General features: G+C 32.2%; 4 protein-coding genes across 5 annotated transcripts in view; all 4 read left to right on the top strand.

The window, feature by feature from the left end:
• LOC133185884 (uncharacterized) overlaps window positions 1–7,008 on the top strand; it is a 13,957-nt gene extending 6,949 nt beyond the window's left edge. The window contains exons 6-10 of one of the 2 annotated variants that reach the window (XM_061321175.1): window positions 953–1,120; window positions 2,007–2,128; window positions 2,504–2,705; window positions 6,178–6,306; window positions 6,772–7,008. In XM_061321175.1, coding sequence (XP_061177159.1) covers window positions 953–1,120; window positions 2,007–2,128; window positions 2,504–2,705; window positions 6,178–6,305 — 620 coding nt within the window. In that variant the 3' untranslated portion in view covers window position 6,306; window positions 6,772–7,008. Of the gene's footprint in view, window positions 1–952; window positions 1,121–2,006; window positions 2,129–2,503; window positions 2,706–6,177; window positions 6,670–6,771 lie in introns of those variants that run through there. The other variant, XM_061321174.1, reaches the window with a different exon arrangement.
• Window positions 7,009–13,673: 6,665 nt separating this feature from the next.
• LOC133185749 (complement C1q-like protein 3) lies at window positions 13,674–14,027 on the top strand. Its single transcript, XM_061321048.1, has one exon. It carries the CDS (start codon window positions 13,674–13,676, stop codon window positions 14,025–14,027), a length of 354 nt encoding a protein of 117 aa, XP_061177032.1.
• Window positions 14,028–24,745: 10,718 nt separating this feature from the next.
• LOC133185748 (uncharacterized) lies at window positions 24,746–28,340 on the top strand. Its single transcript, XM_061321047.1, has 5 exons — window positions 24,746–24,788; window positions 25,226–25,372; window positions 26,966–27,061; window positions 27,991–28,108; window positions 28,225–28,340. Exons 1-5 carry the CDS (start codon window positions 24,746–24,748, stop codon window positions 28,322–28,324), a joined length of 504 nt encoding a protein of 167 aa, XP_061177031.1. The 3' UTR covers window positions 28,325–28,340.
• Window positions 28,341–43,386: 15,046 nt separating this feature from the next.
• On the top strand, window positions 43,387–48,553 carry LOC133185746 (uncharacterized). Its single transcript, XM_061321046.1, has 5 exons — window positions 43,387–43,468; window positions 45,066–45,212; window positions 46,432–46,527; window positions 48,211–48,328; window positions 48,438–48,553. Exons 1-5 carry the CDS (start codon window positions 43,387–43,389, stop codon window positions 48,535–48,537), a joined length of 543 nt encoding a protein of 180 aa, XP_061177030.1. The 3' UTR covers window positions 48,538–48,553.
• The last annotated feature ends 23,536 nt before the right edge of the window (window positions 48,554–72,089 follow it).

Genomic DNA, 72,089 nt, shown 5'->3' with positions numbered 1-72,089 from the left:
CTGCATGAATGTCAATCTCCGAATGTATTTAATACCCTCATTTATGGTATATTACAAAATTCTAGAGAATATTGGAATTTTTGGCGTTTTTTTTTTTCAGAATAAATATGTATAAGGTACCGAGTTTGACTTTTTGAATTGAAATTCAACAACACATTTCTTTCTAATTGTCATAACTGTTATTGCATCACATGAATTAAGATATCAAATCCATAAATATTTTTAAAGGCCTGTTCATGCGACGAGCTTTACTCATATTGCAAATATGGAAATTTGATATGTCTAATCATACTCACGTAAGCATATCTTGCTGTATAAACGCTATGGCATATATGCAAAAAATACTCATGCAATCAAATTTACACCTGCCCAGGGTCAGGCGCAAATCTGTTTACACATATGCAAAAGTAAATATTGTGTGCTAAGAGGCTCATCTGTAATGTTTCTTGAAGAAGATACACGTAGCTTTTCACTAAATCTTCTACAGATGAAACGATTGGTCTCTTTCTTCATTCTTGAATTTTGCAACCATTTTTCTTTCTTTCTTTTTTTTTCTTAAAAAAATCATTTTGGAAGAGTGCTTGATTGTGGTTTTCTTCTAATTTTGCACTCAATGAAGAACCATTCCGTAGTCACATTGCTAAATACATGTATATATAAAAGAATTCCCTTCTCCAATATGGAGGCATTTTTATGAAAATAATGACAAATTACTTATAGAATAGAAGATTGCATATTGATGTACTTACAGTATATAAAATCACACGAGAACGTTTACTTCTGCCAACAGTAGCAAATTTGCTCATGAATAAATATATTCATGAGTAAATTTCTCGCCGTATGAATAAGGTATTAGATATCTGATGATAAGCAAATAAGAGAACATCTAAGTCTTAAAATTGTCAATGACACCTTTTTACACATTAAAACGTGCTTTCACTATCTACACTAGGTCTGATGGAGCGATGGTTCGATGCCTGTACCGGATATGTGAGTTCAGTGGACCGTGTCAATGCGTTACAGTTTACTAATGCAATACGGACCACCACCTCAACATTCACGGTTCTGAAGGGAAATCCTAAAAAGTTTGATCCACAGAATTTAAAGAATGCTGTGATAGGTAAGTAGATCATTTATACAAATTCTTATTTCTATATGAAGTTTCAATAAAAACATAAGGAGGGTATGTATAATTTTCGTAAACATACATTAGATATTATCTTACTTTTTTCATTCCAGTATGAATCAAAATTCTTATAGCGGTCAATAAAGTAAGAATTCTGAAGACTCTATAAGCAAATTTGTTTGACTGTTTGTAAAGTCAAGTTTAAAAAAAAAACGCTAGGACAACCTTGCCATTTGTCAGGGAGGAAAACATATATAAGTATAATCTCTAGAATATGCGATGTTTTCTGTCTACATGATCAAAATATAGGGCTCACGGCGGGTGTGACCGGTGAACAGGGGAGGCTAACTTCGCCATGGTACCCGAAGCCACTACTGGGATTTAAAGGGGTCCATGTTAATGCCCTGTTCACAGACTTGTAATGTTTGTAGTTTTAATGAAATCGATCACTGTTCCTTATCTTCACCACTTTGCATTTTCATGCATCAAATTAAAATTTGCAACATAATCAAAGTTACTGTAATATTTATCAAATATTTACATCTTCTGAATATTATCTCCTTTATTACGAAAGAAAACCACGGTCGTTTATCAAGAGATTTCATGAGCAGCGGCTCCTCCATCAACATGCAATGTCGTTACATATTTAAAACCACTACATTTAGGGTACTTATTCCTACATTTATAAGTATTTATACTGATGTAAACAAAACTGACCTTTTTGTTAGTATGTAAATGAATGTTGCAGCTATTGCAGATAAAAATTACATGACACCGCTGTAAGCGAGGTCTATATTTTTTCTTCAAAAGCAAAAGGATTTACAGAGGACTGTGTTTTCTGAATTCTTTTGGTACAATTTGATAATTTTTCTAATTTTAGTACACTTGAATGGAGCTTTTACAAATGAACAGTGTACAATTAGGATTGGCTTAGGAAAGCCGAAGCAAGTCATAGTAGCTTCTGGAATAGTAGAGGCAAAAGAACTCCTTCTTAATCAAACTGTAAGTATTTTAAAAATGAATAAGGCATTTTCTTAAATATGTTAAAGATATTCAAATGTGAAATGCTTGTTAGTTTTTAAAAATTGGCTAAGAATTTAATGGAAGACAAAATTTCATAGCTTTGTTTTAGTTCTTTTTTTTTCTTTTTTTTTTTTTTTTCTTTTTTTTTTTTCTTTTTTTTTTTAATTTTAAGTATCAGAATTCAATACAAGTTAACCAAAACTGGCATGAATTTTGAAATTATAAACTGATAAATGTCAAAAGTACTTCAATATACAATGAAAAAAAAAAATCGTGGCGTTTTGTCAAATTATCAGATGAGAAAAGAAAAGGTGCTTCTTTGAATAAATAACTCTTGAATATCACATGTTCCAGGCGGATGCGTTATTCTCCCCTCGTACAAACTTTAATGATCTGGAGGTTCTACCTGGACGGTACAGGTGTGACATCAGCGGAGTAGGTATGATGGTGAGGAAAGACAGTGACCTCCCCTCGTGGTGGAACACAGCATTCGAAGAGTATTATTTGTCAGGTGCATACAACAATGCATGTGACCAGATCAACCAAAAATATGGAGGTATTTCTTTCGTTATTATATTTTATGCCAACTTTAATCATGGCTTTTAAACTTTGAATACTATGCATTTAAAATGAAATAATAATGAATTATTTATATCTACAAAAACTTTGAGTGGACATAAGTTTGTCAATAAGGTAATATTATCAAATATCACTAAATAATTTATACACAATACAATTCATTTATGTAATTTTTTTGCCTTTTTTAGACAAACAGAGCTAAGGGCTCATGAGTTTTTCTGATCACATGTTGTTTTGCGTTCGTCTGTCTGCCATCTGTAACCATTTTAACGTTGTTATCTTCGAATTCTTCTCAACAATCAATGGGTCAATTTCCACCAAACTTGTTGCAAAGCATTTTTGAGTAATGGGGATCTCTGGACCAGAGACCTCTATTCAAGTTTGTTCAAATTATGGCTCATGTAATTTCTAACGAAGTTTGACTTTGGAATATTTATAAATTTTCAAGAAAAATATCTTTCTCTGTAGAACAGCATGGTCATGATCAGTTACATTGTATATGAATATGAAAGTATCCTATGGTAGGTGTAGTTTCAATTTTGTTGAAATCATGGCCCCAAGAAGGTAGGATGCGGTCACATATCAGGATTGAAAGTTAAACATGGGAATATTTAAAAAGTAATCAAAATCTTCCTATTTAGGAACAGAGGGACCATGGTTAGCAATATTAAAATGCTCAGGTAGTGCAGGTTTGTTCAAATATGGCCCCAAGGAAAACAATAGGCGACAATAGAGATATATATTTTACATGGAGATAAATAAGATACATATGTTTTTTTTTTTTGTAAAGAAAAACAGAACCACGACCAATGACATTAATATTTAACCGTTCTCAAGCGATGAAGATTTAGTTTTGTTCAAATCATGCCTCTCAGGGGAAAAGTAGAGATGCAATAAATTAAGGATAAAAAAAAGTTTATATAGGTATATATATATGTAAAATGTTTTACAGAATCATTTTCAAGAAAGCAGGGGCCATGATTAGGGATATTGAAATACAAGAATTCTTTCTGAAGTGGTTTGAATTCGGTTTTGTTCAAATAATGGCCTCAAAGATAGGGTGAGAACACAATAAAAGATAAAAGTTTTAAATATAAATGCAGGCCCGTAGGAAGCGATTTCAGTTTGAGGGGCACAGCCATAAATGTTTAGTTGAGGGGGCAGTATCAAACAAATTTCCTTGACAAGCAAAAAAAAAAAAAGTCATCAGACGTTTTTATTGTGGGGGTACAAGCATATAGCAGCTATGTTGCTATGTTTTCTATAGTAATCTATATATCGGCAAAATTATTGGGGGCACCCCCCCCCGTCCCCGGTTCCTACGGCCATGAAATATACAGGATAATATATAAAATCCTCTCTTCAAGAACAATAGCGACACAATTTGGAATATCGAATAGTGTAGATCCATGTTTGCTCAAATGATGGACTATGGGATAGGATAGGGGTCATAATGTGGGATTTATGTCTTAAAAGGAAATTGAAAAAGTAAAATGGAAGTAATAGAGGGCCACGATAAAAAAAATTTTATTAACAAAGTTAAGAGTCATACGAATTATTTAAAAAAAAAAATCCTCAGAAGATATTACTAGTGATTCAGGTTACATAATTTCATTACCCCCTGGAGCTAGATAGAGGAAAGAGATTTTCATATGAATAGTATTGAAAAATTTTCAAAACGTTTTGATTAACAGGAAGGCCATGATGCTTAGGAGAGCGATGCCCATAGTTAAATGGTAAACATGGGTGTTAAATGTACATTGTCAATTGAGGCAGAATTTATAAAAAAAGACATGATATTAAAAACATTCGAAGGATTTTTGACACTGCGATGGCTAACTGAATTGAAATAGAAAAATATTTGTTGACTAATTATTAAAAGCAATCGTTTGCCTTCTAACACGTTTTCTCTTGTATACATTCACTTTAACTCTTTTAAGATATTCTGGACCAAGGTTATAACATAAAAAGGCCGATTCATTCCATTCAATTATTGGCGTAAGGTTTCCTGTAGAACTGCTTTCCTATAGGACTGCTAGAAGATTGTTATAAGCATAAACTTATATATTAGAGAGGTTTAGCAATGTTCACTTGAACGTGTTCTAATACGCATAGACGTGTAAACTACAAATTAGGATAACAAGTACACGTTTACATTATTTTTATTGTTTAGCAAAGGATACATGTACTTAAATGTAGAAGTCCTTATCAAAAAAAAAACCTTTAGAAAGGACACGAAATGCATTATGTATATCACTGTTCTTATGAATAAATGCATATATTTATAAGAAATAGTTCTAAAAGAGCTCATAATTTTAATCCGACAAAGCCTATATTTAAAATCTAGATGTTGTGTATTTAACACTCTGTATAATTTTTTTTTCATTCATAGACACTTAGTTCTTGATATCAGATATTTGAATAAAATCTCCAGGTTTTAGAAAAACAAACAATTTTATTGAAATCAACAGTGGATAAGGAAACATAAGCTACAAGTTTGGACTTAATCGTACTTGGATTTTTATACATAAGTGGATACGTGAAGATATTTGTCAGTAGAAAAACAGGTGACGTAATGCACGGATTTCAGGGGAACACGTACGTGTTGGTTTGCTAAATAAACCTCTCTATAATTTGCAACTTATAAAGCCTCTCAGTTGAATCGATACGCAAAAGCATGCTCTATGTATGAACAATTTCTAAAACGAGGCAAGCTTTTGACAAACGAGTTGATGAAACAAGGATATCGACAGTCTCGTTTGGAGTCATCATTTCGCAAGTTCTCTTTTCGATGTAATGATCTTTTCAGCAAATACAAGCTTTCATTAAGGCAAATTCTGAATGACGTTTTTTCATTCTAATTGTTAGGCCGTTAGAATTGTCTACGTATTTTCCCTTTTCCCATGACAAGGAGCACACGGCGTGTATGACCGGTTGACAGGGGATGCTAACTCCTCCATGGCACCTGATCCCACCTCTGATGTTTTAGAGGTCCGTGTTTGCTCTGCTCCTGATCTGTATTGTTTGAATGGACTTTGAGCTTGAATACTGTTCGTTATGTCCATATATTTCCTTCAACACGATAAAGACACAGACCATATTTTATTCAAAAACTATAAAAGGATATCAAGTAATTTGAAAAGTGTTTCAACATGTTAAAAATGCATAGTCGCCCGTGTAAAACAGTGGTTACAGAGTTTGCTCTAGAGTAGCGGAGTGAAGAGTTGATCCATACTTTTCAGATTCGAATCCCACTGCCAGTAGTGGAGACCGGTCATTCGGATGAGACCATATATACTGAGGTCCCGTGAACGTGCAGTGCCACTATTACTAGTCATGAGAGAGAGAGAGAGAGAGAGAGAGAGAGAGAGAGAGAGAGAGAGAGAGAGAGAGACTAACATTCAACTTAAAAAAATCGTTGGGTTATGACTTGTGTTCTCTTTTTGTAGGATTTCCTGTAAAGAATTGCTTACCTCGACCACCTGCAGGAAAACAGCGAGTTGGAAGCACCGGAAGTGGCCAAATTAAAAAGAGAAAGAACCATTTCGTAGTATATTTCCGTCGTAATAATAAGTAGAGTTAGTATAAAATAAAATAAACGAAATAAAAAGAGAAGACAATTTTCAAGCAAAACATGTCAAAGCTTCACGCTGGACGGTGATTTAAGATACTCATGTTGTTAAAAATTATTTTTGTCTTTTGATATTATAAGTGGAAAGTATGGGCACGTAAACGTGCTAATTGCATAATTTGCAAATAATATCAAAGAAGAGTGCGCTTTCATGATTAACATTTACACTTTAAAAGAAATATTTAAGGCCCATTCTGCATAAAACTGATATAAATACGATTTCTTTTATAAACTAGTGTGTTAATAATTTATCGAAATTTTAAAGATATATGAAATGACTTTTTTTTTTGGTTGTCTTGAATATTTTAAAATATGTATTTACATTTCTATGACCTGGAAAAAAGATCCATATATGTTTATTTATAATACGGTGATCTCGTACATTATTTATTGTGTTATCATTCTTTTTCAGGGGATCATACTTCTTGCAATTCTTGTTCTCTTGTAAAGAAAAAAACCTTGATTGGATTCTTTTTGTTTGTTTGTCGTGTTAATTTTAGTAGTAACTTCAGCTTCCAGTTTTATCAAACAACAATGTTGATTGCCATCATTTTAAATTATGAATCTCCCTTTTAAACATTTTACATATGTTTAAAGAAAATATTTGAACCATGTAGAAATATTTCACCAGAAAAATTAAATTTAATTTGTTGTCATAATGGAAATAAAAATGCACAAATTACAGGATGAATATTTGTGATTGTGAATGACTTATCATTATAATAAAAACAAATCATTATAAATAAGAATCTGATAACTTTATCAAATTCATCAATTCTTAAATTATCAGCTAATATACTGTATATCTCTTCCTATAGTTTGAACAAAATATTTGTGGTGAATGGCATAACTGCTAAGTATGATAGATTTAAGAAAAGTTTTTCTGATTTTATTTTCAAATTAGTTGTAGTTATACAACTTTTTCTATTTGCATCAGCACTAACTTCAAGTATCGCATCAAAACTAAGTCAAAATCCAAAGATTTGTAAACTCTATTGATTCGACGTCTCAAAACATTTTTTTTTAAATGCAAGAATCGCTACAAATCCTAGATTAAAATATACTTCTTTATATTGATTTTTATATTCTATTTATGCTTGAGCTTTTGTCAAAGTCTTTGACTAGCTTCAAGTCTTTTGTGACAGCATGTTTTAAGGACACTTCCTGTCAGTGAAAATTTCAGTTTGATTTTTAAGTTACTTGCTTCAATCAGTGATTAGATTAATTACCATCATGCTTTAAATCATATTTATAAAAACATATGCATACATGTTAATTTCTTGCCTAGCAGAGAAGGATAAAGTGAAATGGTACAAAACTTCGCACTTGAAAATGTTCAGTAAGTGAAAGCAACATTGTTATTAGATGGATCCGTATGCCATATTTTCAAATGAGAATTTTTAAATGCTTTGATTTACACACACCATTTTGCAATGAATAATCGGCATCAATTTTTCTAAGAGCGACACTATTTGAAAGCAAGGATTAATTTTAAAATTCTTGATATATATCAGACTTTTGTGGATGGAACTTTACGCATATTAGTGAATGGAATGAAAAAGTGGAATAAAAAGGATTTCAATCGTCATAGGGCACAAAAATGTTCAAATCAGTTTGAGTTTAGAGTTTGATTGTTTGTATAAATATATACACACCAATATATATCACACTAAACTTAAAAAAAATCCTTATATTTGCATTGTACATGTTCAAGAGCACCAAAAGTATACTCTGTGTTGGAATTATTTGCTGCCATATATAGTTACATTTTTATTAACGTGTCTATATCTATTGTGACTTCACTTTAGCGCGAGTTTCTACGTGCATATTATACACAAATATGGCATTCACGATCGATTTCACAGTTTGTCTAATAAAAAAAGCACAGCAAATGTTAATTTATAAGATTAATATTTAGGATTTAGAATCATATTTGTTTTTTAAAAGAATTGAACCCGAGCCTCCCAATCACGAACGCTTCAGCAGAGTTATTTCAATGGTAATATTGATTTATTTATACAACGATACAATATTACAGGTGCTGGTAGCATATATCTTCATTCATACACACGCAAACTCTACACAGTTAAGGCTACGTACTTTGTAAGTACGTACTGGTCCCTGGTGACAAAGCAGGTAACAACATTGTCTTTTTTTGTAAGGCTGATTATATTAAATGTATTTTAGAGGAACTTGGATTTAGTTCTACAAGGGGTAATCCAACTTTTACTCATAGTTCCCTTTCTAAGGAAGATATTCTTCAAAACAACCAAAATTAATTTGAATTACCATATCTATATTGGATTCCGAAACTTCATAAAAATCCTTACAAACAAAGATACATAGCGGGTTCCAGTAAATGTTCTACCAAGCCTCTTTCTTTACTCCTCACTAAGATATTAACAGTATTGAAGGAGAAACTTCAAGAGTACTGTGCAACAATATATTTGAGAAGTGGTGTAAATCAGATGTGGATACTTGAAAATTCCAAGGAGCTTTTGGAAAATTTGAAATCACAAGATTTTACCAAAATCATTAGCTCAAAAACCTACGACTTTTCTACTTTATACACAACCATTCCCCATCATAAATTAAAGACCAGGCTTTTTGATATCATTGACAGCTGTTTTTTCAATAAAAATGGAACTTGTAAATTTACTTACCTTGTCATTGGTCATTTGAAAAATTATTTAGTTAAAAACATTCTGGTTGTACACACAAGTACTCTGAAGTTGACATTAAAAAAATGCTTGAGTTTCTGATTGACAATATCTATGTAGTTTTTGGAGACCAGGTCTTCCAACAATCTATTGGAATTCCCATAGGTACCAATTGCGCCCCGTTATTAGCGGACCTTTTTTTGTATTCATATGAAGCAGAATTTGTCCAAAATCTTATACGTGAAAAGAAGAAAACACTTGCTGTGGCCCTCAACTCGACATTTAGATATATCGACGATGTATTGTCAGTTAACAGTGGTTATTTCCATTCTTATGTCGATACGATATATCTTGGTGAGCTTGAGATAAAAGATACCACAGAGTCTGACACATCTGTTTCATATTTGGATATTTTATTTGAAAAAGATGTTAATGGTAATTAAACAATCGAGCTTTATGATAAACGTGAAAACTTTAACTTTTTCATCAACTTCCCTTACTTATGCAGCAATATACCTTCATCACCTGCATACGGGATTTATATCTCTCAGTTGATTCGATACGCAAGAGCATGAAATTTCTAAAACGAGGTAAATTATTGACAAGAATTTCAGCAGTCTCGTTTAATGTCATCATTTCGTAAGTTCTATGGTCGATACAATGACCTTGTCAGCAAATACAATTTATCATTGAGTCAAATGCTGACTGACGTTTTTCATACTAATTAATAGGCCATTATTTACATACTGAATTGTCGACGGATTTTCCCTTATTTCCCGATCATGACAAGGAGCACACGGCGGGTGTGACCGGTCGGCAAGGGATGCTCACTCCTCCATGGCACCTGATCCCACCTCTGATATTTTGGAGGTCCGTGTTTGCTCTGCTCCTATTTTGTATTGTTTAATGGACTTTTGAGCTTGAATACTGTTCGTTATTTTATTTTATATACCGGAAATATTAACTATGCATCGCAAAAAATATAAATACTTCAAATTACTGACAATGAAATGAATTGCAATTTTATCAAACTGTGGGATAGCTTTACACTTTATCACAACTTACTATTGCAAGAGGTTTATCGTTAGTTTAATCCCGGCAAGATATAAACAAATCATTGCTCGCAATGTGCTAGTCAATATCGTAAGATTTGACGCAGTTTGTATGTATGCATGTTTGTATCCTTTTTGTTGCCAAAACTGTGCTGTGTAGAGTTTGCGTGTGTATTAATGAAGACACATGCTAACAGCACTAGTCTTGTAATATTGTATCGTTGTATCAATAAATCAATATTACAATTGAAATAACTCTGCTTAATTCTCTTATTTTCTAAAATAAGATATTCACCGGTCACGTTAGCCTTGTGGTAGGGCTTTCTCTTCTCGATCGGAGGGCCCGGGTTCTATTCTCGTTCGCCGCGCCGAGTCAAGACCTATGACGTAAATATAGGTATTGACTGTTCCTTCGCCATGCGCCCCGGAATTACAGGTTTTTCGGATAAGACCTTTAAGACCCAGATCCCGTGTCACGGTAGGCGTCGGCACGATAAAGAACTCTCACTGCTCAATTGCCCTGAGTGCCGAGTATAGGTCTAAATTTAAAGCCCTTCACGGGTATATGGTGACGTCTCTATATAAGTGAAAAAAATTTTGAATGGGACGTAAAACAATATACAATCAATCAATCAATCAATCTAAATGTATTAAATCTTTCACTTTCCATATTTCATTGTCAATGCACTGCATGATCATTGCTAAGTCCTGCACCAATGAAGTGATAAGAACAAAAATATTACCAATAACGATTAATAATTATATAATAATTATAACGATTACCATTATAAGCTTTTTTAAGACAGGAAAAGTCCGTTCACTGATACATATTTTTCAAATGATTGTTATAATTTTTTTCTAATCACAAATATGATTTAAAATCTTAAATATTTATCTCATATAGTAATCAAAATAGGTGCAGAAACTAATACAATGAACAGAATATGTGGAGAAAAATTGCTCAAGAACATTTAATACCTTTGTTACAACGCACTTTGAAAAACTACGCACTTTGAAATCTTTTTTCCAAAGTGTGTTAAATGTGGAACGAAGTTAACGCACTTTGGGGAAAAAAAATTCTTTTCAATGTGCTGTAATATCAACCAAATTACGCAACCAAATCATTTTTTTTTAAGAAAAATGAGCATGGCTTGGTCAATATTCTTGCAAAATTTAGGTATGATAAATTAGTATTTGAATGTGGTTGGATAACCTTTTGGTGAAAACGTCACTTCAGGATCTGAGATATAGACGTTTTTAAGATTTTTAGGTGTTGTCTTGTTCGTAAAAGGGAAATGGGTCTTTAAGAATTGATGGAGGAATGATTGTTTAATAACACAATTTCGTTTCTTTTTTGATTTTATCCTAATAAGTTCGGTAGATGTAGGGGTCGATAAGTGACATAAAGCATCGCATTTTTCTTATAGGGGAAAGGGAGCAATTATGAAAATCCTCTCTCTCTCTCTAATCTATCTATCAATATATTGTGTTCATCTATCTATCTTGTGAACATATATGACTCATTTATTTGATCGTAAGAAAAATAACCTTAGCCACATTATTCACACGACTGAAACTTTTACCACGTTCACTAATAACTAGTCTTATTGACAGAAGTTATGTAGTCAGATTACTTTTAATCTGTAATTTGATATTTATGGACTTTTAATTTTTTTGTATTGTATTTGATTTTGTAAAGCTACTTTGGCTAAAGCACAGTCAGTTGGCTATTGTTGCTTAGTTCAGCGATATTGCACCTGAGCCTCTCTTCTTTAATATATAGGGTGTTTTATCTTTTATATTAACTCAAATTTTATTGAAAGTATATCAATGCCATACCAGTTATGTAAATACATATATTTGGGTAGGAAAGATAAAGAGTTGGGCTGAGTGACCCTCTACCTGTCTTGTCCTCGTTCTCGATGAATGTAGATGAATTCAACAGTTTTTTGAAAGAAATATAACAAAATAATGCTGTCTATTACTAAAATCTAAGTCCAGAAGTTGTGTTTTATGCATATCTTTTGTAAGTGTCCGAGTGATAAAAAATGTTGATATACACTCTTAACGAACTTGGTTTTTTTTTTTAAGTGCATTGATTTTGTCCAAATTTGAATGCACTTTGAAACATTTTTTCATTATGCGTCACCACACACCTTCTTATAGGAAAACGTACACCAACTTAATATTCAAATGTTTAATTTGTAAATATTGTAATAAACACGTCAATATACTCAAATTACCATTTAATTGCTACTAAAATGGTATATATAGAGGGACAGTGCCTAAAAATTCTACATCAGGAATTATTCTAAATCTTACATCAAATATTTTGGTATTTGCTATATATTTATAATTTATTAAATTAGTGTTGTCAATCTTTTATTAAAAAGGAAGTTTTTTTTACTTTAATGTCTTTGAATAGCTTAATTATGCTGAAGACAACACTCATCGTTGTATGGATATTGATGGAGGTACATGCAAAGCAAACATCTGATGATTTCATCGATAAATACAACAAGTACAATAAAGTTTGTAGAGAAATGGGATATGAAGCAAGGAATTGTACAGGAAGAGGGAAAGGTAACTAGTTTAACTTCACCTTTTTTCACATTGCATAAGAATTTTTACTCCCCTATTCATAAAACGTTAAACATATATCAGGGATGGAAATCTATTGAAGAATTGCTAATGGGGTACATGTATCCGCAAGACCTGCCGACCAATTAACTAATTAATGTATCAAAATGCACATTTTGGACATTTTTTCAAGTATCTCTATTGATACACACAAGAAGACTAAAAAGATATTAAAAGTTAGAAACATTCTGTATATCTTGATCAGGAAATTATTCATGTACACATATTTAATTTCGATTTCAATGGACAAGAAAAGAAAAAAAAAAGAAAACCACGAGAAACCAGACATGTATAATTTTCCAGTGCATATATCACACAAGTTCAATCTTCATTTTCACCATAATAAAAAACTTTGCCCGAACTTTTGCTTTATTTACAAAGCTTTTCTAATAATATAATTTAATAGATAACGGCAACAGATGAACATACAAATTAACATTGCTTAACAGTGATTTATTAATATCATTAGAGAATAAGAGGACAGTCGGTGTCACGACATGATGTTTTTAAAGCAGAAATTAACACTTTACAAACTGACCAATTACCCCAAGATCTCAATCGAAGAGCCATAATTACTCCCAAATCAGCTTAATGATAAGATGTGTAAAAAAAAAAAAAAAAACAAACAAAAAAAAAAAACAAAAAAAAAACAAAAAAAAAAAAAAAACAAAACAAAACAAAACAAAACAAAAAAAAACAAAACAAAAGAAAACTCTAAATTATCAACTTTTATGCAGAGGATTTTTTTTTCTAAAAATGAATTCTAAGAAAATGCGTTCAAATTACATATATTGTTTTTTTTTCCGAGTAACCGTTTACGAATTTTCTAACCGATTACTATCGTTCTGATCGATTAATCGCTTCAACGGTTACAAATTGCCATCTCTAGACTATATATGTCTATTATTTTTTCTTTTTTTAAAACAGGAATCATTGCTTTTCACTCACTCTTATCAAAAACTATGACGAACCTTAGAAAGAATACCATTGTTGTATTTGGAGCAGTAACTCTTAACTCCGGAAATGCTTATGACTCTACTACAGGAAAATTCACAGCACCTGATGATGGTATTTACTCTTTCATGTGGACAATTCTTACAAAGGGTGGGAATTATTTTAACACGAAGATAGTTCTAAATGGTAATTTTATTGGTTATAATTACGCGGATGGTGTATCAGGCAGTTCTAACTGGGCATCCGGATCTTCGTCAGCTGTTATAAAAATGAGGAAGAATGATAAGGTCTGGATATCAACCTATAGTGAAGAAAAATATGCTTATTCAGAATGGTCATCATTTTCAGGATTTAGATTGTAACAGAAAAAAAATGTTTGAAATAAAGATAATCTAAAAAAAAATATTAGTTAATATGTATGTTCCGTGAATAATTACAAATAAATGGAAGATAACTGCAATAACATGGTTGTCACAGGGTTACAAAAAGTTTTCGGAAAAAGAATACCTTTGTATGAAAGCTATTCACTTTGTAGCCAAATAACAAGATTTTTACATTTCAAATCTTTGGTTTTCATTAGAATAAAATATTACACTTTAAATAAGCAAATTTCTGTCGTAAACAATTCTTGTTTTCAACGCATTTTAAAAGATCAAAGAACGTAAAACTCTTCAAGAAAATAAAGGAATGAACCTAGCATGTCTAGTATTTGTCGGAATAAAATTGACTTAATTTTGTTACAGAATACATTACTTAAACTTTAACTCTTGAAAACCATTGTCGACTGCACCTGTAGGTTGACAATGTTTTTTGGGGGGTGAAAATTTTCAATGTTACTTTCACCTACATATACTATATATGTAATTATATTAATTTAATTTTACATCGGTTAAAGTAAAGCTTGTTCTTCCTTTTCTTAGGATTTGAATTACAATTGTTTACCCCATTTGTAAACATCATCAAAAGTTAGGGGGCAGTACAGTCATTCAGCTTTACGAAAGTGCTTACAGTGAACGCTTTTTAACGCTACCTACAATAACATTTTATACCAGTACGTTTTCACAGTTATTGTTATAGAAATTTAAATGAAATATAATACAAAATATTTACGTATGCAGTTTCACATACGATTTTCACATGACCTACTTTTACGTCAGACTTGTGATTTTGACGTCAGATTTCAAACTTCCTTGATTAAAAATCGATTGTATTCGATATTTTCATAAACTTTTTTTCAAGGTTTATAAAGCACATCGAGATCGTTGCTAAGGATGAAATCTGTTGTAATGTAAATCTTATACGGTACCAATTTTAAACACTCAGACATTTTGTATACATGGTGGATTCTTTGTTTTCACCTAGTACATACTTCAATGAACTGAAGATTCTATCTGGGCGGTACAGATGTGACATCATTGGATTTGGAATGATGGTCTAAAATCTTAAAACCCGTTGGGTTAAGATGTTTTTCTTTTGTAGGGTTTCCTGTAAGGAGTCGCTTACATCGACAAACAGCAAATTTTAAGAAGCGGATCCAATTGTGGCCAAATCGGAAAACAACAGAGCCGTTTTGCCGTGTATTTTCGTCTTAAAAATGAGAAGACTTATTGAATATATAAAAGAAAAAGGATAGAAGGAAATGGTAAATATTTTTATGCCCTTGTCATGAAATTAGGCATAAAATGTTACTGCGTTTATTCCGTCATTTCGACTTTCTTCCAGACTGTAACGCCATAATAATTGTATAAGCTTTACTTACATTTTGCCTTGCTTGCAGATTATGAGGTGCCGAATAAGTATATAACGAGCGTGTTTTATCACTGACAATTTTACCATTACGTTCTGTTGTACCTTATACATTGTTGGACACAACAAAAAATTCTAACAAAAAATTCTTACTCATTATAAAGAATTTACAGAGCATTAAATCTATTTTGATGCCTAATACATTCAAATATCGTACTTGTATACAGAGGCAGTCCTATGCGCGTTAATAAATGTATAACTCTTATGAGTAAAAAATGTTATTTTATTTGGGCTTATTTTATCACGTTTCAAACATAAACAGATTAGTCAGCAGGCATTGCTGACTATATAAGTCCTCCCCAAAAAGTGTTTTGTGTCAGATAAAAGTTATCAATGAAGATATGTAAATGGTGAAGGTAACGAACAGTGATCAAATTAACAAAAATCCATAAACAATACAAAAACGTGACGAAGGCATAAAACAAAGACAACTTGGAATTCCAGAAGTGGATCAGGTGCCAAGGAGGAGTAAGCATCTTCTGTTGACCGGTCACACACTCCGTGAGACGTATTAATAAGGTAGACGGAACTTTCCGTAGTCAAATTCAACATATAAGCTAAGGCCTGAAAATTGGTATATAACAAGTTAGCAAAAATACAACCTTATGGGTTATGTTTCTCTGTGACTGGATTATGTTGTTCAGGGACTAGGTTATGTTTCTCAGTGACTGGGTTATGTTTCTCTGTGACTTGGTATGCTATTCTGTGACTGGGTTATGTTGTTCTGTGACTGTGTTATGTTGTTCAGGGACTGGGTTCTGTTTCTCTGTGACTGGGTTATGTTGTTCAGGGACTGGGTTATGTTGTTCAGGGACTGGGTTGTATTTCTCTGTGACTGGTTTAGGTTGTTCTGTGACTGAATTATGTTGTTCTGTGACTGGATTGTGTTGTTCAGAGACTAGCTTATGCCATCATTATCAGGTAATGTTCAGTGACCAGTTTACTGTTTTCAACAAGATTACTTCTTGTAAACGTGCAGGTCAGATTTTCTCATCTGTTTAATAAAATTTTTATATGCTTTCTTTATCGGCGGGATATTTTATATCCCCCATGCCTTACTGGATCTGCCAAAGGATGATTAACAATCAAATAAGATTTTAAAATGAAATCTATTTCGTACAATATACAAACTAAGACATTTTTTCCTTTAATTAGGCCTATTATCATTACTGGGCTATATTTATATATAAGTTATAACTACTAAATATAACAATCGTTATGAAAGCCGAGCATTCGCCTGAATATTCCATCTCCAATTATAGTTGTATTGTTCGTAATAGATCAGTAGATGCCACACATAATCATAACGATAATATTTACAAATGTATATTGCATCGGAATCGAACATGTTTTTTACTAGAAAAAGCCATACCGGAAATAATTTTCCCGAAATCCGTGACTGGGTTAGGTTATAGACTCTACCGCAATATTTTAGGTAAGATTTATTCTTCCTTTTGATACACAACAACGGTAGTGCAAATATACAAATTTTACTTGATTAAAATATAAAAACTGACATACTTTTTTTCACCATTGCATCGTATATAAATAGAAAATAGTATCATTTTCTCATCGACAATTGCAACGCAGTTTCTTGTGTTTTCTGGTTTGTTTTGAAATCTCAATCAATGTTTTCTTCGAATTTTGATTTGTTTTCCTGCCTATCCAGCTAGACATTAGTCATGCCCTTGAATTTTTTTATGATGAATCTCCTATTCGTGTTCTTTCCTAAGCTATGACGAATGCATTGATTTTTTTTCTTTTCTGGAATTTAAAGATATTACACATGTTCACATGCTTTACAATATTGAGTACTCAAACATTACTCCATGATAGGCTTGGTGCAATTTTTATTTTTAGTACGTCTTTTACATACATGGATCAAAGCTGTCTATTTTACAAAGTGCTTAGATCATAAGTACGTGGGAGCTTGCTAGTGTGATTGTTAACGAACATCTGTTACCAGCAATGTTGCAGAACATAAAAAAATCCCAGAAATTTGCAATAAATGTTTAATTTACGCATGGATATTTTCCCCAATTGATTCTTTCATTTCTTTCTTGCGTTTAATGTTTCACCTGTGATTTTCACAATGTCATTGCACTGATTCAGTGGTTTCCTTTAAATAAATTTGGTGATGTAACGAAGATAAGGATGAACAGGCAATATTACTTCAATTAAATACCCTTACAAATTTAGAGAAGTTGCTGTGGGTGCTTCCGTGTGTATCTATTATGGAACATGTGGTATCAGTACTTGCAATATTTTACAGCATAACAAAAATGTATAATAAATGGATCTATTTGTACCATAAAAATAACCCATATTGTTTATTTTATTATTTTATTTTTTAAAAATCTTCCTCATTTGATTTCACATTGAAATTTAACTGATTTTGGATTACTTTTACATGGATATGGAAACAAGAAACAATGCAAGCATGAACATTGACACTAGTATGCCCTCATAGACTTTTGATATGAAAAAAAAACCTTTGTTTACTTATTCATTTTTTCTTTCTCTCTGTCCCTCTCCTGTTTGTCTGTCTCTCCCTATTGAAAATTGAGATTAACATCTTTCAGCATTTATTTTTAATACATTCATTATGAGGGATATGGTGATGACATTCCAAGAATAGTTTGGTAGTGTGCGTTGAGCTGCATTGTAAATCAATTGACATATGTAAATCAATGAAGTGATGCTATGTTATGTCATGTGATTTGAACGGTGACTGTGATTGGGTATAATTTAAAACTTTCTCCACAGGGAAAGCTTATAGCACAAACAAACTCAAATAACTGATTAAAGACCTCTACATATAACAAATTACTTAAAGGTTATTATGCTGTATTTTGTAATACTTGTGATCAAGCTAGGGTATTGTCCTAGTTTTATTTGAAACAGAATAGAGACAAACAATTTTGAGTAAGAATTGTCGTTAATTTAATGACTATAAATATACAACAAATTATAGTTAAGAGAATATCACTGGGGATAATAGCTGCAAAAATGTCCGTAGTAAAGAGTCTGATAAAATTGGCAATGGGATCTCGACTTTCGCAATGTGTGAACATTTTAGAAAGAATTGAAAATCGTCTTCCATATCCCATAATTTACAAAAAAGAAACATATCTGTCAATTCTTGGCATACCTTTCCAAAAGAGATGCATGAAGTAAATCATAATGTATATATTTTAAAGACTCATCTTCTTGTAAAGAAAATATTGGAACTATTCTTCAGCTTTAAATGCACAAAAAAGTGAAATCTTAAACGTGCTACTACCCTATCAAAATGTGTGCTTCTTCTGCACTTTTCGTTCCTGCAAACCTCTTTCCGTTTTTGTAAACCGTGCAACGATTTGTTTAAGCCTTAAGGCGTTTCGTGCAAATCATGTAGTGGAAGTACGATATAAGCGACGTGCAACCTTCGTGCAAAAACCTAGTGAGACGTACGTCTTTCGTGCAAGAATAGTGTAGGATTCAAAAAGGAGATTCAAATGTCATTTCATATAAAAAAAAAAAATGACTATCAATAGGCCAATGTGTTAAAATGTGTGTTTTTTTTAAATTAGCATAATTCGGATATAACATATTGCTATTCTAAGAATGAAGATAAAAACAATGCACTAAAATTACGTGGTAGTGCATAATAAAATTGTGTACAGATATGTTTCATATGATTCTCATATGATCACCCGCAAAGTATGCATATGATTCTTATATGCAGGACCTTTCATATGTGTATCATATGTATATTGCTTCATATGACACTCATATGATTGAATATACATATGATTCTCCTATGATCCTCATATGAAAGGCAATGCATATGTGGATCTAATCTGGCAAAATTGCTTATGTACTCTCAAAGAATCATGACAAACTTTTACACATAAACTAAAGAAATAATAATATATTTGAAAAGTTATGCAAACCTGATAAAACCTTGCAAATGAATAGGGTGAATTCACCATGCATCGGACACCCTCGCACTTCAACAAGTTCTAGCGATATCGCTACCGACCGAATATTATCAAAATGGAACTTAATATGTAGTATGTGGTTAAAATATAAATTTTTGACACAACCGCGCCCTATTTATTGAGAAAATATCATTTTAAACCGATTTTTTCGGAATAAGTAAGAATTCACCATGGATCGGACAATATTCACCATGCATCGGACATACGATATTTAAACCAGAAAAATATCATACCTTGATCTCCGTGCTTTAAAATGAGTGATATCGAAACATTTTTATCTTTTATTTAAAAATTAAACTTCTAATTAAATTTGAATGACTTTTTCGATCCACAAATGTGAAGAGATTTTAGTTGCATCATATCGCCTTAGAAAGGCTTTACAGTACTAGTAATATGGCAACTCGCGCCTTTGTCTCGTGGGTTATCATCATCTAGTTTAAAGAAATAAATTGAGTCCACTTCTAGTCGTCATATATCGATTATTTGTATTTTCACCGAATATTTAGAGTTTCTATTTTTTATTTCCGTAAAAAACAGCTGTCATTTGGGTTTTATATGAAAATGGAAGTGATTACCCATGCATCGGAAAGTGTCCGATGCATGGTTAATTTGTGTCCGATGTACGGTGAAATAAATATACTAGATAAAAACAACTGTAAAATATATTATTCAAACATTGAAGTAAAATTTTTGAAAAATTTCTGTAAAATAATCAATTATTGATAAATTTTACCTAGGTCCGACCCGTTCCGTTGACGTCTATTTAAAAGAACGACAACTCTAAAAATTGCAAAATCGTAAAATTCTGGTTACTCCCCTTTGATAATGCAAAATATGACGTAACTTCAAGGCCATTCTTATGGTATTTTTATCACAACATGAAAATAAAAATCGGCATCATTAAAAAGTTTAAATCTTCCCCTTTAAGACAGAAACAAGTAAAAACACGAGGAGACTCGGGTTCAATGAAAGATTATTGCTTAAAGTTGTCCGAAGCAAGGTATGTGTCCGATGCATGGTTAACTCACCCTAATTGTTTTTCTGAATTTAACGCAGTTGACACGGAAAATAAGCAACATGCAGTCTAACAAATGTAATTTCAGCCATTGGATAGTAGAATCTATATATGTTCGCAACACTTTTCAAAAACTTCAAAAGGTGTTGAAAATATTTGTAAATTAAACTTAGATTTTTTAACTTTGTTATACCTTTGCAATATTGGAATTTGTAGATGACCTCAATACTTCAAGAATAACTGCTAAAATCACATGACCACGACATTACGTGACCACTCTAAATAAAAAATTTAATCGTCCTCAACGTGTAGTTTTTAACAATATAACATTTTGTGCAATGTTAATAAAGAATCAAAAAGAAAAAAATCGCCAATATTTCCATTGCGTACCTTAACTGCACTGCGTGTGAAATAATCTATGTTGTACTCAAAATATGGCTATTTTTGCTATAGACATTGTAAGGAATTCTTTTTCCAGTACCTAATTATTTCTCAGAATACTCATTCTTCTTTATAGTGATTCTCTTCTGGGTTTCAGCCTGTAATATTCTTGGTCTTGTGTGTTATGAGTCTCTTATAAAAGGGAAAATTAGAGAGGATCTGATTTTCTAATTCTCAACACCCCTGTGATAAAAATGGATTTAAATGGTTTCACCGATATTTTAAATTGTCAATAAATTAGCCAGACATTTTCTACTAGCTTGATGTGTGGTGATTTTGATTAGAAGGTTAACTTAATTTATAAAGATATATTTATAATATTGTGTATCATAATAAGTTATCATAAAACACATGTATATATGTTGTAATATTCATATAATAAAAAAAAGTAATCTTCACATATTTTTTTTAATCTCACATTTATACTAATTAGGTGTCACAGAGAATTCCCCATTCTGGAGCAAGCATGTCAAAAAATTCATTTAACACGTGGTTAAGTCTTTGATTTTGAGTATAAGAAGACTTTCAGTATGTAAAATAAAAGGGGAACAAGTATTAATTGATTCAAGGGTTGTAAAAACCTGTTTCACTCTGTTAAATTGACATGACCCAGGAAAGAGCGAATGACTTAGTCCTCAATGCCTTAACTACTCACTGCAGCAAATAAGAGTGAAGGCAATCAAATATCCAGGGTATAATTACTAAGTGTATAAATATATCAAACTTTCCATTCTGTAGAAAAATAACTAGTCTTGGGCCTACGGCCCTCGATCAGTTTTTTTTCTCATAGAATGGACAGTGTTCGGTCTTTCTCAACTAAATTTCCAAAAGGAAAATTCATTACAACTTAATACTGACACCAATCTGAAGAAACGAGAATGCATAGACTCACTACTGATTCAGGGCAGTATAATGTGTACTAGTATACATGCAGATATATATTCATTGGCAACCTTAAAAGTTTAAAGTACATATAATCAAGTTCAACATCTAACTTACTAAAAATGGCAACATATTTATCTGATAAGAATGTACATAAAACTATTCAAAATGATATCATCTTTTAGAATTGAAATAGGTGATACCACCTATTTGAATAGGCTAAATCACGTATTTGAATTGGTGATATTACCTTTTCATTTTGTATGGGTGATATCACTTATTTGAATGAGTGATCATCACCTTTACAAAATGAATAGGTAATATCCTAATAACCTAATCACCTATTTGCATTTCTTACCATATTTAATAATGAAAAGTCCCCTGTTCAAGACAATCCATCTTCAATTCGAAGTAAAGGACGAAATGTTTTTTTTAAAAGGCTTCAAAGAGCAACTCTTATTTTCTTAGCATTGATTAAAAAATCATAATATTAATTCCGTTACTCTTAACAAACTTTTTAGAAAAGATAATATTTTTGGACTCGTTAAATTTAATTTGGGTCCCATTTTTTTATTATTATTATTTCGGCGTTCATTGATTAAATAATCTGAAGATTTACTTTAAGATCTCCTTTTTGGCACAAAGAGTGGGGGGGGGGGGGCGAACTTATGTTATATGTAAACAGAAAAGAATCCACAGAACGACCCAATTTTACATGTACCTATAAATCTAGAATTTGATTAACCTAAGCACATTCGATCTGTCCCTTTTCTTTGCATTATAGTCTGAAACAATTCTAAATACCATAAGCGTTATCCGTCTCTGTTCGAATTATACATGTACATATTTTACTTGCAGTAATTTTAATTATATTATTTGATAGTTTCCTCCTGTTACTAGTATCTATGTATAAAGAGACTGAAATGTTTATTTCCTGTATCAAGTGTGACGAGTAAATGTATGCAGGACAGGTATAGTTTAAGAAGCAGTAATTATTTTTAATTTTTATTGAAAATGAATAGGTGATACCACTTTTCGAATAGGTTATATCACCTATATAAAGGGATATATCACCTATTTGATACGATAAGGTGGTATCACTTATTCAAATAGGTGATATCACTTATTTGAATTCAAATAGGTGATATCACTTATTTGAAATCAAACTGGTGATATCATCTATTTGAATAGGTGATATCACTCTTCGTCGAATCAGTGATGTCACCAAATGAAATCAAATAGGCGATATAACCTTTTCAAATAGTTGATATAATCAATTCAAAAGCTGAATAGATGATATCATTAATTTGAATGGGTGAAATTACCTGTTCGAATAGTTGATATCACCAATTAGATAGGTGAAACCACCTTTTTGAATAGAAATATGGAGATAACGAACAGTTTTCAAGCTCAAAGTCCATTAAAACAATGCAAATCGGGAGCAGAGCAAACACGGACCTCAAAACCATCAGAGGTGGGATCAGGTGTCATGGGCTAGTGAGCATCCCTTGCCGACCGGACACACCCGCCGTGTGCTCCTTGTCATTATCGGGAAAATACGGAAAAATCCCTAGACAATTCAGTGTGTAAAGGATGGCCTAACAATTAGTATGAAAAATATCAGTTAGGATTTGACTTAATGATAGGTTGCATTTTCTGACAAGGTCATTGTATCGACCATAAAACTTGCGAAATGATGACATCAAACAAGACTGTTGTTATCCCTGTTTCATCAACTTGGTTGTCAATAGTTGACCTCGTTTTAGAAATTGTTCATACGTAGATTATGCTCTTGCGTATTGAATCAACTGGAAACAAAAACCCCATGTGCAGGTGATATCTAATTTCAGTAAATACCAAGACAGTCTCTCATATGTCTGCTACAATACTGTAAACCAATATTATTCGCAATATCATTTATTCGCTATTCGTTTGTTTTAAATCCATCCGCAACAACTTATTTTTGCGACTGAGAAAACATTATACATAGATATTTAATAAGTAAATTATTGATTTGAAGCAAGAAAAGAAGGTTCAAAAAAAATAAAAAAAATAAAAATAAAAAAAAATTACAGTATATACTTTCACACACTTGCCCGGAAATGATAATTTTTTAGAGATAAAACTCATTTAAGGGTCATGACAGTATAAAGGGATAATTCACAAACGAGAAAATGTCTTTTGAAGTTATATTTACTTTTAACAATTGAAGAAAAGATAAGAAAAATAAATTAAAAAGAAGACGGGATTCTAAAAGATCCATTCATAACGTTACAACGTATGTTTTCTGAGCAGCGTGAAACTTTATTGATTATTATTTTTTTTTATTATACTTATCTTAATTATTGCAGACTAGGTCGAAATATTTCAAACAGTCATTTAAAGATTTTTTTTTTATATTTCTTATTTTAAATATTGTGCATCATCGATAAGTACACCACTTTACACATTCATCCATTTCTTCATATGCCTTAACTTAATGTTCATATAATAATTCCTTTACCGTCGGCTAAAACATTATTATTGTATTCAAAAATTTAATGGATCTTTCGTTTGGTTTCAATCACTCCGTTCTCTCTCTCTCTCTCTCTCTCATAAAACATTATAGCAGATATATATGCTAATTTAAAAAAAATGCAAACCAAAAGAAAAGAGTTCATTGAAGAAAGATTAAGCTTGATATATTTATTATTTCCTGTCAAAACATAAAATATACGAGTAAGAATTGACCTCTATAAGATGGGGGTTTTCCTTGATTTATTTTACATATTCTCCTTAAAATTTCAAATTAAAAAATCTAATTAGTCTTAATCAATCAAAATGCACAATAAAAGCATTTATTAAATTTCTTAAGTCGATGTCAAAGGCACATTTATAAAATGCACGTGGAGCGTATTTTCTTTTCAAAAAGAATATGATGTTCAATGTATTTCTTTGCTTGTTGGGATGTTTGATGGTATATGCAGGAAGAATTAAGCTAGGGGGAGTTGTTCAAGGTAAGATGTACATTTTAGGAATAAATAAGAAATCACAGCTATTAAGCGCTTTAAAGTTATTGTGCAGGAAAACTTCATTCAGTCTTAGAATGCGATATAATATACATACATAACATTTATCTCGTGATTCACAAAAGTAATCCACAAAACTTCAAATCTACCACCAAGAATTAATAGGATTCCATTGTAATTTCCATTAAAAATATTCATGTACACATCGTTTACGAAAATAGATTTTTCTCCTACATAGTATTGATGTATATATTTAGTTTTGTGTTTGTACATACTTTATCAGGTATGCATGCAGTAGACCTGTATTATCGAATAGAGAACTGATTGCTATCAATAACGAACATTAATGACATGTGCTTTAATTAGCTATTGTAACTTTGTTTGCCTATTGATTTTTTCAATTACTGATATTTAATTAATTGTAGAAAACACAGAACCCATTGCTGCTCAAGTTTCAAATATCAACTGTTCGGGCGACGGAGCTCTTGTGTTTCGAGGAGGCAACCCAACCTCTTTTTTCGGTTCCTTATGTCTTCCTCCACCAGGAACTGTTAAACAATGTGCCGCTATAAGTAAGTCCAAATAAAATCTTATATAAAGGGGAAAAATATGAGGCATACACGATTTTACATGAAGATAAGCGATCTTGAGCATAGTTTTAGAAACAACTTTTAATTTAAATTTTAAATTTTTTTTTTTTTTTTTTTTTTTTTTTTTTTGCGAAAAATTACATACTTGCAATTACATATTTTAATGTATTTCTCAGAAAATAAGTATAGCATTTGAAAGTTCCCGGACATTTACAGAGTACTATCAATTTGCACTGTAATTGCCGGGGGACTACTTTTGTGATTGTAACGTAGTAGAGTTAATTCACCATGCATCAAGCACCCTTGCACTTCTACAAGTTCTAGCGATATCGCTACGGACCGAATATTATTAAAATGGAACTTATCATGCAGAGTGTGGTTAAAATATAAATTTTTAACACAATCGTGTGCTATTTATTTAGGCAATATCTCTAAAAACCGATTTTTTTTTAAATAAGTCAGAATTCACAATGGATCGGACAATATTCACTATGCATCGGACATTCGGCATTCAAACCGGAAAAATATCATACCTTGATCTCGATGCTTTAAAATTAGTGATCTCGAAACATTTTTATCTTTTATTTAAAAATTAAGTTATTAGTTAAATTTGAATGACTATGTCGATTCACAAATGTGATGAGATTTTAGTTGCATCACATCTTAGAAAGGCTTAACAATGCTAGTTATATGGCAACTCGAGCCTTTGTCTCGTGGGTTATCATCATCTAGTTTAAAGAAATAAATTGAGTCTACTTCTAGTTGTCATATATCGATAACTTGTATTTTCACTGAAAAGTTTTTATTTTCTATTTCCGTAAACAAAAACAGATGTCATTTGGATTTTATATGAAAATGGAAGTGAATACCCATGCATCGAAAAGTGTCCGACACATGGTTAATTACCCATGCATCGAAAAGTGTCCGATGCATGGTTAATTTGTGTCCGATGTACGTTGAAATAATCATAGTAATAAAAAAACAACTCTAAAAAATATTATACAAACATTGAAGTAAAATTTTTGAAAAATTTCTATAAAATTATCAATGTGTCAATCATTGACAAATTATACCTATGTCCGACTCGTTCCGATGAAGTCTATTTAAAAGAACGACAGCTTTAAAAAATGCAAAATCGTAAATTTCTGGTTACTCCCTTTTGATGATGCAAAATATGACGTAATTTCAAGACCATTCTTGTGATATTTTTATCACAATATGAAAATAAAAATCGGCATCATTAAAAATTTTAAATCGTCACCTTTAAGACAGAAACAAGTGAAAAAACGAGGAGACTCGGGTTCAATGAAAGTTTATTGCTTAAAGTTGTCCGAAGCAAGGTATGTGTCCGATGCATGGTTAACTCACCCTTATACGTTTTCCTGTTTATCTCTTCTTAGTGACGTCACATGCATATGCATGCCCGTTATACAAACGGTTAAAGAGGTACGCATCTGAAAGCATTGTACTTGAAATATTTCTTTGCTTTACCGCGCACATTCCTTGGGCGGGCATATTTGTGATGTTCAGATGTAAATTAACACTAATTTTTCAATTTAATCTTTTATTTTTTAGACGCTGGTGCGTTAGAAGCGTTTGTGTGCCCGCAGAAAAGCTACTTCAATGGACTCAATTTTGACGGGGGACAGAGAAGGATCATTTGTTGTTCTGGTTTGTAGCTGCTAGAAACTTCTTATGAATTGATGTAGATAATATCTGTTATGAAGAGGGATAACACGATAGCAGATTGCATTTCTTTTCTGTGAACTTCCTCGGTGTATATTTTTATGCCCCAAAATTGAAGATTCAGGAGTAATTGGTTTTGCTCTGTCCGTCTGACTGTCTGTTTGCCTGTTTTCTGTTTGTCAGCAAAAACTTTTACCTTTCCCATATATTTGGACATTAGGGTTTGACCCACTTTTGCAAAATTTTACCAACCTTTAACCTTAGCTATAACTCATGAACGGTTGGTGTTAGGGCTTTTGTACTTCATATGCGTATTTCTTGTGTCAGAACCTTCCCTTGTGTATCAAAATTTTTGACCTTGATCTTTGAGTTTGACATTTATTTGGAAAACTATAACCTTAATCATAACAGCTAGGGCTAATTCATACTTGCATTTAAGAAACTTTCACCTGCGCCATAAGCTGTCATAGTGGAGCATCACTATTTCACAAACACTTCTTGTTCTTAAGCAATATTTTTCATGATGCTTATACATACAAATATCACTGAATCAAATAATGAAAGATAAAGTATGTCTGGATCTTCATAATTTCATTCTCTTTTGAATCTTAATTTTTTTTCCTGGACTGTTAATCTGTACTTGAGAAAAATGCCATACAAGTTTTTCTCTGTAAAACTTCTTCAGGATTTCTAAATCACGTCTAAAAATAGGAAATGTTTAGTTTTTGATAACTATTTTCTGCAAAATAGATAGAGATATTACGGATTGTGGACATAAGCATAGAACCACGAGTTAGAGAACCATATTTTAAAAATCCTGGATATATTTTTATGTATTGACTTTCCAATTTTGCAAGTAGTTGTATTTCTAGGGATTAAATAGAATTGTAAATCAGTCTCCTTTATTTTTATAGTGTTTGGAGTTTCCTACAATGAAAATGAATGTGGAAGATGGTTCCGAACGCGAGAAAACTTTGTATCACCCTTTGGGCCAGGATATTTAGTTACCGGAAGTCAACCAATACCAGACGGGTAAGTACACCAGATATTTTGGTAAATGATTTCCCAAACGACAATCATAACATTGATAACAGGGTTTAGAAATTCAAAGTTTGAAAAATGTAATATTTTTTTATTTCTCTTTTCAGAATGGGGGGTTATCTTGGTTTCGTCATCAGGGAATGCCTATACAGAAAAAGTCACTACAAGTTTAACTATCAGAAAAACATCTACCAGTTTTCACAATAAAAATGCTTAAAATTCCTTTTCATATGCATCATGTTTGAATATATTTTTAAACTTCAGCGTTAATTTTCTGTTCTACAATGTAAGTAGACTTAATCAAACTCAAATGATTTATGTATATCGAGCTAATCCACAAATTTTTTTCCAATGAAATTATATGGAGATAACGAACAGTATTCAAGCTCAGAAGTCCATTAAACATTACAAAATAGGTGCAGAGCAAACACGGACCTCCAAAACATCAGAGGTGGGATCAGGTGGCATGGAGGAGTGAGCATCCCATGCCGACCGGTCACACCCGCCGTGTGCTCCTTGTTATGATCGGGAAATAAGGGGAAAATCCGTCGACAATTCAGTGTGTAAATAATGGCCTAACAATTAGTATGAAAAAAGTCAATGCACTACTTTCTTCCCTTACCGATTCTAATTAGTAAAGTGTACTTAGAAATATTGACCTATAGTATTCTTGCCCATGTGCATTATTATGGTATATTTTCAAATGTTATTCGAGAATGAAGCTTCAATTGAGTCTGTGTTTCGAAAAGATATCATGTGTACAAACAGCTTCTTAATAAAATGCTGTGAAGATTTTAGTTATCCTTGTTTGATGTAAATTACTAGACAAAAAATTATAAACGCTTGAAGACACTTTCATTCTATCTATTTTTATCTCCCTTCCCTTGATTTGCAATTGCATGTATATGACATTGAAATATAAAGACTCTTTCATGTACTATTTATTGATGAGCATTTTTAATCATGACAGAAACATTAAATAAATGAGTTTCTCGATTGATTCCCCAGACAGTCATAGCAAAAAAATTAACATAAGGAAGTCTTAAATTGCATTTGATGAATTCATTAACACAGTGAATCTGAACTCGTTCAATTATAGCTTTATTTTCTTTTTTTTTCTCTCTCAACTTTCATTGCATTTTATTTTATTTCTTAGATCAACTGAATTTTTTGTAAATGAGATTTAACAATTCATCAATATTTTAAAATTTTGCCTCGATTATATTGAAACATTTAAAAATAATCACCAGTATTTATATTACATACATGAAAAAACAGTTAATTCCTTTTATATATCACTGACATGATTATAATACAAAATTAGTTCAAATTATGAAATGCCTTAATAAAATATTTATTCAAGAATACTTTTTATCTTCGATAAATTTGGTCTCTGTACATTCAAGTCTTCTTAATTCGGACGCCTGATTCGGACGGCTCTGTTCGCATGAAAATAGTCCGGATTATTGAAGCATCCGGATAATAGAAAATAGGCTCTTGAAAGCTATAAAGCCCTGGTTTCACATATCAAGTTAATACTTTAAAAGTCTTGAGTTAATGTATCATTATTATTCTGTCAGAGATAAAAACATGAGCGCTATGAATCATATTTAATATACATTCAACTTTTATAAATGCGTTCTGGACACAGTAACATCATATGTTTTAAGAGAATCCCTGTCATACAGGAGACTGATTATAAACTTTACAGCTAGCATTATCAATACCGGTCCAGTGAATTTAGCTAAAATATCGACCCAACGTCAAACTCATTGCAAAACAAATTATTTTATCATAAATTAAATCTAACATGTTCAAAATATTTGTAATAAAAAATCTAAGAAAATATGATGAGCTAAAAGAATAATTTTGGCATGATTTAATTTTCTATGGGAATTGCTGAAATCATCAAAAGAAAAATCCTTCTTTTTTTTTTTTTTTTTTTTTTTTGGAAAGCGTAAATGTTGATTATTTGGACTAATCCTTGACTAAAAACATCACTATGTGTGAAAATATAGCCGGGAAGGTGTCCCATTAATTACTTTACGCTGTAATAATGATGTACTTTACGTGAATATCTCGTATATGTCTTGTACAAAGCCACTTGAAAAGTAATGTACTTATATCCACTGTTTCTTGACTAAAAAAACAACAATTATTAGCATAAAAATCGTATTTATGTATTTAATGCTGGTATTTATGTAAAGGTTTCCATAAGGATTGAATGCTTGTAAAATTCCTTTATTTTAAAAATTCTTACATCCACGCCTTGGCCGATGTATTAATCAATTTCGCTAGCCAAGGATGGTATAAGGTCTTTTGGTCAGCTCTGAGAGTCAATCGTATTTTGATACCCGCACGCTGACCACCGTTTACACGAGGCATGTCTAATTTGAAGACATTACAACTTTTTTATGATCGTTAAAATTAGCTAGGAGGCGTGCTTTATTATTAAATGTCAATAGATATACATGTCAACAAATTATAGTTAAGAGAAGATCACCTAATAACAGTAAAGATGTCCATAGTAAAAAAAAAACTGATAAAATTGACAATGGAAACTACCATGTCGTAAGAAATTGTCAGTTTGGCAGTATTATCCCCCCCCCCCCCAAAAAAAAAAATTACACAAAACGCACTTGTCAAAAATCTGCCATTCATTTTTTTGACATGTAAAATGACACAAACGAAAGGAATATAATGACATACAACATTACAAACACATATAAACAGCTTTGTAAAATAATAATTTACGGACTATGAAGGGAGAAGGTGTGTGGTAAATTTCTCTGACAAATTCTGCAATCTTGTTGACTTTTGTAAGTCAATGATGTGGTGCTATGTTATGTCACGCGAATTGAACAGTGACTGTGATTGGGTATAATTTAAATCTTTCTCCATAGCAGAGGCTTATGGCATAAACAGATTCAAATAACTGATCTCTACATATAAAAAATTACATGTAGTCTATTATGCTGTATTTTGTAATCCATATGATCAAGATAGGGTATTCCCTAAGCTTTAGTTGAAACTGCATAAAGACAAACACTTTTAACGAGATTCGTTCCTGAGCTTTTCAGCAGATTTTTGTGAAGACCTCTATCTAAAAAAATCTGCATAATGTTTTTGTTCTTACAATAAATTTGGATTCTGCAATGCTAATTTAACTATATTCAATTAAAACCCCATCATTAAATTCCATACTGAAAGCATTAAGTTAGGAACTATATTTTGCAGCGGAAGGTTTTATAGAAGAAAATGATCAATTTTTCTAATTCGAAATATTTACAGTATTGTTAAGTTTGGATTCCTATTTTAACATGTAGCCTGCACACAAATTGCCGTTTATAAAATGACAATAAATATACAACAAATTATAGTTAAGAGAAGATCACTAAGGATAATAACTGCAAAAATGTCCGTAGTAAAGAGGCTGATAAAAATGGCAATGGGATCTCCCCTTTCGAAAATCGTCTTCCATGTCTGTCATTTCTTGGCATCTGATCTCATCCCTCTTTTCAAAGGTCTGTGCTTGCCCTTCCTACAATGTGTATTGTTAAACTAGACTTTTGAGCATGGTTACTGTTCTATCTTCACTTATCTTTTAACTTTTTATGTATTTCTTCCAATATCTTTTTTGTGGACATTTTAGAATTAAATGAAAATCAACTTCATATCCCCTAATACTAGTATACAAAGATATAATTATTTTCTTGTTTCTCGCAATTTTGCAATTGTTTCACTGTTTATTCATAGTCGCCCGCGTGGCGCAGTGGTTAGAGCGTCTGCTCTAGAGTTGCGAAGTAAGGAGTTGATCCTAACGTCGCGGGTTCGAATCCCACTGTGGGACGTGGAGACCGGTACTTCGGATGAGAGCATATAAACCGAGGTCCCGTGTCGCAGTAGTGCTGGCACGAAAAAGATCCCTCACTGCTCAATGGCCGTAAATGCCGAGTATAAGACAAAATTTGCAGCTCTCCATCGGCAAGTGGTGGCGTCTCCATATGAGTGAAAAATTCTCGAGAGGGACGTTAAACAACATACAAACAAACAAACATCACAGCATGCACATATAGTCTTAATCTCGTAACTGGTATCTTTTGTTTTCGAAAACCAAGATTCAAAAGCAAAATTATCCTACAAAATTATATAAAGGTATATGAGGCATCTTGGTAATTATCGCAAATATTACTTAATATATTTGACATATACATCACACATTTTCTTATATTAAATATTAATTGTTAGAATTCTTTTCTTACAGCTCTGGTTGAGAAAACCTCGTTATTTCTTAAAGTACGTTCTCTTAATTGGCACCTTTTTAACACTTTTTTTCTTAAGGGAAATAAAGAATTGATTTTGGACTAAAACTCATCTCTTTATAAGAAATACCTCGTAATATCCGAGCTCATTATGCCAGTTGGTCACTGTATGCTATTAAATGTTACTTGTAAAACTGAAGCTAGTAGCCTTCCAACACATCTTTCTACTCATTAAGGTATGTTTGATATATTCTTTGTTTTTCATTAAAAGATTAAACCTGTTTAACAATATGGTTTTTAATGTTGAAATTATTTTTAATATATCAAAGAATGTTTTTGGATATAGATTTCTATTATTTTATGCCGTATACTGTCTTAAGCACGTTATTGTTTTCAAAAAGAAATAATTGAAGTAATCATAATAATGTGTTAAATGTGTTTTTATAATTACCATAATTCGGATATATCATATAGGTATTCTAAGAATGAAGATAAAAAAAATCAACAAGAACAACGCTCTAAAATTACGTGGTAGTGTATAATACAGTTTACTTTTTATAAATATATGACGGTAAACATATCAATTGGAATTAAGTATATTGTACGGCAATTTAAAGGCATTTGATAACCATACATGTATATAGATAAACTCCATTTTAGGTGATCTTAACTCTTTTTTATTTTATTTTTTTAAGGAAGCAATATACAACAAAATAATTGAGAGGAACTCTGCTCTTCCCCTTAGCAATAAAACTATCATGAAGCAATACTGTAAATTCCTCATTTTTTTGCCAGTTCTTATAATCGCAAAATGACTCTTGAACGTCAAATCGCGAGAACAATAATTCGCGAGAGGACGGTTGATCAAGAGGTTTTTGCATTGATTTCTGCACCCTAAAAATAAAAGCGAGTAAATTTACTTCGGGAGTTACGCTTCTCACGAAATTACCCGATAATTTATTCCTCACGTATATTTAGGAATCTATAGTACGTCATTTACGGTCTATTTACTTAAAAAACTATTCATCTATTGTTAAATAAATCATGATATATTTCATATTCAAAGTATAAAGCCTTGAAAATTAGGCGATCAGTCCGGGAGCAGGACAAAATTTAGAGAAAATCTCGGTAAAATTTCACAAACGTGCAATAAAACCTCACACAGAAACATAATGAATATGGCGCGGATGCGAAAAGCAAGCATTCCACATCTTGTGGCCCATTTTGTTTTGATGTGCCATCTCAGCTGAGCGGATCAGTTATATTTTGATACCCACACCCTTATCTCAGTATACTTGAAGACCCGCCATAGCCCCAGCAATTCAACCTCTCGTATTTTCATATTATGTGGATTCTTGTACTTTACAATATGGCCCATTTTGTTTTGATGTGCCATTTTTCTTAAAAGGTTTGATCATATTGTTTTATAGGAATTTTTTTCTAGTCTTTTTTTCGGGGATCAGACATTTTTCATAATTTACGTAACTTTCAATCTGAGCTTGTCTGATCCCTCTTCTTTTTTGTAAAGTATTTTCTTTTATACCGTCATTCAAATAAATGACATATTCATCTCTGTGAATGTGTTTGAGTTAATCTTTGGTAAGCTAAGCAAAAACTAGCTGCAGTGAGTCTGTCGAGCATTTTTCTACATATGAAAATGTAGTGATCTTGAAGTTCTTGAAAGTAATATAGCGTAGATTGACACTGTCCACGAACTTTTCGAACAACCCTCGTATATTATTGTTATTTGATAATCAAACACACACGATAAAAATACCGTTCCATTCCGATGCAGTGTACTAATAACTTGTATTTTTGCAAATTATAGTTAGAATCTATTAGTAAGTAACTCGAAAACATTTATTCCAATACTAAATATAAAAAAAAAAAACAAAAACAAAAAAACCAAAAAAAAAAAACATGCTAAGAGATTATGAATGACAAATGTTTTATTTTTCAATGTGTAATATTCGATAAAAATATTCTGCAGATATAATGGTAATCATTTGACTTTTAAACAAGCCGATTAAACACAAAATAAAATTTTTAAATTACAACTGGACGGTGAATATCTTTATAGGTTAACATAGCAATGGTGTAGCAAGTTTTAATTCATTTGTACCTTAAAGATCGCGATTCTGAATTATGCACTCCTATGATTACTATGATAATAATTTAAAGAAAGTTCTTGAGAGATTCCGAATAGAAAATTCAGATCGAGGCCAAAGCGGGTGAGAAACGAGTATAAAGCGTGTAAAAACTGCAAACTGTTTCGCTCAGTCTTTTGTGTAACTGCTCTGCGTTTCACGTAAAACATTTCTTTTAAACCGTGAAGTCTTTGCTGCAAACCGTCTAGCGAACGTGTACCATTCTTGGAGCGTGCGTTTGGGGTAGTAGTATGTTTCAAAATCTGTATGTTAAACCTCAAAATTTATCGACATAATGTTGTGAGTGTTAAAACATATACATAATGATATGTTCAAAACCCATTTAGAGTAGATCTATATCTTAAAGCGAAACATGTTTTTGCAGGGAAGTTATTTGGTATTTATAAGTGAGAATTGTCATTGTTGTATATTCATGTGATGATGAAAATATGCAGCAGAATAAACTTGAATTCGCGTGCAGACGACCTCTAGGAATTAAGCGAAAATAAAGTTCTCTTGATGAAAAAAATAATTTACAGTATATTTGCTCCATTATTTAATATACAATCTTGATCAATTTTTCAAACGTAAGACGCTTACATACTTATTTGCTCAGTCTTTGGTACTTTAAATGACAATGACAAACAAAATGACAAGTGAGGAGAATTTTGAATGTCGTATTTGCCATGGAAAAACAGTACTGAGGACTTTAATTTTAGTGGCAATGTTCCAATGGAAAGTCATCTTTACGACGCCATCTACGATTCCTCCAGTTATGGATTTGATAAACCTGACAGATACTGATAATGGAGAAATAATGAATCTCAGAAAATGGTCAAATCGGGCAAATGTTGATACCCGTGTTACAGGAACTACCAACTCGTATTTTGATTCAGAGGTTAAAGAATTAAAGCCCACGTCGAGATTACCAGATATGGTAACAAGGAAATGGACAGACAACGCAACATTTACTTCAACCAGTTCAACAGAACAAGATACTCAGTATTCCTCTTTGCTTGTACCTGTAAGCGGAATGTCAGTTGGCTTTCTTGTGATGTCCTTTAATGGTTTAGTTACAATTGTATCTAGTACAAACCGTCATTTACGAGATAATACCTATTTATTCCTGGTTTTGGGTCTGTCTGTTAATGATTTTGTCTTAGGAACCAGTACATTTCTCAAAGGTATTCGTGTCTTTTTACTCAGGTACTCAAACTTATTTGAATTATGTATTTTGTTGAATGTACTTGGTATTTCGAGTATGTTGATGTCTTTCTATCAAATATTTTGTATAAGTTTACATCGCTTTCTTGTCATTTCTGAAAATGACTTCAACGAAAAACTTTTTAGTAAGAAACGCAAGTACCTTGTGTGCATTATTGGATGGTTTACTTTGGTGGCTATGATATTCAGCTCGATCTCGCCTTCGAGATACAGTAATAGTTGCAATTATAGGGATGTGTTTGGTGAGAAGATGACTTTCCTTGGCTTCGTTCTCACAACACTTGGATCAACATTTCTATCTCTGATTCTCATGTTTTACTGTCTGTCTATTTATAAACTGAAGAATCGTCAGTTGAATGATTCTTCAAAATTTTCCGAACACATAAACGAATCAAAGCGAAGAAAACTTGTAAAGTCGATGAAGATAATAGGTTCCTTACTACTTGCCTTACTTTTGTTTACAATCCCATTGGCGATAATTATTGTAATGGATACATTTTTCACCAAACCTATAAATCCAAATATCGTCGTATTTTTGTTTGTTTTAGCAAATATCAATTCTCTTGTAAATCCTATGATATACCTTTTTAATATCAAGGATTTCCAAACTGCACTGAAACATTTCTTTTTTGAAACCACTTCTTCTTCTTTGTCTTCTTACCAACAAGAAAGCAAAAAGTAGCAAAGTCATGCACAGAATTACTTCAAAATAATAATTCTTCAAATTACTTCAAAATGAAATTATATGCGATTTTTACTTTCGAAGAGCTTTGAACTACATTAAAACTTTCTATTGCATATATTTTTGTCGTTAAAGATATACATGCTATAACTTGCGTCAGTTAAAAATAAAGTTGGAAATTTATTTTTTATTTTGTTTACCAAATAAAGTTTCGAAAATATTGTAAATTACACGATTGGAAATAACCGCATTATAAAGATCTCAAATTATAATTATTTATTATCCTAATAGGAAAGTAAAGCCTCTATGTAAATTCATGCATCATGTGACACCGTCGCTACTTTTAGATTGATAAACAAAAATGGCGTCAAAAAACGAGGAAGGCCGTTTGGTATACAAAATAACTTTTGACGTGGATGGCATACGTTTTATGCTTAAAGATACTTATCTTTGAAAACAACCAGTATTAACCATCTACTCTGTAATGACAGATATTAACTTTTGTTCAAAATCATAGTCAAAATGCAACGTACCTCGTCGTCGATGATTTCCCGCGGACATGGGTGTCTATGTTCTGTTTATGCACTTCCTTCATCAATATTCATGAATAGGCTACATTCTTAATTGCAGATCTTGCTGAATTGTTTTGTAATTACAACGACTTATTTAGTTAAACTTTGTGGAAAGTAATTATTTTTTATTACACATCATGTTTCTCAAATCATTTAATCATTTTGTTTCCTATAAAAAATCACGTTTGTATAGCGTGTGTATTTTTGATTAAAGCCCACACAGCAGACTATAAACAATTCACTGATCGCAATGCACTTTATATAGTAAATGTATGCAGTGAGAGGCGGGTCAATATTTTACGCAATGACAAAATGCAGATATGTAAGAACCCATTTATTTCTATGTGATACCTATTTTATGATTTTATTCATAATTTTTTCTGTACATTCCCCAATCAAGTGATACTGCGTGTATCTAATGTGACCAACTTTCGATACATACGAAATGTTGCCACTTGTTTCAACCGAGCCGTACAATTCCAGTAGCAAATGTGCCAACAGACTTACACTTACAATATGCAGTGGCCTTTAATTTACAAAATTTTGAATATATCAATATCATTTATTTATTATTTGACTAATTATTTATCTTCTTATTTCCCTTTCCCTTTAACCTTGCTCGTTATTTGCATGTTACTTTATTGTTTGTATCTATATTTACTATGTGTTTATTCTTGATTGTATACTAGCATATGTAATTTTATGTCTTCACATAATCCTCTAATGAAGGAAATAAAGTATGAATGGTATATTGCAAGGGCATACTCTCAAAGAATCATGACAAACTTTTACGCATAAACCAAAGAAATATTAAAATATTTGAAAAGTTATGCGAACCTGATAAAATCTTGCAAATGAATCAGTTTTTTTTCCTGAATTTAATGCAGTTGACAAGGAAAATATGCAAAATGCAGTCTAACAGATGTAATTTCGGCCATTGGCTAGTTGAATCTATATATGATTGCAACATTTTTTACAAACTTCAAAGGATGTTGAAAATATTTTAAAATTAAACTTAGATTTTTAACTTTGTTATGCCTTTGCAATATTGGAATTTTTTGATGACATCAATAGTTCAAGTATAATAACTGCTAAAATCACATGACTGTGACATCACGTGATAAGTCTAAAAAATTTAATCGTCCTCAACGTGTAGTTTTTAACAATATAACATTTTGTAGAATGTTAATAAAGAAACGCAAATCCTTTTTAAAAATGTATTTTATTCTTACCAAAAAGGAAAAAAAAAATCGCCGATATTTCCATTGCGTACCTTAACTGTATTGCGTGCAAAATAATCTATACTGTACTCAAAATATGGCTATTTTTGCTATAGAAATTGTAAGGAATTCTTTTTCCAGTACCTAATTATTTCTCTGAATACTCATTCTTCTTTATAGTGATTCTCTTCTGCAGTTTCAGCATGTAATATTCTTGGTCTTGTGTGTTACAAGTTTCTTATAAAAGGGAAAATCAGAGAGGATCTGATCTTCTAATTCTCAACACTTCTGTAATATTTATAAATTTGGATTTAAATGGTTTCAATGATATTTTTAATCGTCAATAAATTAGCCAGATATTTTTTACGAGCTTGATGTGTGGTGATTTTGATTAGAATGTTAACTTATTTTATAAATGTATATTTATAGTGTATCGTAATAAGTTATCATAAAACGCTTGTATATATGTTGAAATATTCATTTAATAAAAAAGTAATCTTCACATATTTATTTTTCTATCTCACATTTATACATGTACTAATTAGGTGTCACAGGGCTATTCCCCATAACCTCTGGAGCATACATGTCAACAAATTCATTTAACACGTGGTTAAGTCTTTGATTTTGAGTATAAGAAGACTTCCTGTGTGTAAAATAAAAAGGGAAATAAGTATTAACTGATTCAAGGGTTGTAAAAACCTGTTTCACTCTGCTAAATTGACACGGCCCAGGAAAGACTGAATGACTTAGTCATCAATGCCTTAACCTCTCACTGCAGCAAATAAGAATAAAGTATAGGCAGTATAATGTATACATGCATATATAAATTCATTGGCAACCTTAAAATTTAAAATACATATAATCGAGTTCACTATCTAAACGTATTAAGAATGGCAACATATTTAACTGATAAGAATGTACATAAAAACTATTCAAAATTAATAGGTGATATCATCTTTTAGAATTGAATAGGTGATATCACATATTTGAATAGGTTATATAACGTATTTGAATTGGTGATATTACCCTTTCATTTCGTATAGGCGATATCACTTATTTTAAGAAGTGATATCATTACCTATACAAAATGAATAGGTAATATTCTAATCACCTATTTGCATTTTTTACCATATTAAATTTAAAAAGGTCCCTTCTTGAAGACAATCTTGCTTCAATTCGAAATAAAGGATGAAATATTTAAACAAATCTTTCGAAGACCAACTCTATTTTCTTAGCATTGACTAAAAATTATGATATTGATTCCGTTACTCTTAAACAAACTTTTTTTTAAAAAGATAATTTGTTAAACTTAATTTGGGCCCCATTCATTATTATTTCGGCGTTGATTAATTAAATAATCTGAAGATTTGCTATAAGATCTTTTGGCACAAAGAGGGGGGACCGCACGTATGTTATATGGGTGAATTAAAAAAAAAGACCAAAGTCACATTTATCAACCCACACTAAAAATACAAGCAAAGAAAATAGATTTCTATGTCTCAGCATATGTCTTTAGATAGTGTCTAAATACCTGCCAAATATCTCGTTGATATCTCAATTAACAAAAATGTTATGCCCAAAAATGATGCTAAAATTGTCAGGAGTGCAACACCTTTTTGTGACATTTTGAAATTTCAATATTTTTTGGAGATCTGTGAAATAAATACTAATGTTTTCTGTTGAAAATAAAGACTTTCCTGATAGTGTTCAAAGTATTGAGCTTTAAATGTGGACTGTAGTAACTTTTGTTTAATCAAGTTGTGGTCATGGCTGATGTTTAAAAAAATGTTATACCATGACAGGAGTGCAACAGAAAAAATGTAGTGTTGCCAAAATATCATCAATTGTAAAATTCTGAAAGAAAATTAAGATAAAAAAGAATTTTCGAAGTGTAAAACAAAAACTGATATACATTTTAAAACTTAAAAATGTTATATAAATCACAAGCAGCATTAATGAGAGTCAAGTATATGTGCATACCCAATAATGTCAGGAGTGCAACATTTGATGTTTTGCTCCCAAGCATGAAAAAACTATTACATTATATGATTTTCTGACTTTTATTTTGGAAAATAAAGACACAAAGAACATTTTTACCAAATAGATTTATCAATTACAGGATCTGTCTGTGCTTCAGATCTATATTTCTATGGTCAGGAGTGCAACACATTTTTTTAAAGATTCAAGTTGTGTGACGAAAACACTTCTATTCATGCTTAGAAGTATTCATTAATTAATAATGATCTTTTTCTATCAATACTAAATTATTGCCAGTTTTATTAATAAAATCCTTACTTTTTTTAATTTTATCAATTCAGATGTGTTTTTATCTTTTTGTGATTTTTTAAATGAATGTTAAAAAATAAACACACTAAAAAATTATCATCAAATTCCAGTAATTCCTCCTCCACTTTACTGAAACAACAGAACAAGTTCTTATGTAATTTTCACTTCACAATTCTACTTTAAAGGCCCAAATGCTTTTGGGCAGGAGTGCAACAAATATGTTAGAATTATAAATTATCCAATAAAAATAAAAATAAAGAAAAAAATGATGAGTAGAATTTTTCTAGTGGGTTATTGTGTTTGTCCTCTAAAGGAAAATACGCTATAAAATATATTTTATCTTCTAAATATACATTTAAACTAGTTTTTTGGCATAAATAGGGAATAATTCCAGATAAAATGCGAATTTTGAATACTTTCATCTGTTTTAATTATGAAGTATTGGACTATAAATATTGCACAATTTCATTACCACTTGATGTTGCCAACACTTTATGAATTTTTGTGTTCTATGGTTTTATTTTTAAATTTTACTGCAACCAGAAGTGTAACGGAACTGCTTTATGATTAACAATGCTTTTTAACTATCTTTACTAAAAAATAGTAGCCCGCGTGGCGCAGTGGTTGGAGTCGCAAAGTAAGGAGTTGATCCTTACGTCGCGGGTTCGAATCGTGGAGACCGGTCCTTCGGATGAGACCGTATAAACCGAGGTCCCGTGTCGCAGTAGGTGTTTACACGAAAAAGATCCCTCACTGCTTAATGGCCGTAAGTGCCGAGTATAGGACAAAATTTGCAGCTCTCCGCCAGCAAGTGGTGGCGTCTCCATTTGAGTGTAAAATTCTCGATAGGGACGTTAAACAATATACAAAACAAAACAAACTAAAAAATAAGTTGAAAAAAATGTTTAATACTATATGATGTTCAAAACACTATGTCTATCAACAAATTACAGAAACTTTACAGTCAATTCAGGGAATAGTTTTCTTCATTTCATATATATATTTAAATACAATTCATATATATTACATTTTGCAAATAATCATGTTTTAAGGTCTTCAAAATATAAAAAAAAACTTACCGTAAGCGATGAAAAATATCAAAACGACAAATTGATTTACAAAGTAAGAATGGGTTATTGTGTGTTATAATTTTTAAAACAATGTTAAATAAAATACATATCAGATGTCAGGAGTGCAACACAATAATGTAACATAGGGCACTACAAAATCTAGTATTTTTTGTAAGAGATCTTGTATGTAAAAATTCTTTTTTGGCTTAGATTTGAAGAATTGACTTGAACGGACAAAAAAGTGAATTTGGGGAATTTTATTGCTACATATTTTTTTCATATTAAAACTCTTCAAACCAGAATTGAAAAAATAATGTAAAATAACAACCAAAAAGCCATTTTTTGTCACATATACAAGAGAAGATACTCAAATAGGTGCTAACACTTATTTGAAATCAAATAGGTGATATCATCTATTCGAGTAGGTGATATCACTCTTCGTCGAATAAGTGATGTCATTAATTAAAATCAAATAGGTGATATCATCTTTTCCGAAAGTTGATGTAACCAATTCAAAAGCTGAATAGATGATATCACTAATATGAATACGTGAGATCACCTGTTCGAATAGGTGATATCACAAATTAGATAGGTGAAATCACCTTTTTTGAATAGGTGATATTTAATGGCAGTAAATACCAAAACACCCTCTCATACGTCTGCTGCAATACTGTAAACCAATATTATTTGCAATATCATTTATTCGCGATTCGATAGCTTTAAATCCATCCGCAACAAATTATTTTCGCGACTGAAGAAACATTTTACATAGATATTTAATACGTAAATTATTGATTTACAGCACAAAATATTTGCAAGTAAAAGAAGGTTCCGAATTTTCCGGATTTTTCTCCTACGCAAATAAAAAGTTACTTTACAGTATATACTTTTACAGATTTGCCGGGAAATGCTAATTATTTAGAGATAAAACTCATTTAAGGGTCAGGACAGTACAAAGGGATATTTCACAAACGAGAAAGTGTCTTTTAAAGTTATGTTTACTTTTAAAAATTGAAGAAAAGATAAAGAAAATTTAAAAGAATACACACTGTAATGGTTTCTGAGCAGCGTGAAGCTTAATTGGTCATTAAAATTGTTTTATTATACTCATCTTAATTATTGCAGGCTAGGTCGAAACATTTCAAACAATCACTTAAAGATTCTTTTTATATATCTTATTTTAAATGTTGTGCTTCACTGAACAGTACGTTTCGATATTGCAGGTAAATTTCAACTTGATAACCACTTTAAACAATAGAATCTTTCATATATGCCTTAAATTAATGTTCATATAATAATTCCTTTACCGTCGGCTAAAACATTATTGTTGCACTCAACATTTTAATGAATTTCAAGCACGTCATTCTCTCTTTCTCTCTCTCTCTCTCTCTCTCCAATCACGTCATCCTTTAATATCTCTCTCTCTCTCTCTCTCTCTCTCTCTCTCTCTCTCTCTCTCTCTCTCACACACACACACACACAAATAAAAAAATATAGCATATATATATATATGATAATATAAAAAAGAAAAGCAAAACAAAAAAGGGCACATTGAAGAAAAAATAAGCGTGAGATATTTATTATTTCACCAGTCAAAAGATAAAATATATGAGTAAGAATTGATCTGAACAAGAAGGGTTTTCCTTGATTTATTTTACATATTCTCCTTAAAAGTTCAAATTAAAAAATCTAATTAGTCTTCATCAATCAAAATGCACAATAACAGCATTTATCAAATTTCTTAAGTCGATGTCAAAGGCACATCCATAAAATGCACGTGGAGCATATTTTCTTTTCAAAAAGAACATGGTGTTCAATGTATTTCTTTGCTTGTTGGGATGTTTGACGGTATATGCAGGAAGAATTAAGCTAGGGGGTGTTGTTCAAGGTAAGATGTACATTTTAAGAATAAATAAGAAATCACAGCTATTAAGCACTTTAAAGTTATTGTGCAGGAAAACTTCATTCAGTCTTAAAATGCTATAAATACAATATACCATGTTAAATACATGCATTACTTTAATCTCGTGATTCACGATACCAATCCACAAAACTTTAGATATAGCACCATGAATTAAGAGGATTCCTTTGTAATTTCCATTAGAAATACCGTATAACGGGTATTTTCTGCGGTTGGAAATTTTTGCGATTTAACCCCTTAAAGGTTGCAAATTAATTTCTGCGTTTTCAATTTCTGCGGTTGCACTATACCGCAAAAATTTATTTACGGGGTATGATCATGCACTAAACTTTATGAATTATCAGAACGCTATTATGTTTACGTTTTATAAATTCATTAAGACATATTGATCAAAGGTGCATGAAAACTTATTAAGCTATTATGCTTAATTAAACTACTATCTTTTAGTTAGTTTTTGTAAAAATATTTCGAGTACCAATTGAAATGAATTAATGCAGTGTCATTCCACCCAAACAACAATACAAATCTTTATTCTACAGACGTTTTATGCGATCTATTAAAATACTAGTAGTTAAATATATGTAGATAATGATAATAAATGCATCCGTGCCATATTCTAAAATACATTTCTAGTTAACAGCCATCAAAATTAATTTGGTGTTTATATTTTAAGCTAAAACAAACAGTTGCATAATGAAGTACCCAAAAGTTGACGGTTAACAATCACAGGTGTCATGTGTATTGAGGCGTAACTAATCCTATCAGTCTTATGCATTAGGTGAAACTCACGAGACAATCGAGCCACATTGTGTATATACAAGCAGTAATTATTGTCTCAATATAAAACACATGTTTAAAAAAGAAAAACTACTATGTGTTGTTTGCAGCTATCGGTGTTTGGACTAATAATTGCGATATAGGTACAAGTAAAGATGTTTTTGTATCAACTTATTTAATTGATATTATTTACAGCTAGGAAGGGATTGATTCAATATGTTTTGGACAAATCCTGACATCTAAAATCTTCGAAATTCGATGACACCCGAATTTTTTCGATAACGAGGATGTGGCCACTCTTGAGTCTGCGGACGCATCGATTTTAAAAACCTTCCTTTATGACAAAGTAACCAAATAATTTTGCGGTGTCCAGTACGCAGGTTCTTACGTTAATGAGAACCCTGCCAGACATACGCACCACTTATCATAATTGCAAGTACAAAATACCTGAATGAATATTGAAAAAATATTTTGCGATTGTAATTTTTGCGGATTTGTCCTATCCGCAAAATTCCGCAAAAATTGGACAACGGCAGAAAATACCCGTTATACGATATTCATGTACACATCATTTTAAGAAAAACGATTTTTGCCTTACATAGTATTGATGCATATATTTAGTTTGTGTTTGTATATATACTTAATCAGGTATTGCATGCAGTAGACTTATATTATCGAATAGGGGACTGATTACTGTCAATAACGAGCATTAAAGATGTGTGCTTTTATTAGCTATTCTTACTTTGTTTGCCTATTGACTCTTTCACTTGCTGAGACTTAATTGTAGAAAACACAGAACCCATTTCTATTCAACTTTCAAATATAAACTGTTCGGGAGACGGAGCACTTGTGTTTCGAGGCGGCGATCCAACCTCTTTTTTCGGTTCCTTATGTCTTCCTCCACCAGGAACTGTTAAACAATGTGCCGTTATAAGTAAGTCCAAATAAAATCTTATATGAAGGGGAAAAAATGGAGCAAACACTGCTTTACATGAAGATAAACGATTTTGAGCATAGTCTTAGAAACAACTTTTAATATAAATTTTTAAGAACAACTTCATACTTAAAATTACAAATTTTAATATATTTCTCAGAAAATTGTATAGCATTTGCAAGTAACCGGACATTTACAGAGTAATATCAATTTGCACTGTAATTGCCGGGGGACTACTTTTGTGATTGTAACGTAACGATACATTTTCTTCTTTATCTGACGTCACATGCATACACATACCCGTTATACAAACAATTAAAGAGGCACGCACCTGAAAGCATTGTAATGGCAGTTTTGTCATGAAATATATTTATAATATCTAATACGATATATAATTTAAATAGTAATGAACACTAAAAGCTTTAAAAAACGTTACATGACTAAATTCTGTTTCTAAAATTTAGCGAAGCAGTAATAACATTTTTTTTAAATGTAACAATATTATAGTTATATCTTCTTTTTTATATATTGAACACAAAAACATAAAGTCACAACTCTTTTTTTCTTCAATTTATTCAGGTTATAAATAAAATATAAAGAAAACATTGTATTTTTTCAAAAAGATTTATGAAGGTAAGAATTGTGTATTTAAAAAAAACATTCAATGTCTTAATTTCAACTTCCAGAAATAAAATTTAAGTCACTACTATTCGTCTGATGAAAAAATAGTTGTGCAAAACAAGGTACTTAAATTAGAAGATGTTTAAAAGACACTCCAAGATAAACATTACCATTTTTTTTATGTATTTATTGTTTGAAATCCTCCCGCAAGAAAAAAAATCTTCCCAAGAAATCCTCATTTAAAATGCTTTGTACATTTTGTTTTTAAATGTTATTTTAGGTTTTATGTGTACAATAGTTTATGAATTGAAAGATAAATATAAAACATACATTTTGAAAGATATTAATTCTGTAACTTTGGAAACCAGGTGCTTAAGAGCTTATTTCCTTGCTGATGTTGTAAGGATTTTTATGGAAAAAAAACCCGGAAGAGATTCTATTGATATGAATTGAAAAAAAATTATAGGCATTAAAATATGAAATAAAAATGATATTGAGTGGAAAAATTCCCGCTGTCGTTCCGTTTTACTGCGCAATACCTTGGCGGAAATATTTGTGATATTCAGATAAAAATTAAGTAAATCTTTCTATTTTTTAGACGTTGGTGCGTTAGAAGCGTTTGTGTGCCCGCAGAAAAGCTACTTCAATGGAATCAATTCTGACGGGGGACAAAGACGGATCATTTGCTGTTCTGGTTTGTAGCTGCTAGAAACTTTCTATTAATTGATGTAGATAATTGTATCTGTAATGTTATGAAAAGGTTTAATGCGATAGAAAATTGCATATCTTTTTTGTGAACGTGTTCGGTGCATCTTTTAATGCCCTTGTATTCGAAAATGCGGAGAATATAGCTTTGCTCTGTTCGTCCGTCCGTCTGTCCTTCTATCTGTTTAGCTGTTTTTCTGTTGTCCGCAAAAAACTTTTACCTTGCCCATAACATTTGACTGGATGGACCTATGGCTTTTATATTTTACAGAAACGGATCCTTTGATGTTCTGGTTCGTAGCTGCTAGACATTTCCTATTTCCAGGCCGTAATGAAAGATTCGGGGGCGTTTAGCTTTGCTCTGTCCGTCCGTCCGTCTGACTGTCTGTCTCTCCGTTTGTCTGTTTATCTGTTTTTCTGTGTGTCCGCAAATCCTTTTACCTTGCCCATATCTTTGGATTTTAGGGTTTGACCCACTTTTGCAAAATTTTACCAAACTTTAACCTTAGCTATAACTTATGAACGTTTGGTATTAGTGCTTTTATATATTCATATGTGTATTCCCTGTGTCAAAACCTTCCCTTAGGTACCAACATTTTTTACTTTGACCTTTGAGTTTGACCTTTATTTGAAAAACTTGAACCTTGGCCATAACTTTTAAACGGCGAGGGCTAATTCACACGTGTATTCCTTCTGACTTGTACATCCCTTATATATAAAAAAAATTGACCCTATGACCTTGATCTTGGAATTTGACCTTCTTTTTAAAAACTTTAAACTAGGCCATAACTTTTGAACGGTTGGTTCCATGACTTTCATATGTCACATGTGTGTTTCTTATGACAAGACCTTCCCTTGGATACCAACAGTTTTGATTTTTTATCCTTAATCTTGGCGTTTGACTTTCTTTTGAAAATTTAACCTTGGTCATAACTTTCATGGTTGGTACGAGTGACTTCATATTTCACATTTGTATTCCTTGTGACAAGACCTTCCCTTTGACACCAATTATTTTTACCCTTGACATTGGAATTTGACTTACTTTTGAAAACAATTGAACCTTGACCATAACTATTGAAGGGTTGGTGCTAGGTCTTTCATATATCAAAGATGTATTACTTTTGAGAAGGCTTTTCTTTGGGTACAAAAAGTTTTGATCTCTTGACCTTGGAGTTTTACTTGCATTTAAGAAACTTTAACCTTTGCCATAAGTTGTCATAATGGGGCATCACTAGTTCACAAACTAGTTCACAAATCTTGTTCTTAAGCAATGTTTTTTATGACGCTTATATATGCAAATATCATTGAATCAAACAATGAAAAATAAAATAAGTCTGGATTTTCATTATTTTATTCTCTTTCGAATTTGATTTTTTACCTGGACTGCTTATCTGTGCTTGAGAAAAATGGCATAAAAGTTTGTCGCTGTAAATCTTCTTCTGGATTTCTTAATCACCTCTACAAGTAGAAAACGTTTAGTTTTTGCTAAATGCTTTTTCTGCAAAATAGATAGGGATAATACGGATTGTGGACATAAGCATAGAACCACAAGTTAGGGAATCATATTTCAGCAGTCCTGGATATATTCTTATGTATTGACTTTCCAATTTTGCAAGTACCTGTATTTCTAGAAATGAAATACAATTGTGAATTCGTCTCCTTATTTCTGTAGTGTTTGGAGTTTCCTACAATGACAATGAATGTGGAAGTTGGTTCCGAACGCAAGAAAACTTTGTATCACCCTTTGGGCCAGGATATTTAGTCACCGGAAGGCAACCAATTCCAGACGGGTAGGTACAACACATTTTTTCTGTAAATGATTTCCCAAATGACAATCATGACATCGATAATAGAATTTAGAATTTTAAAGTTTGAAAAGTATATTTTTTTTCTTTTCAGAATGGGGGGTAATCTTGGTTTCGTCATCAGGGAATGCCTATATAGAAAAAGTCGCTACAAGTTAAACTATCAAAAAAATATCTACCATTTTTCAAAATAAATGTGCTTAAAATTTCTTTTCATATATATCATGTTTGAATAAGTTTCTAAACTTCAGCATTAATCCTCTGTTCTACAATGCAAGTAGACTTTATCAAACTCATTAAACTCAATAACTTTCTCTTATATAAATTTGTCTCTAACTTTCTTTGAGAAAGATAGCACCCCTCAATTGAAAGATCATCATCTTCTATCTCATTGGTTAGAATCACAAGGTGGTATGTCACATTCCTTTCCGGTAAAATGCAGATGTTCGCAAATACACCTGTAAATGAAAGTAAAAGTAGGGAAATTCATAATTTCAGGATAGGCACATATCAACCGATCTAATTTCTTTTCTTTCAAATATATCTCAAAACTGAAAATGGCTACTGCATTAATAAGGTGAACTTTTATATACCCTTGCCAGTTCAGGAACAAGATGTATTTCTTTTAAGTGCACTATTTTCTTCCCCTACTGATTCTAATTAGTGAACTGTACTTAGAAATCATGACCAATAGTACTTTACCCATGTACATTATTATTGTATTATTTTAAATGCTATTCGAGAATAAGGCTTCAATTGAGGCTGTCTTAAAAAAGAGATACCGTGTGTACAAACAACTCTTTAATAAAGTGCAATGGTGATTTTCTTTATTTTTGTTTGATGTAGATAACCAGACAAAAAACTATAAATGCTCAAAAAATCTGTTTCTTTGTTTGACCTCATGTCACAACTTTCTGCTATGCAATTTCGAAGGGTGCATGACAGATGATCGACGAAATCATGTTGTATTCACAACTTCTTTCTTTCTCTTCTTACGTTTCGCTGGAGTATGCATAATTTTTATGACTACAAGACCTCGTTAAGTCCTATCAATTGGTATAAATCACATGGGTGTTAAAATCCCTGTAACATCTTTGGTTTACACTAAATTTAACTAGGTAATATTCTACTTAATCAATACAAAAGACTCACGACGGGTGCAACCGGTCAATAGGTAATACTTGCCCCTCCTAGGCACCTGATCCCACCACTGGAATTGTTGGGTCCGTGTTATTGCCCTGTTTACAGAATTCTCAAAGTGGTTTTATGATTGTACGACCAGTATGTATTCTGTCCACTCCCTTCTTGATCCTGGTCAGTTCCGTTGGCAAAAATTAAAACAAAAACAAAAACAAACAAACAAATAAACAAAAACAAAAACAACAAGAGGCCCAAGGGCCTTAACGGTCACCTGAGTATAATACAACAATTTAGAGGATCCATAGAGTATAAAATGAACTGAAAGGTGAAGCTTTGTTGCCCAAAAGCAAGAAAAATAGAGTGATCAGGATCAAAAAAATAATTAGTCTAGCATTCATTCACAGTTCATAAATTAGGTTCTAATCTGTTCCTCATTTAACACTTTCACCATACAGTAAATTAACAAAATATCACTGCTTCTGTACCATCTTAATTCCTTGTTGAAATCTCTTACATTGGCCTCTCTTGATCTTTGATGAACATTTAATAAGACAAGTTATTTTTGTCTCATTTTTATTTATCTATTACTTACAAGTCTACCTGATCATTAAAACTATGAAAGTACTTTTTGTATTATACAATAACAATTCTTGCATAATTCTCTTATTCTATTAACCTTTCAAGTACATTATTTACAGTGATTAATTATCAAAAGTAAATGGCAAAGGGGAATAACTCCTCTTAGTAGATTACAAATTAATAGTGCCCTAGCTAGGACCAGAACACTTGACTAAATGGTCCAGCTGTTCAAATATCTGGTAAAAATACCCTTCCTTATTAAAACTTTTACTCTTTTTGCCTCTGATATGCCCGGGTGCAGAGAAGATTTTTAAAGAAATAATGCATTTTTACTACAGATTCACTATATTATCAATAGACCCCCCCCCTCCATGGAGAAACATCAGAGCCTCTCACCCTGGAACCAGAAGTTTGCACATCATAAGTAATCACTTTGTTTATCTGCTTAACACTGAGGAGCAGACAGGATTATTTAATAGAAATAATGCATTTTCACTATATTATCAAGAGCCCCACCCTTGCACCAGCACATCTGACCCTGGGGTCATGCAATTCACTACTCTGGAAGAAGCACTCTTGCTCATCATAACTATACACTAGCTTCTTTGCTTTTTAACCAGAAGCAGAAAAGAATGTTTTCAGAAAAAAATTGCTTTTTCACTATATAATCAATAGAACCCCCCCCCCTTTTCACCAGAACCCTTGACCCTGGGGCCATGAAATTCACAACTTTGGAAGAGGCATCCTTGCATATCATAATAATGTACTTAGTTTGTTTAAATAATACCCAGGGGCAGAGAAGAAGAGTTTTAAAGAAATAATTCACCTTCACTATAGGATCTATATGGCCCCACCCTAGCACCAGAACCCCTGTCCCTGGGGCCATGAATTTCACAATTTTGGAAGAGGCATCCTTGCTTATCATAACAATGTACTTAATTTGTTTAAATAATACCAAGGAGCAGAGAAGAAGATTTTTAAAGCATTAATGCATTTTCACTATATAATAAATAAAGCCCCACCCTAACACCAGAACCCCTGATCCAGGGGCCATGAAATTCACAATTTTGGAAGAGTCACTCTTGCTTATCATAACTATGTATTTCATTTGTTTCAATAATACCCAGGAGTAGAGAAGAAAATTTTCAAAGAAATAATGCACTTTCACTATATGATCTATATAGCCCCGCCCTAGCACAAGAACCCCTGACCCTGGGGCCATGAATTTCACAATTTTGGTAGAGTCACTCTTGCTTATCATAACTATGTATTCAATTTGTTTCAATAATACCCAGGAGCTGAGAAGAAGATTTTCAAAGAAATAATGCACTTTCACTATATGATCTATATAGCCCCGCCCTAGCACAAGAACCCCTGACCCTGGGGCCATGAATTTCACAATTTTGGTAGAGTCACTCTTGCTTATCATAACTATGTATTCAATTTGTTTCAATAATACCCAGGAGTAGAGAAGAAGATTTTCAAAGAAATAATGCACTTTCACTATATGATCTATATAGCCCCGCCCTAGCACCAGAACCCCTGACCCCGGGGCCATGAATTTCACAATTTAGGTAGAGGGCTCAATGCTTATTACAATCATGTCTACAGTTTGACTGCTTGATGTCCAGGAGTAAAGAAGAAGATTTTTAAAGATTGCATTAATTTTGGTGGTTTTAGCCCCACCCCTCAGGCCCCAGGGGGGCAGGGACCATGAAATTCACAATTTTTTTCCCCCTTTACCCACAGATGCTATGTGCCAAAATTGGTTGAAATTGGTTGAGCGGTTTCAGAGAAGAAGCTGAAAATGTTTAAATGTTAACGCACGACGCACGACGGACGACGGACGACGCACGACGACGGACAAAAACGGATAGCAATAGGTCACCTGAGTGACTCAGGTGACCTAAAAAACCAAGATGTGTTTTTTAAACACTGATGCCCCCGTATGGCAACTTATAGCAAAGGTTAAACTTTCTCAAATGCAAATCAAATATGTTGGTACCCAAAGTAAGGTCTTGTCCAGAGGAATATACCTGTGAAATATGAGAGTCCTGGCAGCAACCATTGAAAACATATGGAAAAAGTTAAGGTTTTTCAAAAGTAAGTCAAACATCAAGGTCAAGGTCAAATGGTCAAAATTAATGGTGCCCAAGGAAAGGCCTTCTCACAAGAAATACACATGTAAAATATGAAATCTATGTAATGGAATGTTATGTTATGGAATGAATTACCTGTATATATAAAAAATGTCTCCAACACTCAATGCTTTCAAGCACCAAATTAAAAAAATATGTAAAACAATGTCCAAATAACTCATGACTATAACCTAATATGTGTATTTGTATATGTATGTATATTGAATTTTGTCTGCAGAAGGCTCCGGGGAAGAATAATACTTGTACTAATCGGGTAACCTTCTTTTTAAATAAAGTATTCTTCTTATTATTATTATTATTATAAAGCCCTAGCATCAATCCTTCCAAAGATATAGCCAAGGTTAAAGTTTTCAAAAGTAGGTCAAAGTCCAAGGTCAAAGGGTCAGAATTGTTGATATCCAAAAGAGTGTCTTGTCACAAGTAATATACATGTGAAGTATGAAAGCCCTAGCACCAACCATTCAAAAGTTATGACCAAGGTTAAAGTTTTTCAAAAGTAGGTCAAACTCCAAGGTCAAGATCAAAGGGTCAAAGTTGTTGATATCTAATAGGAAGATCTTGTCCCAAGGATTACACATGTGAAGTATGAAAGCGTTAGCTCCAACTGTTCAAAAGTAATGGCCAAGGTTAAAATTTTTCAAAAGTAGGTCAAACTCCAAGGTCAAGATCAAAGGTTCAAACTTGTTGGTATCCGAAGGAAGGTCTTGTCACAAGAATTACACAAGTGAAGTATGAAAGGCCTAGCACCAAGTGTTCAAAATTATGGTCAAGGTTAAAGTTGGGTCAAATTTTGTAAAACTGGATCAATCTCCAAGGTCAAGGACAAAAGGTCAAATATGATGGTACTCAAAGAAAGGCTTTGTCACAAGGAATACACATGTGAAATATGGAAGTTATAGCTCCAACTAATCAAAAGTTATGAGCAATGTTAACGTTTTTGCGGACAACAGATAAACAGACAGACGGACGGACGGACAGGGCAAAAACTATATACCACCGAATCTTCAATACGGAAACATAAAAAATAATAGAGCGAAATTTGATGTATTTTTTTCTTGTACTCGAAAAATTGGCCACATTCATTATCATTGTCAGAAGATCCAAATATTTTAAGCAGAAGATAAATAGATGCATTTCCTTCTCCTACTCGTGATTTTATTTCCTATAATATTAAAGCAATTTGTATTTTTTTTTCTTTTAAAAGAATTCTTGCTAGAAGAATTTTTCCTCAAAGAGTTTAGTAAAATTAATAATTGAGTTTAAGGATATTCGATCTTCAGCCAGGAAGGATAACTCTTAAATATATTATTTTATTTAAAAAGTCTCATAATGAAGCTTGAAATTGAAATCTTTTCGTGCAACAATCTTCATTTTATGCATCACAGTATGATTCAAGTTTCTTAGAAGCGGTCTTGTGAAAAGTTGACATGTATACTCAATAAAAGAAAATAATAAATTCATTTTTAGAGAAATCGAGTTTCCTTTAATCTAGCATTAGACCAATTCATATTAGTATGATATAAAATAAGAGGTGATGTGTGATGTCTAGCAATGATAGCACAAGCCTTTTACACTATGTATTATGTAACAATTGAAGTAACAGAACTAAAATAGTGTATTTTTCTCCAAATGCCTGATACCTATATTTTTTTATCCTAAATTATACGTATATTCATATTTGTTGATCAATTTTCAATTAGAAAATGCATAGCTGGTGTTCTTATTCGCATTTCCTGAAAATATATTTGAGATTTGATAATTTTCCCTATATAATAGGATAACTATAATGTTGAACATTGAAGAAATACCAGGGGTAAATTCACGTTACTATTTGAAATCATAGACATTTTTGTAAGCATTTTCAATTACTTAAAAGCTGATTTTCAGAACCTGAGGATCGGACTACCTAAAGAAATCTGTTTCTTATTTAAAGTTAATTATGAAGTTCTGCGAAAGAGAAATGCAGTCATAATTATCAACTGTACACATAAAACAATCAGATTGCAAATATAGTTAGAAAGTGAGATATAATAAGGTCAAAAACAGTGTGTTAATGAATTCATTATAGTCATGCTAATAGGCCTTTTTAGCAACACTTTTAAAAACAATAGGGAAGCTCTTTTATTTATCACAGTTTGAATATAAATTTCGTTTATATCAATCATAATTGACATAATGACTCTTTCCATTTCAATAGAATAAAGGCTTCCTAAGAGATCGGGGACAATCACGTTTCGAAGAAATTAGTGTCATGTCAATGATTACATGTATGTAAGATCTTCCAAATCAAGACTGCTTACCAATAATATGAATTGTAGTATTCAGATAATGCAACAAAAAGCTGTTGGATCGATAATCAATATCATTAGGATAATCTTAATATTATAGCTATACTCTGTAAAACAATAATTAAAAAGATATTCCTATATTACATGTATCATTTTTTGAAAAAAGTAATATAAAAAATGACAGATTCGCGAAACATTTGTTCAATACTTTACAAAATAATCTACCATATACAAAAAGTATACTTTCTGTCATGATTAAAAGATACTTTATAATTATAGCAATTTTGGATTTGTAGCATGAATGATATCAAAACAGCAATGAGCTAGTCGTCTAATACTAGTACCTTCCTCTAACTATCCATATTTATACGCCCTTTTTTAGTCAGACAAAGTCAACCAGTGGAATGTGAGGAGATAATGAAAAGAACATATTAATTCTTTTTAAATCTTTTGAATATTAAATATATATTTATTTACATGCATACATAAATATTTTTTAGTTATCTTTTATGATCTCGATGTCGTGACTTATTTTAACTAGGTTTTCATGTTTTGTACAAATATTGAAATACTTGCTCGAAGAGCCGGATGACAAAACGCATAATTCCTTGTTAATGTTAATATGTCACCCATAAAAAAAACTCGGCCTGCATTGACAACTTAGTAAAGTGCAGGCAGTTTTAGAATAGTTTGAGGCAAAATTTGTCAAAATTGAATGTCAACAAACTTATAAAAGAATAATAGACATTTACATATATCCCACTAACCTCTGGTCAGACTATTGATGTACCTTAAACTGTCTATTTTGTAGAACAAAGATATAATGTGATCACATGATAATTAAAATAAATGCATTTGATCAAATATTACATTAAAAGCATAAAAGCTCAAGATAAAGTGCAAAAAACGTAAAACTTTATACTAATTTAATAATCATTTCAATGAAGACACATTTGTGAACTTAAGGTGGAGAAATGTGCAAAGGTTGGCTAAATAGCGGGCTAGTAACTCCCACATTGTGATACCCATACAAGGAAATACATTCCATAGCAAAACCTATAGCTCATCAATACTTCAGTAGTAATAAAGTAAATGTTTTGGTTTATTAAACGAATGCCATGGAACTTTAAATTGATTTACAATGCTGAAATATTTGAATCTTTACAAATTAGTGTGAAATGAAAAAGATGAAGATAACGAAATGTGATTGATCTTTTAAATTATTAATCTGGCAAACAATACAAATCTGGGCATAAAGCACAGATCCCGGAAATTCCATAGGTGCATGGAATCAGGTGCCTAGGAGAAGTAAGCATCCCCTGTCGATCGGTCAAACCCGCCCTGAGCGCAAAGTATTGATCTGGTGGACGGAATAATGGCCTTACAATATTTGTATGAGAGACATGATCAGTAATATTTTACTGACAGGCGAGGTCATTATATTCTCATAGACTTTGCGACTTGTCGACTTTTACTATAGTAATGTTGATTTTAAACAAGATTGCTGATATCAATCTATTACAAGCTTATTTGTCAATAGTCTTCCTTGTTTCTGTGACTGTTTGTACATAGAACATGTTCTTGCCTATTGATTCAACTAGGAGGCATAAACTCCATATGCAGATGACATTGGAATATTGCTACTTCAATAAGTTGATGAAAAGTTGAAGCCATTATGTTTATCATACTGTTAAGTTTTCAGTTTGCCATCAATGCCTTTCTTAAGTCAAACATCCAAATGTTAAACATATGTGTCAGACCCCGTGGTGTTTTTAGAATTAACTTGGACATATGGAAACAACGTTAAAATGAAACTGAATGTTATTAATTGATGAAACGCCGTTGACATATCGAAATGTCGAATTGAAGCTCACAGACTTCTCATGCTTATGAATTAATTTAATACATTCTGATTCATAAGAATGATTGATTGACGGATTGATTTTGTTTAACGCCGAGTCGGCAATATTTCAGCCATATTTCGGCGGTGAAAAGTTATGTTCAGGATTGAAAGTTATTTTGGGTTTCTCTGGCGGCCCCCAGTGAGCCTACTCTTTTTTTCGAAAACCAGAAAAACGATCTTTTACGTGCCAAGGGGGTTGTTATCCTTGACACGGGGCACCATTTAACGTCCCATCTGACGGACTTAAAAAAATTTTAAAATATGTAAGCAGTTTAATTTATAGTAATTAAAATTGCTATTTAAAATATATTTTTATCTAACTCTTACTATAAAAATCAGTTTCTTGCAAGTATTGTAAAATTGAACTTGGACTTACATTTGTAAAAGATCATGCATTGTTTGCACATTATTAAAAAGTTTATTTCGAACAGGTGAGAAATCAGAACATTCTAAAAGAATATGGTTTATAGTTATTGCACAGTCACAAGATATGCATTCAGGTTGATGTTAGATATGAATGAGTAAACCTTGAATGTCAAATACGTAGTCTTGATATAATGACTTCGTCCTGGCGTTTCAGGCCAAAATCAGATGACTGATTAATTTTGTTTTGTATTGTATAAAGTTTATTATTATCACAAAAATCATAAGAATGAAAAAGAACGTCTATTAATAATGGGCCGCACTAAGTATGTTTGGAAGACATGGTCTCCGATTTTCTTACAATATGCAAAGTAAAATTAAAACCTATTAGCTAAATATCGTATTGTTTGAAATTCCTAAATAATGCAATTTTTATGAAAACGTCTTTTATAATCTTGTGAAAAAATATAGAGAAAAAGATTTTTTATACTCCAAAATACATTAACACCATTTGTTTAATTGAGAGTTAAAACATTACGTCTGTATTTTAATCATTCAGGTTAAGAAACTTTCATCCAACGTTGTTCTGTCTTTTAAGTGCAAATGAACTCGGACTCATTGGAGATCAAAAGTGGTTGTTACGTGTTGACAAGTAAACATTATATTATTATAATGAAACATGGAATGAATTTGAGGTTATTTTAGTTATGGAAAAATTTGGGTGACAAAAAACTTATTTTATTGTAAATAAAAACATTTTTGGCAGCAAATTTTGTAATGAGATACTTTTGTTATAATTATATACTCATTGGTGATAACAATAATGATTAAGGTCTTGAAATTAGCCACCAGACATGTAGGTGGGGGGCATCATTATTGTTGGCATCTGGAAGATAATTACACAAGTCATCAGATGGAATTTGCAATCTGGCATGGCAGGGACACTGTGTATGCAATGGCCAGTGTTTATCCAATTAATTTTATCCAATCGGAACTAAGTACTCCTATACTGAAATCTTATCTTGACTAGAGAAGTCACATTTTAATCACTTCTTTGTTTTAATAGCTGCCAGACACACCTAAATTTTTTTAGAAGAAATCAATTTACCCACCCACCAGCACCCTGCTATAATTTGTTTAAAAATTCATCAGTCCTAAATCACAAGCAAACTGTAATTTTTGTTTTTGCGTTGTTCAGTTATTATAATTATGTTCTGGTAACAACTTGTTGTTTTCTACAACTTTTTTATGATTTTGTAATAAAAACCTGGGTTTCAAAATTGTATGTATATCACATTTTTTATACTCATGTTATTTTTATTGATAGGCGGCTTTTTAACCCCACCTTTGCAAATTTTTTGTCATTTATTCAGTCATTTTTTTGTTAATCAATGATTGACACTAATTTCATCAACTGATCAAATATATTTGTGGTAAATTGAATAAATGACCTTTCTCACAAAACAAAGTTGTTCTGTCTTTTAAGTGCAAATGAACTCGGACTCATTGGAGATCAAAAGTGGTTGTTACATGTTGACAAGTAAACATTATATTATTATAATTAAACATGGAATGAATTTGAGGTTATTTTAGTAATGGAAAAATTTGGGTGACAAAAAAAGATTTTTTATACTCAAAAAATACATTAACACCATTTGTTTAATTGAGAGTTAAAACATTACGTCTGTATTTTAATCATTCAGGTTAAGAAACTTTCATCCATTCTATTTTTACCTCCCTTCCCTTGATTTGCAATTGCATGTATATTACCTTGAAATGTTTAGATCCATTCTTATATTTTTTATTGATGAACATTAATCATGACAAAAACATTAAATAAATGAGTTTCTCGATTGATTCCCAAGACAGTCATAGCAAAAAAATTAACGTAAGGAAGTCTTAAATTGCATTTGATGAATTCATTAACACAGTGAATCTGAACTCGTTCATTTAAAGCATTCTTTCCTTATTTTTATTTTTTCTCCCAACTTTCATTGCATTGTATTTTATTTCCTAGATCAACTGAAATTTTTGAGATTTAACAATTCATCAATATTATAAAATTTTGCCACGATTATTTGAAACATTTAAAATAATCACCAGTATTTACGTTACATGCATGAAAAAAATGTGTCCTGCTCTTAATTGATTTTATATATCGCTGACATGATTGTAAATAAATACAAAATTAAAAAAACTCGTGAAATACCTTAACAAAATATTTATTCAAGAAAATTTTTATCTTCGTCGCTGTACGTTCGAGCCTTGTTAATTCGGACGCTTGTGTTCTCATAAAAATATTCCGGATAAATAAAGCATCCGGATAACAGAAATAGGCCCTACATATATTGAATAAATACGGATGTTAATTTCGTTCCCAAAACAAAAATTCATCCGGAATGGGAAACGTCCGAATGATTGGCGCCCGGATTAACGATGCTCTAACGTACTATGAAGTTGATATTAACTAGTATTAATTGTAACGGGGACCGTTACAGATGTTCCCCAAACGCTCCCCAACTTCGTTTCGGTGTCTTATTCCATGTAAGCTTCATTAAATAAGGCAACTAAGTATATTGGATTTTTTACGCATTACACACGCGCGCACGGGCATGCATGTACAAAATGACCATGTCAACTTGTCTACACTTTTAATACATATTTATATTCAAATTTCATCAAAAGATAAAAAAAAATTCGGCTATATTAAGTATATCTGTCATTTTACGCATTGCAAGCAAGCGCACGTGCATGCATGTCCATGATGACCGTGTCGTCTTGTCAACACTATTAATATATCTACATATTTTGAGTATTAAAGCATTTCATCAAAAAGTATAAAAGTTACAGCTATATCAAGTATATTGGTCATTTTAGCATTGCATGCGCGCGCATGTGCATGCATGTGCATGTTGACAATGTCGTCTTGTCTACATTTATAATATGTCTATATTTTCTGAGTATCAAAGTATTACATCAAAAAATGTAAAAGTTATGGTTATATCAAGTATATTGGTAATTTTACTCATTGCACGCGTACGCACGTGCATGCATCTGTACGCTAACCATGTCATCTTGTCTACACTATTAATATATCCTTATATTCTGAATATTAAAGTATTTCATCAAAAGATACGAAAGTTTTGGCTATATAAAGTATATTGGTCATTCTACTCATTGCACGCGCACGCACGTGCTTGAAAGTGCATGCATGTGTGCGCCGATCATGTCATCTTGTGTACACTTCTAATGTGTATTTATATTCTGAGTTTCAAAGCAATTCATCAAAAAATGTACAAGTTAAGTCTATATCATTTGTATTGGTTATTTCAATCATTGCGCATGCGCACACGTGCATGCATGTGCATTCTGACCATGTCATCTTGTCTACACTTTTAATATAACTTGATATCCTGAGTATCAAAGCATTTCATCAAAAGATCTGGAAGTTATAGCTATATCAAGTATATCTGTCATTTTACTCATTGCACGCGCGCGCACGTGCACGCACGTACATGCATGTGTGCATTGATCAAGTCTTCTTGTGAACACTTCTTATATTTTATTTATATTCTGAGTTTCAATGCAATTCATCAAAAAATGTACAAGTTAAGACTATATCAATTGTATTGGTTATTTCAATCAATGCGCATGCGCGCACGTGCATGCATGCGCATTCTGACCATGTCATCTTGTCTACACTATTAATATATCCTTAAATTCTGAGTATCAAAGCATTTTATCAAAAAATATAAAAGTTTCAGCTATATTAAGTATATTGGTCATTTTACGCATTGCACGCGCACGCACGTGCATGCGCGTGCGCGCAAAATGACCTTGATTCCGCAAATCTACACAACATGCCTACTAACCCTAAAAAGGTTTCACCTCAATTGGATGAGTAGTTTACGAGATCACTCATGGACAAAAAAGTACCCAGGAAGAAAAATAATAATAACTAGAAACTCATTGCGAGCAATGAGAGGTCTTCCGTCCGATTCTGAAAATAAAAACGAAAATTCAAGCTGAAAAAGAAATTCAGACACTCTGGAAATTTAACCCTGGTCGTCAGCGTGAAAATCCAACTTGCTAACGTTAACCATTCATTTTTTACATCACTTCCGGTCACGACCGGAAGTACCGGAAGTAACGGCGATACAAGATTTTCTCACGATTTATATAACTGATGACTGACCATCAGTCCTGAAAGTTTTAGACTTCAGTCGTTTACTGTTGCCGAGCAATATTGTGAGATCAAATTCTAATTTTGAGGACAGGTAAACACGAGACCGGAAGTGAATTTCATAAAAATCTTTGACTTTTCTCTAGACATTTGCAGTATATACAACATACATAAAGTCATTTCAAGTACTTTATCGATGAGCAATATTTATGAGAAAGTTAAATATCAAAGTAAAGTAGTTTATCTCCTAAAACCGGAAGTTGACGTTTTTGTTTCCGGTGGAATCTAACATATTTCAAAACAGCGAAAGAGATGCAATAAAGTGATGCAAGCATTAATTTAAAAAAGAAAAGTTAATTTTTTTTAGATTTCTTTGATCACTTACTGTGACAAGCGGAAGTGACGACTGACGCGTTTCACCCAAATGGTTTTGCCTACTCCTCAAGGTCTATTACTCATAAAAGTTTGGTGTTTTAATACTTTACCTGGTTTTGAGATCTCGCTCAGACAACTTCACATTTTGAGGACAGGAAAACATGCGACCGGAAGTGAATTTTTGAAAGATATTTACGATTACTCTAGACATTTGCAGTCTGAATAACATATTTGAAATTCATTTCAAATACTTTTTCTAGAAAAAATATTGATGGAAAAGTAAAATACTCAAATTATGTAGTTTTTCTCTTATAACCGGAAGTTGTCGCTTTTGTTTCCGGTGAGACCAACATCTTTCGAATCTGCGAAAAAGATGCAATAAAGTGATGCAATTTTTATTTAAAAAAAGAAAAGTTGAAATTTTCGATTTCTTTGATCACTTCCTGTGACGACCGGAAGTGACGGCTGACGCTCTGAACCCAAATGGTTTTGCCTACATCTTAAGGTCTGTTGCTCATATAAGTTTGGTGTCTTAATCTCTCACCGTTTCCGAGATCTTGCTCAGAGAACTTCTCATTTTGAGGACAGGAAAACACGCGACCGGAAGTGAATTTTACAAAGATATTTGATGGTACTCTAGATATCTGCAGTTTGAATAACATATTTAAAATTCATTTCAAATACTTTATCTACAAAGGATATTAATGGGAAAGAAAAATACTAAAATTATGTAGTTTTTCTCTTATAACCGGAAGTTAACGTTTTTGTTTCCGGTGGGACCAACATATTTCGAAACTACAAAAGAGATGCAATAATGTGATGTAAGAATTGATTTAAAAAAAGAAAGTTGAAATTTTATGATTTCTTTGATCACTTCCGTAAACGACCGGAAGTGACGACGACGAACGAAAATGTGATTCCACAAATTTAGAAGTCACGTTCTATGCTCTCCAATAAGTCTCCAGTTCATATCTTTAGTCATTCTTGAGAACACTCGCGGACAAAATTTCATTTTAAAATCAGGAAATTGCCCGTAACTTGGAACCAAAATGGAATTTTCCAAATTTTCCTTGTGATGAAACAAGTTCATACAATGACTAATTCTTCCTGAAAGTTTCACGAAAAACCACTGAATAGTTTTCGAGAAAACGCCTGCACAAAATTTGGTCAAAAAAAAATAATAATAATAATAATAATAATAATAAGAAACAGTAGAATCACTATAAGGTCTTCCTTGAAAACGGAAGACCTTAACTAGATGAGATCTCGTTGCGAGCAACGAGTAGGTCTTCCGTCCGATTTTTCGATAAGATGAGATATGATTTTGTTTATGATCTTTGTTAAAAGATAATAATATATAGACTTCCCTAATTAGGATTTCATTCTTTTGATTTATATAGCATATATCAAAGAGCTATAGATGACATGCTTTTGGCCCCTCTGAGCCCCTAGTTTGAGGGGTCAGCCCCTTTTTCTTGATATCAATTGAAAGGTCTTGTGATTTTGAAGACTTTTTGTTCAAGAAATATTCAGAGATTTCCTTTCGTTGTGGAGATATGCTGAATGGAAATATTTAGGGGCCACCTCTCCAAGTCCTTAATGGGGCCGTTTGACAAAAACTGAAAGGGTGCATATTGTTTATAACATTGTTCTGACCATCATTTGTTCAGTATTGCTCATCAAAATATTCCCCCTTTTCGAGATATAAAGCGTCAAAGATTTAGCATTCTGGTCCCTTGTGACCCCTTCTTACGTAACATATGATCAGAACCTTATCATATATTGTTATAATTCGTTAAGATAAGCATCTTTGCTTCAGTAATGTATTACAAATTATTGATCGTTAAAGAGTTAAAGATGAAAAATTTTGGCCCCTCTCAGCCCCTAATTTGAGGGGTCAACCCCTTTTTCTTGATATCAAATGAAAGGTCTTGTGATTTTGAAGACTTTTTGTTCAACAACTATTCAGAGATTTCTTTTCGTTGTGGAGATATGCTGAATGGAAATATTTAGGGGCCACCCCTCCAAGTCCTTAATGGGGCCGTTTGATAAGAATTGAAAGGGTGTATATTGTTTAGAACATTATTCTGACCATCTTTTGTTCAGTATTGCTTATCAAAATATTCTCCCTTTTCGAGATATAAAGCGTCAAAGATTTAGCATTTTGGCCCCTTGTGACCCCTTATTACGTAACATATGATGAGAATCTTATCATATATTGATGTAAATCGTTAAGATAAGCATCTTTGCTTCAGTAATGTATTACAAATTATTTATCGTTAAAGAGTTAACGATGAAAGACTTTTGGCCCCTCTCAGCCCCTAATTTGAGGGGTCAGCCCCTTATTCTTGATATCAAATGAAAGGTCGTATCGTTCTGCACAACTTTTCTTCTATATGTTTTAACAAATTCTTAACAAGTATGAAGATATGAAAGAAAAGGTGTAAAATTTTGTGAGATGTTTCTGAGACATTTTTTGAGCCCTACCGAGCTTCGGCGCCTTTTGCGCTAGAGAGATTTGGACACCTGCCTGCAAATCTACCAACCTATCCCTACCTTCACTGAAAATCTTGCCTCAATATCTAAAGTCGTTTCGGAGGAGTTTCCAGGACAAGCAGACCCTCTAAAAATCAAAAACTCCTAAATATCTCGAGATGGAAAGTGACGTCATCAACGAAAAAAATTTCCAATAAGGTTCAGATCAATACCTATCAGATCTGAAAGTTTCATGAAAATCGGCAAAGACGTTACCGAGAACTCGCGTGCACAAAATCGGTAAGAATAATAATAATAATAACTAGATGCGATCTCGTTGCGAGCAACGAGTGGGTCTTCCGTCCAATTTTCGACAAGATGAGATAAGAATTTGACTGAGATTTTCGTTAAAAAATAGTTATATAAATAAATTGTTAAGACAAACAATTTCCCTTCAGTAATGTGTAACAAAATATTGATCAATAAAAAGTTATAGATTAAACACTTCCGGCCCGTCTTGGCGCCTTACATGAATGATCTGCCCCTTTTTGATATTTTGATCTTGATATCATCTTAAAGCTCTCATGATTCTGAACACTTTTTGTTCAACAACTATTCAGAAATTCTTTTTCGTTTCCGAGATATATGCAAACGAAATATTAAGGGCCGGCCCTTTAAGTCCTAAACGGGGACGTCTAGCAAAAATTGAATGATTGCATGTTATTAAGAATTTTATTTTGAACGTCTTTTGTTAAAATATTGGTTATCAAAATATTCTTCCTGTTCAAGATTTATTGCGCCAAAGATTATACAATCTGACCCCTAATTATCCCTTATTGCATAAGATATGGCGTAAACACCATGTTATATAGCTAAAGAGTGTGAAGATGAACTATTTGGCTTCAGTAATATATTACAAAATATTCATCATGAAATAGTTATTGATTTAAGACTTTCGGCCCCTCTCGGTCCATATTTTGAGGGGCCAGCCCCTTTTTCTTCATACCACTTTAAAGCTCTTATGGTTTTCAACACTTTTGATCAAAAACTATTCAGAAATTCTTTTTCGTTTCCGAGATATATGCAAAGGATATATTTATGGGCCAGCCCTTCAACTCCTTAATGGGGACGTTTAGCAAAAATCGAAAGGTTACTTATTGTTTAGAACATTATTTTGAACATCTTTTATTCTATATTGCTTATCAAAACATTTCCCACTTTCGAGATATAAAGTGCCAAAGATTTGGACTTCTGGCCCCTTAGGGCCCCTAATTATGTAACATATGATGTGAATATCATAATATGTAGTTGTAAATTGTTAAGATAAACATATTTGCTTCAGTAATGAATTGCAAAATATTGATTGTTAAAAAGTTATTGATTAAAGACTTTTGGCCCCTCTCGGCCCCTATTTTGAGGGGCCAGCCCCTTTTTCTTCATACCACTTTAAAGTTCTTATGATTTTGAACACTTTTTGTTCAACAACTATTCAGAAATTCTTTTTCGTTTCCGAGATATATGCAAAAGATATATTTAGGGGCCAGCTCTTCAACTCCTTAATGGGGACGTTTAGCAAAAATCGAAAGGTTACTTACTGTTTAGAACATTATTTTAAACATCTTTTACTCAATATTGCTTATCAAAATATTTCCCACTTTCGAGATATAGAGTGCCAATGATCTGGCATTCTGGCCCTTTATGGCCCCTTATTATATAACATATGACATAAATTTTATAATATGTAGTTGTAAATTGTTCAGATAAACATTTTTGCTTCAGTAATGAATTGCAAAATATTGATCATTAAAAAGATATCGATTAAAGACTTTTGGCCCCTCTCGGCCCCTATTTTGAGGGGCCAGCCCCTTTTTCTTCATACCATTTTAAAGCTCTTATGATTTTGAACACTTTTTGTTCAACAACTATTTAGAAATTCTTTTTCGTTTCCGAGATATATGCAAAAGATATATTTAGGGGCCAGCCCTTCAACTCCTTAATGGGGACGTTTAGCAAAAATCAAAAGGTTAGATATTGTTTAGAACATTATTTTAAACATCTTTTATTCAATATTGCTTATCAAAATATTTCAAACTTTCGAGATATAGAGTGCCAAAGATTTGGCTTTCTGGCCCCTTATGGACCTTAATTATGTAACATATGATGTATATATCATAATATATGGTTGTAACTTTTTAAGATAAACATTTTTGCTTCAGTAATGTATATCAAAATATTGATCGTTAAAGAGTTATTGATTTAATACTTTTGGCCACTCTCGGCCCCTAATATGACATGTCAGCCCTTTTTTCTTGATATCATATTAAAGATCTTGTCATTCTGCACAAATATTGTTCAGTATGTTTTTACAAAATAATTATACTTTAAAAGATATGATACAAAATGTCTCAAAAATTCACTCATGATTCGTGTCCTAAATTTCGACCCCTACCGAGCTTCCATACTAGGCATTTCCGGAAAATATCTAAACCCAGGTGCAAAATGGCAACATGTCCTCTATCATCACTGAAAATTTCAGCGCTCTAGCTTAAGCCGTTTTTGAGTTCCATAGCAGACAAGGAGGTCCTCTAAATTTTGATAAAAGGGCGATAACTTCCGACCGGAAGTGAATTTCTAAAAATTGTTTAGCCGGAATTAACTTCAGATAACCTAGCAACAATCCTGAAAATCTGAAGCAAATCCATCGATCCATCTCCGAGAAATCGTCTGCACAAAATTTGTGCAGAAAAAAAAAATAATAATAAGAAGAAGCTTGAAAAAGAAACATAAGAATAATAGAAGGGTCTTCCGCTGAAGACGGAAGACCCTAATAATAATAGGGAAAAAGAAACCGAACGAAAACAATAAGGTCTTCCGTTGGAGACGGAAGACCTTAACTAGATGCGTTTCTTGTTGCTAGGGCAACAAGTGGTCTTCCGACCGAACTTTTCTCCAGAACGCTATGCTATCTCACTTCATTCAATACTTTATTGAAGGTATTTTTCGTTTGCGTTTATGTAACACATCCTTTCAACATAGATCATAATTATTAAAGGATTTCTGTATAATCTCTCTTAACAAAGCTTTAAAAAATAAGCAAAAACTATCATACATGTCTTCAAAGAGAGAAATATTATTAACAACTGAAAAAAGAGAGAAACAATCTCCCGCCCCTGCAGGATTCTTACCCGCAACATACGAGAAAGTTTGGATCGGTCATATCTTTGCAATAAATGCACGCATCAAAATATTGAATACATATTTAGAATTCTTGTAAGACACTCTATAAAACCTGTAAGTCCTAAAGAAAAATATTGAAAAACAAAAAAGTTGCAAATTTAACATTTTTGAATTCACTTCCGTTCGCAACCGGAGGTACGAACGACGAAAAATAAAGGTCGATCACCGTATTTCCATTTGATGTTCTATCAGGTCAGTGAGTTTCAATTTCATATCTTCAGCAGTTCTCGAGAAAATTTACGGACAAAATTCCATTTAAAAAATACAATTTTCCCCAAAAATTGCGAACGGAAGTGATTTTCAAAAATGTGAGGGACACCCCTGGAGATATATTCATGATGCATCGTCCCTGCAAAAATCTTTCAAATTGAACCACGCATAGCTGAGATATAGCGTGTTCTATGAAAAAAAGAATAATAATAATAATAGAAAACAGACGGAAAACAATAAGGTCTTCCGAAGGAAGTCGGAAGACCTTAATAATAACTAGATACTTATTGCCTAGGCAATAACAGGTTTTCCGTTTTCTTGACTTCTTTGAAAAAAAAAACCCACAATCATCTCAATAATATTACTCTAAATAATAACAAAAGTTATCTCAAGGCTTCCAAAGATATGTAGATACAGATAAAAACAAACGGAATTACTTTTCTGTTTTCTTTATGTACTTCGTCATGAACGAAAGTGCTCCAAACGAATAAAATGTATAAAAATAATTTGCATGGTCATGGTCTATCTAACATCTGCATTAGCCAAACATTTCTGCAAAAAAAAAAAAACTTAAGAAATTCACTTTTTTGCATCGCTTCCTGTCACGACCGGAAGTGACGACAACGTTCGATTTTTACATGATGTAGATAAACTGGTAACTAACTATAAGTTCTGAAAGTTTTTGACTTCAGTCATGTAGTGTTTTTGAGCATTTAGGTGAACAAAATCTCAACTTGAGGACAGAAAAACACGCGACCGGAAGTGCATTTTCTTAGGATGGTTGACTTCACACTAGACAATTGCAGTCTCAATAACATATGTAAAAATCATTTCAAAAACGTTATGAATAAGTGATATTTTTTGGGAATGTTAAAAATCCCAATAACATAGTTTCTCTTTTATAATCGGAAAGTGTCGTTTTTTGTTTCCAGTGAGCCCAACACATATAGAAACTGTGAAAGAGATTCAATTATATGATGCAAGTTTTATTTCAAAAGTGAAAATTTAAATTTTCGATTTCTTTGATCATTCCTGTGACGACCGGAAGTGACGGCTGACGCTATTAACCCAAAAAGTTTTGCCTACTCATTAAGTTCTATTACTCCTATAAGTTTGGTGTCTTAATCTCTTACCGTTTCTGAGATCTCACTTTGACAAGTTCTTATTTTGCGGACAGTAAAACACGCGACCGGAAGTGAATTTTACCAAGATATTTGAGGTTACTCTAGACATTTGCAGTCTAAATAACATATGTTAAAATCATTTCAAATACTTCATCTATAAGCGATATTTATTGGAAAGTAAAATACTCAAATTATGTAGTTTTTCTCTTATAACCGGAAGTTGACGTTTCTGTTTCCGGTGGGACTAACATATTTCGAAACTGTAAAACGGATGCAATAGTGTGATGCAAGATTTAATTAAAATAAGAAAAGTTGAAATTTTTGATTTCTTTGATCTCCTCCTGTGACAACCGGAAGTGACGGCTGACGGATTTAAACATATTCTGCAAACATAATTGTCATGATCAATAATCCCTGAAAGTTTGAGGTCTTAATCTTTTACCGTTCCTGAGATATCGTCCGGACATGATCTCTTTTGAAAAAACGAAAATTGGACATATCTGACGACCGGAAGTGAATTTTGCAAAATCCTTAAAAATGTTTTTAGTTCATTTTATTTGTCATAATCCCTGAAAGTTTCAAGAAAATCCATCGAGCCATCTCTGAGAAATCGCTTGGACAAAAAACGGGAAAAAAATAATAATAATAACTAGATACTTATTGCCTAGGCAATAACAGGTCTTCCGTTTTCTTGATTTCTTTGGAAAAAAAACCCACAATCATCTCAATAAGATTACTCTAAATAATAACAAAAGTTATCTCAAGACTTCCAAAGATATGTAGATACAGATATTAACAAACAGAATTAAAAAAATATATAAAAATAATTTGCATGGTCATGGTCTATCTAACATCTGCATTAGCCAAACATTTCTGCAAAAAAAAAAAAAAACTTTAAAAATTCACTTTTTTGCATCGCTTCCTGTCACGACCGGAAGTGACGACAACGTTCGATTTTTACATGATGTAGATAAACTGGTAACTAACTATAAGTTCTGAAAGTTTTTGACTTCAGTCATGTAGTGTTTTTGAGCATTTAGGTGAACAAAATCTCAACTTGAGGACAGAAAAACACGCGACCGGAAGTGCATTTTCCGAGATGGTTGACTTCACACTAGACAATTGCAGTCTCAATAACATATGTAAAAATCATTTCAAAAACGTTATGAATAAGTGATATTTTTTGGGAATGTTAAAAATCCCAATAACATAGTTTCTCTTTTATAATCGGAAAGTGTCGTTTTTTGTTTCCAGTGAGACCAACACATATAGAAACTGTGAAAGAGATTCAATTATATGATGCAAGTTTTATTTCAAAAGTGAAAAGTTTAAATTTTCGATTTCTTTGATCACTTCCTGTAACGACCGGAAGTGACGGCTGACGCTATTAACCCAAAAAGTTTTGCCTACTCATTAAGTTCTATTACTCCTATAAGTTTGGTGTCTTAATCTCTTACCGTTTCTGAGATCTCACTTTGAAAAGTTCTTATTTTGCGGACAGTAAAACATGCGACCGGAAGTGAATTTTACCAAGATATTTGACGTTACTCTAGACATTTGCAGTCTAAATAAAATATCTAAAAATCATTTCAAATATTTCATCTATAAGCGATATTTATTGGAAAGTAAAATACTCAAATTATGTAGTTTTTCTCTTATAACCGGAAGTTGACGTTTCTGTTTCCGGTGGGACTAACATATTTCGAAACTGTAAAACAGATACAATAATGTGATGCAAGATTTAATTAAAATAAGAAAAGTTGAAATTTTTGATTTCTTTGATCTCCTCCTGTGACGACCGGAAGTGACGGCTGACGGATTTACACATATTCTGCAAACGTACTTGTCATGATCTATAATCCCTGAAAGATTGAGGTCTTAATCTTTTACCGTTCCTGAGATATCGTCCGGACATGATCTCTTTTGAAAAAACGGAAATTGGACATATCTGACGACCGGAAGTAAATTTTGCAAAATCCTTAAAAATGTTTTTAGATTATTTTATTTGACATAATCCCTGAAAGTTTCAAGAAAATCCATCGAGCCATCTCTGAGAAATCGCTTGGACAAAAAACGGGAAAATAATAATAATAATAACTAGATACTTATTGCCTAGGCAATAACAGGTCTTCCGTTTTCTTGACTTCTTTGAAAACCAAACACAATTTTCTCAATAAGATTACTCTAAATAATTAACAAAAGTTATCTCAAGGCTCTCAAAGATATGTAGATACAGATAAAAACAAACGGAATTACTTTTCTGTTTTCTTTATGTACTTCGTCATGAACGAAAGTGTTCCAAACGAATAAAATGTTCATTCTACACCTAAATTATTCACAACTGATCATCCCTAAATGTTTCCATGAAAAACTACTCATGTTTGAGACAACTTCAGGTTTTTTTGTTGGCACTTCCGATGTAAATAATTTGCATGGTCATGGTCTATCTAACATCTGCATTAGTCAAACTTTTCTGTAAAAAGAAAAAAACTTTAAAAATTCACTTTTTTGCATCGCTTCCTGTCACGACCGGAAGTGACGGCAACGTACGTTTTTTACATAATGTAAGTAAACTGGTGACTGGCTATCAGTTCTGAAAGTTTTAGACTTCATTCATGTACCGTTTTGAGCAATAAGGTGAACAAAATCTCAATTTGAGGACAGAAAAACACGCGACCGGAAGTGCATTTTCCTAAGATGGTTGACTTCACACTAGACAATTGCAGTCTCAAATAACATTTTGTGAAAATCATTTCAAAAACTTTATCAATAAGTGATATTTTTGTGACAGTTAAAAATCCCAATTACATAGTTTCTCTCTTATAACCGGAAGTTGTCGTTTTTTGTTTCCAGTGAGACCAACACATATAGAAACTGTGAAAGAGATTCAATTATATGATGCAAGTTTTATTTTAAAAGAGAAAAGTTTAAACTTTTGATTTCTTTGATCACTTCCTGTAACGACCGGAAGTGACGGCTGACGCTATTAACCCAACGGTTTTTGCCTACTCATTTTGCTCTATTACTCGTATCAGTTTGGTGTCTTAATCTCTTACCATTTCTGAGATCTCACTTTGACAAGTTCTCATTTTGCGGACAGTAAAACACGCGACCGGAAGTGAATTTTACCAAGATATTTGACGTTACTCTAGACATTTGCAGTCTAAATAACATATCTAAAAATCATTTCAAATACTTTATCCATAAGCGATATTTATGGGAAAGTAAAATACTCAAATTATGTAGTTTTTCGCTTGTAACCGGAAGTTGGCGTTTCTGTTTCCGGTGGGACCAACATATTTCGAAACTGCAAAACAGATGCAATAATGTGATGCAAGATTTGATTAAAATAAGAAAAGTTGAAATTTTCGATTTCTTTTATCACTTCCTGTGACGACCGGAAGTGACGGCTGACGGATTTGAACATGTTCCACAAATGTACTTGTCATGATCTATAATCCCTGAAAGTTTGAGGTCTTAATCTTTTACCGTTTCTGAGATATCGTCCGGACATGATATCTTTTGAAAAAACGGAAATTGGACATATCTGACGACCGAAAGTGAATTTTGCAAAATCCTTAAAAATGTTTTTAGTTTATTTTATTTGTCATAATCCCTGAATGTTTCAAGAAAATCCATTGAGCCATCTCTGAGAAATCGCTTGGACAAAAAACGGGAAAAAAATAATAATAATAATAAACAGTAGAATC

The sequence above is a fragment of the Saccostrea echinata genome, unplaced genomic scaffold, assembly GCF_033153115.1.
Source record: "Saccostrea echinata isolate AGI-Se365-2 ecotype Australia unplaced genomic scaffold, CSIRO_AGI_Sech_v1 ptg000012l, whole genome shotgun sequence".
Lineage (NCBI taxonomy): Eukaryota > Metazoa > Mollusca > Bivalvia > Ostreida > Ostreidae > Saccostrea > Saccostrea echinata.
The sequence above is the reverse complement of the archived record's forward strand: the minus strand, read 5'-3'. Positions and strand labels throughout refer to the sequence as shown.

What these genes read in the sequence shown, in the direction of transcription:
- LOC133185749 (XM_061321048.1), top strand. Translation starts at nt 13,674, where the DNA reads ATGACGAACCTTAGAAAGAATACCATTGTTGTATTTGGAGCAGTAACT.
- LOC133185748 (XM_061321047.1), top strand. Translation starts at nt 24,746, where the DNA reads ATGGTATATGCAGGAAGAATTAAGCTAGGGGGAGTTGTTCAAG. An exon ending in GCTAGGGGGAGTTGTTCAAG is followed by an intron (nt 24,789 to 25,225) that starts GTAAGATGTACA and finishes AATTAATTGTAG; the next exon opens with AAAACACAGAACCCATTGCT. An exon ending in AGTCAACCAATACCAGACGG is followed by an intron (nt 28,109 to 28,224) that starts GTAAGTACACCA and finishes TTCTCTTTTCAG; the next exon opens with AATGGGGGGTTATCTTGGTT.
- LOC133185746 (XM_061321046.1), top strand. Translation starts at nt 43,387, where the DNA reads ATGGTGTTCAATGTATTTCTTTGCTTGTTGGGATGTTTGACGGTATAT. An exon ending in TAAACAATGTGCCGTTATAA is followed by an intron (nt 45,213 to 46,431) that starts GTAAGTCCAAAT and finishes TCTATTTTTTAG; the next exon opens with ACGTTGGTGCGTTAGAAGCG. An exon ending in ACGGATCATTTGCTGTTCTG is followed by an intron (nt 46,528 to 48,210) that starts GTTTGTAGCTGC and finishes TTATTTCTGTAG; the next exon opens with TGTTTGGAGTTTCCTACAAT.